Source organism: Mercenaria mercenaria, chromosome 15 (genome assembly GCF_021730395.1).
Source record: "Mercenaria mercenaria strain notata chromosome 15, MADL_Memer_1, whole genome shotgun sequence".
Lineage (NCBI taxonomy): Eukaryota > Metazoa > Mollusca > Bivalvia > Venerida > Veneridae > Mercenaria > Mercenaria mercenaria.
Window position 1 is genome coordinate 16172428 of NC_069375.1, and position 67271 is coordinate 16239698.

The 67271-nt window shown below is 35.2% G+C and overlaps 2 protein-coding genes across 3 annotated transcripts; one reads left to right on the forward strand and one right to left on the reverse strand.

Moving 5' to 3' along the window:
- The first annotated feature begins 8319 nt into the window (after positions 1-8319).
- On the forward strand, positions 8320-27873 carry LOC128546151 (uncharacterized). Of its 2 annotated transcripts, none has more exons than XM_053524646.1 (3): positions 8320-9647; positions 12489-12723; positions 16911-27873. In XM_053524646.1, the coding sequence occupies exons 1-3, from the start codon at positions 9372-9374 to the stop codon at positions 17102-17104; spliced, it is 705 nt and encodes a 234-aa protein (XP_053380621.1). In that variant the 5' UTR covers positions 8320-9371; the 3' UTR covers positions 17105-27873. The 2 variants fall into 2 exon arrangements, with proteins under 2 accessions (XP_053380621.1, XP_053380622.1); XM_053524647.1 differs by lacking the exon at positions 8320-9647 and adding an exon at positions 11175-11506.
- A 9001-nt stretch (positions 27874-36874) lies between these two features.
- On the reverse strand, positions 36875-53605 carry LOC123559797 (uncharacterized). The gene is made up of 7 exons (XM_053524081.1): positions 53534-53605; positions 51015-51097; positions 47451-47627; positions 46387-46469; positions 41667-41772; positions 40973-41117; positions 36875-37094 (listed from the first exon to the last, which is right to left on the reverse strand). The coding sequence occupies exons 1-7, from the start codon at positions 53603-53605 to the stop codon at positions 36906-36908; spliced, it is 855 nt and encodes a 284-aa protein (XP_053380056.1). The 3' UTR covers positions 36875-36905.
- Positions 53606-67271: the final 13666 nt, after the last annotated feature.

The window sequence follows — 67271 nt, forward strand, 5'->3', positions numbered from 1 at the left end:
ATATTTTCGCTTCAAGTTTTCAACACCCCTTGAGAAATAATACTTTTTGAATTCTATAATGATTTTAATAAGATATCGACAAAAATGTAGGCAAAATTCTATAAAAACGGTCGAATGTTCATATAATCATTTGTAAAAATTCAAACAGCGCGATCTTAGTTACTTATTTCTTTCTGAAAGTAAATAAATGATGAATACTATGGGCTTAAAATTCAGACTTTTGACCAGAAGTACAAAAAACAGAATAAAAAAATCTTAAATAATGAAAAAGCGGCTGCGATTACAATACATGGAGTAAGACGTTTTTTGGGCTAGTGCGGCAGAATTGGTTACGTGGACCTCGTGAACGTAAGTAGAAATGCGATTTTAAAATAAAGCAATGTGATGTCACTGCGTTTTAATAAGTTTTAAATGAATCTTTGTACATGTATTTTTTGACAACAATTTAAAAGTTTTCTTGTCAAACAATAATGTAAATTCCCTTTGGGGGCAAATAGGTCACAGAGGTAGGATATCCACTATAGAAAACTACGTTTGAGACATTTACCTTTTATACGGGATATAGCACATTCGCTTTTGATAACAAATTAAAGAAGAAAATTTTTTATTGATTTCTATTTCTCAGCAGTTTTAAGAACCGATGCGGTACGATCATACAGGATATGTCACATGGCGCGAAAACATGACGTAATGCCATGACAATCTCGAGCAAAAATACCGCTTTGATCTCCGCTTCAGATGTCAAGATACTGACACACTGCTTTTTAGCTCTTAGAGGGGTGTAAATTGATCATGAAACAAGGTCAACAATTACTTAGTTTATCACTGTAATTACCGATAATCTTTAACGTTTTTTTTCTCTCTTTCTACACGGGTGGATGGACGATGATTATGTCCAATATTTTTAGACACTTTTCAAAATATATATTTTCGGGAAATAATACTATGGTACATAATACTCCTTTCATAAAACTGACAGTATTAAAAGTATTAAATTGTCTAAAGATTGTCTTACTCACATTTTGTTTTCAATAGATTCAACTTACAAGTTTGCCATAGAAAGGCAATACAATATCATAGGTGCTTTGACATTAAATTTTATTCAAAACATTAGTTGTTTGCAAAACAAATAAATGTTTGTAACAGCAGATTTTTTTTTTACATTTTTATTTCAATGGTGACCCCTCACACTTTACACAGGCTTGGGACTGTCTGCATAAAGCAGTTGGTAGTGTTGGCAAAATCTCAGACAGATGGTCCATTTCTTGTAACTTCAATAGAATTCATAAGTGTATAAAATAATAAAAAATACTTTTATTGGAGACAATATTTTGACAAAAAGTGATGCAACTTCAGTACTTGAACTTAGTGTAGTATAAAAAGGTGCAAATTACAGAAGCAACTTCAGTACTTGATTTAAGTGTATTAAAAAAAGGTGCAAATTACAGAGTTAAATGAGGTAAATTTTCAGATTACTTTTGGCTAGATTATCTTTCGTTTTTCATCACTGAAAAAAAATCTTGCCCTCTGCACTGTGACTGTTATTCAAAGTTATTAAATACTTTATTTTGCTGATAAAACCAGTATTTTTGAGCGCATAAACTGTAAAGTAGCTCGTTAAAGATGATATTGGTGAAAGATACAATAAGTAAATATGTATAAAAAGCAGAGGTTACACAGCAGAAGATGCAAGCAAACCAAACCACCAAAACTACTACACTACTAGGCCACTTTATACTAGACGTGTTTAGTCTCTTCTGAAATTTACTATGGCTGTTGTAACAGATAAAATAATTTTTGTCTTCCACTTAAATTAAGTAAAACAAGCTTTTTGAATTTTAAAGACTTGCCAGTGTGAGTTACTGTGCCTGAAGCAGTTTATTCACAAGCATGCATGAAAATTTTATTCAATGTTCATCCTGTATAAATGGCTTTTATAGTCTTAAAACATAACAATACATCACAATATCAAATACTGAACACAAACACAAGTAAACAAAACTTGAAACGAAAGTTCATCAAAATAAAAAAAATCTTAAAAAATTCTATTTTATTTTTATTTTTTTCCGAGATGCTCACTTTCAAGCTTTTTATTTTTATTTTTATTCCCTCCTCCCCCTGCTCATTTTTCAAAAATCTCCCGTAAAACGAAAGATAAAAAAACTCTGGCCTTACTGATCATTTTTAAATGCAAAACTAGATTATCTATCTTAATTATTCATAGAGACATACGTCAGTATTGCAATGTGTCATTTTGCTGATGAAAAAGGCAGATAGGCAGATAGTTGATGACTTTACATTTGATAAAAAAAATACAACTGTTAATCACAACAGGGGATGTCCCTTCTTGATTGCAAACACTTAACGGCACTATGTGACCTTCAGTTGTATGACTTTCAATTTTCGTTTTAGGTATTTTGAACCTGTAGATTTTTGAGATGAATTTCTTAAACAGAAAAGGCATTACATAGGACAGCCTAAAAACTTGGTCTTTTTCTGTTGGTGATCTTTATTTGCATGCTGGGGCCTCCGTGGCAGAGTGGTTAAGGTCAGTGACTTCAAATCACTTGCCCCTCATCGTTGTGGCTACGAGCCTCACTCGAGCGTTGAATTCTTCATATGAGGAAGCCACCGAGCTGGCTTATGGAAGGTCAGTGGAAAAATCTACCCAGGTGTCGCTCGTGATGAAATAATGCACGGAGGGGCACTTGGGGTCTTCCTCCACCATCAAAGCTGGAAAGTCACCATGTGAACTATAATTGTGTCGGCGGAACGTTCAGCCCAACAAAACAAAATAAATAAATAAATTATTTGCATGCTAAATTTCAATACAGAGGTTTTAATCAAAATATTGTATATAATTAGAGTGCATTGATGGTCTTAGAACATTGGCTTCAGATGGAGATTCTTTGTGCCAGTTAGGTAATAGAGCATGGGCTGGGAAGTCAGTCTGCTTGATTGATGTTTGTAGAACATGGACTAGAGAACTCAGTCTGCTTGAACTCAGTCTACTTGATTGATGCTTGTAGAACATGGACTGGAGAACTTAGTCTGCTTGATTGATGCTTGTTGAACATGGACTGGAGAACTCAGTCTGCTTGATTGATGGTAGTAGAACATGGACTAGAGAACTTAATTATTCTGCTTGATTGATGATTGTAGAACATGGACTGAAGAACTCAGTCTGCTTGATAGATGGTTGTAGAACATGGGTTGTAGAACTCAGTCTGCTTGATTGATGGTTGTAGAATATGGATTAGAGAACATAGATGGTTGTAGAACTCAGTCTGCTTGATTGATGCGTGGAGAACATGGACTGGAGAACTCAGTCTGCTTGATTGATGGTTGTAGAACATGGACTAGAGAACTCAGTCTGCTTGAACTCAGTCTGCTTGATTGATGCTTGTAGAACATAGATTGGAGAACTCAGTCTACTTGATTGATGGTAGTAGAACATGGACTGGAGAACTCAGTCTGCTTGATTGATGATTGTAGAACATGGACTGAAGAACTCAGTCTGCTTGATTGATGGTTGTAGAACGTTGACTAGAGAACTCAGTCTGCTTGATAGATGGTTGTAGAACATGGACTAGAGAACTCAGTCTGCTTGATTAATGGTTGTAGAACATGGACTAGAGAACTCAGTCTGCTTGATAGGTGGTTGTAGAACTCAGTCTGCTTGATTAATGGTTGTAGAAAATGGACTAGAACTCAGTCTGCTTGATTGATGCTTGTAGAACATGGACTAGAGAACTCAAGTCTGCTTGATTGATGCTTCCAGAACATGGACTAGAGAACTCAGTCTGCTTGATTGATGCTTGTAGAACATGGACTAGAGAACTCAGTCTGCTTGATTGATGCTTGCAGAACATGGACTAGAGAACTCAGTCTGCTTGATAGATGCTTGTAGAACATGGACTAGAGAACTCAGTCTGCTTGATTGATGGTTGTAGAACGCGGACTAGAGAACTCAGTCTGCTTGATAGATGGTTGTAGAACTCAGTCTGCTTGATTAATGGTTGTAGAACATGGACTAGAGAACTCAGTCTGCTTGATAGATGGTTGTAGAACTCAGTCTGCTTGATTAATGGTTGTAGAACATGGACTAGAGAACTCAGTCTGCTTGATAGATGGTTGTAGAACTCAGTCTTCTTGATTGATGGTTGTAGAACATGGACTGGAGAACTCAGTCTGCTTGATAGATGGTTGTAGAACATGGACTAGAGATTTCTGTCTGCCACTTTGATAGTAATAGAGTATAGTCTGCTTGATTGAAGATTGTAGGGCATTGATTTTAGACCTCTGTCTGCCAGATTGACGGTTTATTCGAACATGTTTGATACCGCATTGGAAATGCAATACTAAAAGGGCTGTTATTTTTCTGACAGTTATTATGTTTTTAATAGTTTGAAACCACTGTGGGTTCAAAACCCAATAAGGATTATGTAGAAATCTTTCAAGTGAGGAAGTCATGTGGCTGGCTGTCTTAGGTCAGTGATTCAGTCTAGATCAGGTGGGGGAGCTCTTAAGATATTTCTGAACTACTGTTTGGGGTAACTATTTAAGGGGAAATAAACCTTGCAGTCAGACTGTTATTAAGGGAAGCAAGTTTATCTGCCTATGCCATGTGCAAAGGGAAAAAACTCTTTCAGACTTGTTGTTAATAGAAGGGAGACAATAAGATTAAGCTGTCTTATTGAGGTTAAGTTTTACACAAATTTCGTTCAAGTGTTCCATTTAATACGGCACTGCCAGTATTTTAAAGACAAATAATACAATAAAAAAAGACAGAGAATTTATGGAAAATTTGGTTTTATCAGAGCAAAAACTATGCTTTGTAGACTTTTGCTAACATTGATAGTTTAAGGAACTATCAGCAGCAGTTAAAGCTCATATTTTCCTTTCACCAGCGATACATACAATCAGGACTGATTTTCCATATGGGTCTTGTGTATGACAGGAACTGGAGCCTCTGATTTACCCTTACATGATAGTAAGAGGGTACTCTTATTCTTGATCTTCCTGTATCTCTGTGAGTCTAGCAAGTATAAAATTTTTATTTCATACCTCGTATCTTTATTTCCATGTAATGAGATGTATGAAATGAAATTTTATAGTTGCGTTTGGCTATATATAACTTGTACTCTGTCAGTGGGCTGTAAGGTCCATATCAAATCAGAATAGGACACTGACGATATTTATAACTAACGCCATGTCTTATTCTCAAATTAATATTCATGTGCTTAGTCAAGTTAATGAACCAGTATAGTTGGGTTTTAATCTTTTTGTGCAACACCAACTGAAGTCAGGTGTTTTTATTGAATGCTTGAAGCCAGAATGTGAAGTTACAGTATGTAGCATCAGGTCAATATTTGATTGAGATCTCATCTTGTGTAAAAAATTATTCTCATAGTTGTATGATTGACCTTTATGTCCCTCAAACACTTTACTTACTCTTAGTGCAGTACATTATTTGGTCAAAAAATGATTGGCAATTAAGCCTTAATGTGGACATAAAATATCTCAGTTATGATGTTCTTGGTGATTATGTTCTGTCCACCCAATGGTAATTATTGGTTGCTAGGTATAAGTTCATTACTTGACCATAAATTTTGTTGCCACAGATTTTGTACTTGATTTCCTGAAGATGCTGTTGTAAATGATTTGGTTGGTAGTCAGCATGTTAAACAACTTTTAGAGATTAAAAAGGGGGTGGGGCAAGTACAAATTTTCATTAAAAAAAATAGTAATTCATACATTTCTAAATTATGGATCTAATTGTATGCAATGGATCTTTTTTTCACGAAATAAATTTCTAACAGAATATATAAATACTGAAGAATGTTTAAAAATGTTGACTGCCTTTTAGATCCATGAAAAATTGCTGTGATGTTTATGTGAGACATTCATTTTGTTCTTTCAATAAATCTGTACATGTTACAGTATAAGTCGGGAATGATGATGTGAAAAAACAAGCTGAAGGTTTTATTGCGGGTAATTATATGTTACCCGGCTAGATGTCCTGTCCTTCCTTTTAAATCATGGTAGTTATTATGCAGATTGAGGGAATGTATCGCCTAACACAAGTTACATGTTACCAGAAGTACAGATTACAGATGCTACAAAATAGTTTGTTTTTTTTTCCCCCATAAAAAATGTGTATGTTGTATTAAGTTGACTTTGCCATTCCATTTTGACTTGTTGGTATCAGTCATTGTTAAGACAACAACTTTCTGTTCAAGAGAAAGAGAGCTTTCTGCTACCATTTAGTTAGTTTTCTTCAACTTAAAGAGCTTTGATTGGCAAAACTTTCTTCTACGAAGACAGTTTTCTGTTGAGAGAGCTCTTTGCTGCCAAGGGAGTTTTTCATTGAAAGAGCTTCCTGTTGGTAGAACTTTCTGCTACCAAGAGAGTTTTCCACTGAAAGAGCTTTTTATTGAGTCTCAACTTTCGGCTATCAAGAGATTTTTCTTCTGTAGAAACAGTTTTCGTCAACCAGAAGAGCTTTCTGCTGCCAAGTGAACTTTCTTCTACCACTAGAAATTTCTACTGTTTAAGATAGCTATCTACTATTCATATTGCCAAAAGATATTTCTTATAATGAGCTGGGAGAGTTTTCATTTGAGATTTCTTATATTGAGATAAGGCTTTCTTCTATTATACTAGTTCTGTTAATCCCCTACCATGAGTTGTGGGGAGTTATAGGAATGGTCTCTGTCCATCTCTCTTTCATCCGTCCTTCTGTCTGTCCGACTCTTTCATCCATGTGTAACATTTTGTGTCCGCTCTGTATCTCCTAAACCCCTTGAAGGATTTTCATGCAACTTGGGTCAAATGATCACCTCATCAAGACAATATGCAGAACTCATGAGTCAGCTATGTCAGCTCAAGGTCTGAACTTCACAACTCAAGGTCAAAAATTGAGCCTTCTTATGTGTCCGCTCTGTATCTCCTAAACCCCTTGAAGGATTTTCATGAAATTTGGGTCAAATGATCACCTCATCAAGACGATGTGCAGAACTCATGAGTCAGCCATGTTGGCTCAATGTCAAGGTCACATCTGAATGTCAAAGGTTTGAGCCTTCCATTTTGTGTCTGCTCTGTACCTCCTAAAACCCTTGAAGGATTTTCAAATTTGTTGATGTTTTCATACAAAGTCATGGGCTATAAAATATACTTAACAAGGTCGTAACAATGCTTCGGCCCAATACCACCTTTTCACTATCCATACTAAACAGTGGCAGGGGATGTAGCTGCCTTTCAGACTGCCTTGTTCTGCCAAAAAGCTTTCTTGTAAGATTTTGTGCATGTACTATGAAACTTGTTCATGCTGCCACTCTGTATATCATGTGTAGGAGTTGTTAGAAATCTGGGTAGAACCAGAGCTTAATTGGGATGAGAAAATATCTGTATGTGAAGTACATAACAAAACATAAATATATGATTATGTTCTACAGTCAGAATTCTGAATAATGTACAACAGTGTGGCTGTCTGAATGACGCAGGCATGGTTTTCCAAGGTGTCATAATGATCCTTGTTGTGGTTTTATTACTGTGGGATTATAAAATCTATATGCATATATATATATATTGCTGTCTGACAAATCAATTGCAAGGTTTTATTGAACATTAAACAAGGTAAAAATCTGATAAAAACTAAATCATGTGCACTTAGCCACTCAAGTTTTATTTCTTTTTTTATGAGGGATTGTAATTTTTTTTAACTGATTTGGGAATGAACTTTTTTTGCTTCAGGGTTTTAGCTAGTCCTTAATTACCCCTTACCCTGCTAAATTTCTATAATTAGCTTGTTCATCTTTCAATTTGGACAGTACTATTAATTGTTTAAAGGGGTGCTTGTTAAAAAGATACTGATTGAATAGCGAACAGTGCAGGTCATGATCAGACTGCATGGATGTGCAGGCTGTTTATGATCTACACTGATCTCAAAGGCAGAAACAATCGTGTCTAGCGTGATAAGGGTTAAAAAACCTCTCTGGCCAATTCCACCATGAAAAGTATCTTGGCCTTTTATTGAAGGTGCTGCACCAGATTGGTACTGTATCTTTCAATATTATTCAAAAAATTGATGACTGATCCTCTGAATGGATAACCAGTGTAATACAGTTATAACATTTTAATTTAGGTTACTTGATGCATTCACTGAGTTAATAACATTATTGATATGGAAGTATGAAATTATTAATAGTATTAAACAGATGACGATATCAAGCACAAATACAATTAGCGGTTCATGGTCCATAGGTTACACAAATTGCTTCCCATATTTTGTATAAACCGTGAATGTTGGGATAAAAGATTTTTCATCAATTCTGACGATTGTTTCATTTTACCTGAAATAGTCTTAAGTTTGTCGGTTACGAGTGAATTACAGTGTGTTTTTTCTTTGTACCGAATTTCACTGCAATTATTTGCAATTACGCTTATTTGTTGAAATATTCATGCCGAGTTGTGGAAAACAGTTAAATCTGTGGGACTAGAAAGGAAATAGCTATTTGTATCACAAAGTAATTGACTAATTAGAGAAATGTTGTGAAAAATGCTTGTTTTGTGAAAATGGGTTTCTATAGAAACAGTTTTAAATGAGATTTTATTATATAGAAGAACTAGAGTCAGTTTAAAACATTGAAAATGCTGGATACAGCTGGAATATTAATATATTGAATGAGTCAGACATAGATTTCTTTATTTTGAAATTGACAGAAAAAAATGATAAAAACTGAAATAGGTTTGCTACAAAGATTTGTGGGCTATTGTGGATATATAGGAGATAAATTCTAGTTTGTTGTGCATAAATGTGGCATTGAACTAGGTTCCTGGACTCTGTTTCACGTTCAGCATTATCGCGAAGCGGGATGTTTCACATTGTCCTATCGGGATATTTCATATCTTCCTATTGACTGTAAAGTTCAAAAGCAGGAAAAATGCATTATCATAAAGATATAACACTCCGTCTTAAGATTGTTATTGTATGTACATTTTAAAAAAAGTGCCGCTGATAACCTTTTGGTAGTGAGGTTATCATGGAACGCTACTTCCTTCTGTGTCTCCAATGATAACAGAAAATTGTCAATATTTAATAACCCTTCTAATGACAGTTAAATTGAACTGTTTTCAAATTAGATATTATTTAAACATATTTGGTAATTGAATGTGCAACTTCTAACATGTTAGTGTAAAAAACTGTGGAAGTTAATTCTGGAGTTTAATTGTGGTGAATGACATTTTTTCTGTTCATTTATATATTGGGTGAAGGTTCAGAAAAGAGTGTTCTTCGGATAGGGATCTTTAAGTTTGTGAATATTAAAAATTCAAGGTTCAGAAGGTAGCAGTTTGGATTATGATTGATCATGATGCATATAAAGCCGGTTCCCTTGTTAGATCCTCATACTGCCAGGAACCAGTGCAAATTGATCTGGGACTCGGCAGCTGGGCCCAGAAATACACTTCCTGTCAAAAAGAAAGTAGGTTTTGTCAGTGAATCGAGCCAGACTGTAGCAAGTTCATTCTCTCAGAGTAGATACCCTCGGAGAAATAGTTTGGTTGCTACACGAATATCATTCTATGAGGACAGAACAGAGACAATCCCTAGTGAAGAAATCCCTGACACAGAAAGTAAAGTACAGGTATAGTCATTTGTATTTACTGGGAAAAGAGAAACAGAATCACATAGAACCCTTCACTAGCCTGATGATAGTAACTACCCGCTCTGCTTTGTATTTTTTGGACATAAATCTTCTGAATTAAATCCTACCATGTATTGCTTGTCAAAGATAAATTAGTCCTTTTATTAGATTAAGGATTAACCATATTGAATATTGTAGGGCTTCTCTACAAAGCAACTAAGATTTGTCTGGTTTCTCATCAATGTTGAAGGATACAAATCAATTTTGAAATGAAATTATTTTATAAGTAAGTTTGAACACTATCAAAAAAGGCAGAATCTGCTTCTACATGTTACCCTACACAATCATTTATATATAATGCTGAGTGAGAAGCAAGTCCTTTGCCCATTGTTAAAAGTGAGAAAGATCTCACAAAGAGCAAGGTTGAAAGATGAGACAGAAAAAAGTGTGTCACTTTCATCCCTTGAAAAACAATACAGTGCTATGGTTAAAAAGAAAAGCGATACCTGAAGCAGCCAGCCGCTCAGCAAAAAGACCAAGGCTGGGGCTGGACTGTACATTGCTTGGAAGGGTATATTCTACAATCAGATTGTTCATTGAAAAAGGAGTTTGAATAATCTTGTGTGTATGAATGTGGAATTCGATAGTTTAGAATTTGAGAATTGGGATGATTTATAATTTTCAAGAATTTTGAATGAATTAAGAAGGTTATAAGAACATTGTAGTTGATCCCCAGTTGAAACCAGTTTTGTCTGAACTTGATAAAAATTTATCTGCCTACTTGAGAGATTAAAAAGCTCATTTAAGTTTATTTATCATTGTATACATTGCTGCTGTATTGTTGAAAATGCAATTCCATACAAAATACTTGAATACAGGAGCGTGTTGGTTGATAATGAGTTTGTTTAAATCTCTAAATCAGTTACCATTCTGATTTTTCCTGGTCGTCTTCAGTCATCATTTGTGTATATTAAATTCTTTTTGTCACAATTCCTTATTTCTTTTCATCAGCCATTTTGTTATCTCAGAACACAGTTCTTATGCAACAAAGTTCAGGTATTCTTCATGTAGCATAGCTCCTCGATACTTGGGTTGATGCCCTTGCGTCTTAGAGCTCCTCGATACTTGGGTTGATGCCCTTGCGTCTTAGAGCTCCTCGATACTTGGGTTGATGCCCTTGCATCTTAGACGTGTTTTATGCACGTTTAAAGAAGCCTGTGCACCTATTGAAGTCTCTTGTCAAAGACTTACTTAAAGAATGAACTATAGGCTGACTTGCAGGAAAAAATATCATAAAAAGAGTTTTAAGGAAGTATCTATTGCTGTAATTAGACTTTTATTACATAAACTAGTAGCGTGACCATACTCATAAATATTTATTCCATAAGGTAATGTTCAGTTTTAATACTGGATAATAACTGGAAGTAATTACTTACAGAAATTTCCTTTTAAGCCGTAGTTCCGTTTCCATAGTTACCATGATGTTGTGTTATTGGCGTAGAAAGAAATATGATGCTTTGATATAGAAAAAAACAAATGACAAAAAAATATGACATCTTGAGGGTTTTGACTGGTTGTACTTTCATGAAGACTTATTATTTTACTGTTTCGACAATTATGTAATTGAAAGAAACATGCTGTTGTCAAAGATATTTAGTAGTAAACAAACTTGGGATGTAACAGCAGTTGGATTAAATCACAATGATAATACCGGTATATCTGCATGTGATAATTACCGTGTTATGTTAGAACAAAATGATAGAGATCAGTGTGGATGTATGCTGGAAAATGAGGGAGAAATGTGTGGATGTAGAATGGTGAAAAGATTGAGGATTAGAGGTCGACCAGGACTTAGTGATGTATGTATTGGAGTCTGATTTAAGTTTCATTTCTGTATAGCATTTCGGAGTTCGAACAAAACTTTTGTTAGAATAATGCAACTATATGGAGGGTATCAAATGCTAAAAAGTGCCATTTTATTAGCATTGCAAAATGTTTGATTATAAACTAAAACTGTTGTTGATGTTTTTTTAATGTGTAATTCATAGTAAAACAAAAATTCATCTATGTGATAAATAACTTCCTTTTTCGTAGAGATTGGTAAAATGATTTTTTTTGGGGGGGGGGGGGGGGGGGGGGGGGGTTCTTTTAATATAGGTATTTTTTAGCAGAACAAAATTGTGGTCTGAAAAGCATCTTTTTTAGAAGAATATCAAAATACCTGGCTTTAGACTTATGGCTCAGTCACACTACACCATATAGCGTTAACAGACGTCCAACATATAACAAAATTTTCAATCCGATGTGTCCGTTCGCTTTTGTTTCTTTTCCAATTCTCATGCGGTGCTGGCACTCCTTGTCCGGCGATGTTCGGTCCATCCTGTGGAAGGTTTTGTGTGTGTTCAAAATTTGGAACGTACACCACCAGACAAAGTTGTGCATTTTGTTCGTTTCTCATGCATTCCTTATTCTGTACTTGTCTGGTTTGCATTTGTTCTTGTCCGGTGGACCTGATGGCCGGACTATTACCGAACATGCAATGGATGTAACGTAATATGATACATCCGTTGCATGTCCGGTAGTAGTGCAGCCGTGAATGTTCAACGGACGATAACCGATAATACATTTGCTTCAGGTTTACAGAATGTATTGACATCTTGAGGCTTCTGTAACTCGGACAGTGAAATTGCCAAGTGCAAAGACCTGTAAAATTGTTTAACGCAGCATCTTCTCAGATTGTCATACATCCATTGGAGATTATCAGACTATCTGTTTGGTAACTTCAGTATTTTAACTCCATAGCTTTACATTTCATAAGTAACCTCATTTGTGTACTTGCAGGTTAAGATATCATTTGACGACCATGCTACGACCACCTTTGAGTATGAGGGTGAGGAAGCTGCCCTTGAGACTTACCTCGAGGAACATCCTGATGAGAAAGAGGAAGCAGAAAGTGTCAATATAGTTAATGGTGTTACTGAAACCAGTGATGCACACTTAATGAATGATTCTCCAGCAGTCCCGCTAGAACCAGAAACTCATATGAAATCCAACACTGTCTTAGGCACAAGCGGAGGTAGGCTTGTTAATCATTATTATACAATTTTAAAACGTCTCTAAATTAATCAAGAGACAAACAATATAAGGTACTTCAGTTAGTAAGAATGCTACTTATCAACATGAAAGTCTCAAGAAAATGACCGTAGTCCTTGTTACAAATGATGGTAAGCATTTCTTTTAGGTCACGAGGAAAATGTTCCTCTAGGTTGAAATCCAGCAAGATGTTTAAGGGTATGTACGCTCCCCCAGAAGTAGATACAGTTGAAAGCCAGCAAGATGTTTAAGGGTATGTACGCTCCCCCAGAAGTAGATATAGTTGAAAGCCAGCAAGATGTTTAAGGGTATGTACGCTCCCCCAGAAGTAGATACAGTTGAAATCCAGCAAGATGTTTAAGGGTATGTACGCTCCCCCAGAAGTAGATACAGTTGAAAGCCAGCAAGATGTTTAAGGGTATGTATGCTCCCCCAGAAGTAGATACAGTTGAAATCCAGCAAGATGTTTAAGGGTATGTACGCTCCCCCAGAAGTAGATACAGTTGAAAGCCAGCAAGATGTTTAAGGGTATGTATGCTCCCCCAGAAGTAGATACAGTTGAAAGCCAGCAAGATGTTGGGTATTACCTTTGATGGTAAGTATGTTTCTCCAGAACTAAATACTCAGGGAAATTTATGTGACTTTGGTTAACAGGGATGTTTAGCATTAGACACTTGTATAAAATCCAACAGTGTGTTAGAATAAGTGAGGGAAAGTTCTTCTTGAACTAAAATCTTACCATGAGATCTGGTATTTCTCTGCTTTGCATCTTGTTGAGATTTTTTAGTGATGTTAGCTGGTTAAGCAAGAGATACATTTTCTGTCAACATACCAGGAAGGTGTTAGGGTAAGTTCCACTTACAAGTGTGAATGGAGTCGAGAATGATGGGATCATATTAACACCAGCCCCCACATGTGAGGTATGCTTGTTTGTGTTACTGTTCTTCAATAATAAACCTTAACAGGTTGATAGGTGCTGGTAGAACTTGTTACAGTAATATGATGCTGACAAGTTATTTCTGAACTGTGACATATTCTTGTACTATGAGTTCAAATTCTAAGGTAAGTAAACTAATGTTTAGTTTCCAAAGGCTCATTTTCAAAGAAGTGTAGGTTGATGTTAATCTATAGATCCCAAGAGCAGAATAATCTGTTCTCAAGTCAGACTGCTGTTTATAGCCACCATACTTCATGATGATTGCTGGAGTAATAAGTAAAACATTTGTTTTAAGAGACCAGTATGCCAAAGGTGAAGGTCACAAGGGCCATTTGGACTGAAAAAATGGGTCTCAAACAATAACTAGAGAACAGTTCTACATATTTACAAAGACTAACCTGTGTGTATGATAAGTAAAAATAACATCTGGGTTATGGGTCAAAGGTGGTAAAATTAATTATTCATAAGGCATGAAATGAAGTCTGAACAGTAAATGATGATCACTTTGGCCAATTTTTGACAAACTTTATTAGATTATTGAAAGAAGACAGTAGTAATGAGCAGGTCTAAGGGCTGGTATTTGTAACACAGGGATTGATATGAATGTTCTTGTCTATGAAAGAATTGATCAGTTGAATCCTTTTAGCTCGACTACCTGTAATAAGCACAGAGAATAAAGAAGCTGAACATCTGTCACAGCTGTGCATCATTCAAAGATTTGTTCTTCTCTGATATACCGTCTGGTGTATGAACTGTAATAAACATAGAATTTAAAACCTGCAGATTTTGTCATGGAAAGTCTAGTGAATTCTCAAAAATAGCCTTTAATTTTGAAATACATTTTTTAGCTTGTTTGATTTTTAAAAAAAATTCCTTGAGGTATTGTCGTCACTTGATTGTTGGCGTCAGTGTCGGCGTTGGTTGAAAGTTTTGTTTAGGTCCTACTTTTCTCAAAACCAGTAAAGCTACAGCTTTGAAATTTTGCTCACTTGTTTATCATCATTAAATGACTGTGTAGGCCAAGAACCATAACTCTGATATGCATTTTGTCAAAATTATGGCCCATTTGTACTTTGTAATTAGAGTTTCTTGCTTCAAAGTTTTGTTTAGATCCACTTTTTCTCAAAAAGTATAAGAGCTACAGCTTTGAAACTTTGCACACTTGATCATCATCATTAGTTGACTGAAGGCCTGCAAGAACCATGCATTTTGTGAGAATTTTGGCCCTGTTTTTACTTAGAAATTTTCAGTTTCTTGGTTAAAATAATTATTGTTGTTTAGGTCCGCCTTTTCTCAAAAACTATAAAAGCTATAGCTTTGAAACTTTGCACACTAAATCTTGTTTATCATCATTTGTTGACTTTGTAGGCCAAGAACCATAACTCTAACCTGCATTTTATCAGAATTATGGCCCTTTTTGTACTTAGAAATTCTGGACTATAACTTTTCAGCACTTGCAAAACAAGCAATGGCATCCATAGGCAGTGCTCTTGTTGAAAATTTTTATAGTCTGTTGATTATAAAAAATCTGTATATTGAAGCATTCTCTTCATTAGCTATCTGTGTGTAACATATCTTACTTTGTCAGCTTATGAACCATGAGGATAAGACCTTTCAGCTTCATATTTGTTTTGCTATTAATTAAAACTCAGTGGTAATTAGGAGGAAGCCTTTTTCACAAGGTATTTTTATCTTCCAATTACAAGAATCAATCTTTATAAATGTATTACAGTGTAAGTGGGTCATTTACTTTTATTCATAAGAATAAAGTTAGAGCTGAACATTTTTTGGCGATAATTACTTTAATATCCTTCAAATCAACAAAAGAAATAAATTAGAATCTTGTCTCCACAAATAGATAGAATGCTGTAGAGTTGCTGGCAGGCATTACTGCTTGGCCCCATGAACAGGAAACTGTTACTGTTCTACTCAGTTAAAGTATATAGGGACATTTTAGATGTACATAGAGACAATATACTAGGGACATTTAAGGTGTACATAGAGACATTATATTAGGGATGATAGGACATTTAAGATGAATGTAGGGACATTTAAGGTGAATGCACTATAGCATTATAGGGACATTTATGGTGTATAATAGGACATTTAAGATGGATTTTGGGATATTTAAGATGAATATACTACACATCAGGAACATTTAAGGCGAATATATACTAGGGGCATTTATGATGTATAAGGGTTAAGATGTATATAGAGACACTTTTGAGGTATAAAGGGACCGTTTATATGCATATAGGGACATTTAAGGTGTATATAGGGACATTCAGTATATATAAAGAGACATTTAAGATGTATATAGGTACATATAAGGTATATACAGGGACATTTAAGATGTATATAGGTACATGTAAGGTATATACAGGGACATTTAAGATGTATATAGGGACATGTAAGGTATATACAGGGACATTTAAGATGTATATAGGGACATGTAAGGTATATACAGCGACATTTAAGATGTATATTGTATATAGGGACATTCAAGATGTTCACATTAGTTTGACTTAGATGTGTTGATCCTCACATCTTATTAGTACGAAAAGCTAACCTTTTTAATAATGGACATAGTTTTGTTAACCTCTTAGTTCTCTATTTGTAGCTGAAACTAGCTACATCATATTAAGCCTTAGCCTGCTGCAGGCGAATTTAACAGCCTTTGCAAACAGCTTGGAACCAGATCAGACGCCGATTAAATCGGCATCTGATCAGGTTCCAAGCTGTTTGCTACTCTGACAATATTTCTTCCAATTTTGGAGCAAATTGAATGAACTTTACAATTTTAGCAGACGACATTTCCAGCAGACGACAATTTATCTAGCATGCTAAAGGTTAATGACGAGAAATGCTCAACTACACAAAATGTTGATATTCACTATAAACAGTTGCAGCTATGATTCATAATTTATTGATATCTACAACAAACCTATTCATGCATAAGACATAATTCATGTCTATATGTATTGTTGATTTATTGAACAAATGAGTGTCTCTTTTTGTTTATTTTGCCCTTTTGAACTTAGTTTCATTAACATAAATGCAGATGGGAATTATCTTATTGTTTTTTTTTGTGGGAAAGTGTAATGATAGGTTATTGCGTTCTCAGTTTTATGCTGAATTACTACAGGCCACTTCCATTGAAAATTGTTGATATTGTCAGATAAAAGGAAATGAAACACTCAGGTTTAATTTTAATCTTTCATGTTCTGCTTCAGGAGGTCTAACTAGCTACAAGTCAAAGATACAGACCCAAGACTTTCAGTTTGGTATGAGCCCTGAGCCTGAGGTCACGTACAGTATGCCAGAGCTTGAACAGGAAGAACCCGAGAGTATAGACCTGTTACCGGCCGATGATAATGAACTTGATGCTTTTTCAGCAGAAGTTGATAAAGCTGATATGTTGTTTTGATGTTGTGTCAAACATAGGGTGAAAAAATACATAAATTCATATGCAATATATGGAACACTAAATGTCTCAAATGAGTACTCCGGGTGTTTACACAAGCTACATCATATATTGATTACACATTCAATCTAGGCATAATAATTGGTTGCATAGAGAAAGGGCTGGCCAAGATTACTGTGAAAACTTTTAATACATCTTAGTGAACAAAATGACTTTCTTAGATGCCGCAACATTGCATCTGTTCACTTCTCCAAAATTATCTGGAAAAAGAAATTTGTGTGCTTTTTTTAAAAACATACATGTATATCGTTTGGTGAACATTCAGCTGAAGACACAAAGCATAGCTACAAATATTTTCAGTCCTTCAAAATGTGGAATTGATTTGAATCTGAAGGCGTCTTGCTGAACATATAGGCTGCAAGATTGTCTTTCAACAGAATATTGAAGCCAGTACAGGATTGCAGTGACAGACTTATTGCCAAGCATTTATGTTCAAACAGGCTATGCAATAATTTATTTAGCATCACAGAAAATGTGCTATTTAGGTTATTAGAAATTAGAGTTTTGTTTTAGTTTATTTATCGGTAGAAAATAGAAAAAAATATTTTAGTAAACATCACTAGGTGATGTTATTTCTCAAGGATATTTTTATACAGCTCAGTAATAATTACATGCAAGTTTTGGGAGCGGTAGATAATCTATACATTATGTAAACAGTTTGTTTTTTTTGTAATAATTTGTTAAAACTTGAGCTGTTGCCAGTTTTTAAGGAGTTTTGATTCTATGTTTAATAGAGGGAAAAGAATAATAGCTATCAGTGTAGTAATACTGAACTTTGGTACATTAAAAATGTCTTCTGCCTAGAATAACTCAATGAATAAAGCAATTTCACCCAACTTTAAATTGAAAAAAAGGGGACTACTTTTTGCAACCGTAAACTGAACAGACTTTGTCTCACATAAGCATATTAACATCGCTTTAAAATGAGGTCTGGTGGAAAAACATTGGTACATTTCATTTTAATAAGTCAGGGCAGGCAAAGTTACATAACATTTTAAGTCCTGCCAAGGCAGACATTTGTTTATTACATTTAAAGTCTGACCAAGGCAAACATTGATTACATAATATATGTCTGACTGAAGCAAGAGGTAGTACATTACATTTAAGTCGATGTGACATTACTTTTAAGTCTGGTCATGGCAAACATTGGAACATTTCATTTAAATTTGACTAGTCAAATGCTGTTACATTTAAATCTGCCCAAAGGCAAACATTGTTAAATTACATTTAAATCTGAATGAGGCAAACATTGTTAAATTACGTTTAAATTACCTGAGGCAAACATTGGTTTATTACATTTAAATCTGGCTGAGGCAAACATTGGTATATTACATTTAAATCTGAATGCAGCAAATATTGGTATATTACATTTAAGTCTGGTCAAGACAAGTCACGATACATTCTATTTAAAATTGACTGAGGCAAACAATGTATATTACATTTAAATCTTGCCAAGGCAGAAAGTGTTACATTGAATTTAAATCTAGTGGAGCATTACATCTAAATCTGGTAGAGGCAAACAGTGGTATTTAAGTCTGAGACAACGGTGTTGCATAACATTAAATTTAAATCCGGCCAAGGCAGACAGTGGTATACAGACTAGTTCCATAAAAGCTACATAAACGTGCAGTGTCACATTATGATGATGCTTGGTAGTGTTAAGATGTGTTCATATTAATTGATATAATCTGATATGTTTTATTTAAACATATAAATATTTGTATCTTTGTTTTGTCACTACAGTGTGAAGTGTGAAAGTAACTGTTAAAACTGTTATTTTAAATACAAAAAATTTGGTTTATATAAGAAATGTCCATTCCAGATGACATTCCAACCAGCAGTAACAGTAAGTGATAAAGAATTGAACACCATGTTTCGTTTTAATTTCAGTTAAGTGCAATACAGTTCATAAATTCCTCTAGCTTGAAAATGACTACGAGTACCTGTAAATAAGGAACAGAATTACTCTATCTGATATATACGTGTTACTGCTACAGTGACGGAAGTATGTGCGGCACTTTGATGTTTACCTTGGTCTTGAGATTTGACAGTATAACCCTTCCGTTAGATTTGTGATGATAAAGAGGTTCTGTATGTCTTCCCTTACCAGGAATAGATTTTTCCCAAGTATAAATACATATTTTTTATTACAATATTTCATAAAGTTGTAAATGTGTTCAGGTTTAAGTTGCTATGGTGAATCCTTAAAGGTATACGTGTAGTAGACTTTCAAAAGTCTGTGAGACAAAGAGTTAGAAAAGAATGAAAAGTAAGCTCAAAACCTGAAAATTGCTGTACACATTTTAATACAGTACTGTGGATTTGGTATTTCTATATGGTCAACCTTTAGCTTTCTAAATTTCTAAAATGATCTGGTCACTGAAAATTAACTTACTGAATTGCAAACAGTGCAGACCATGATCTGCATGCATCATTGTGCAGGCTGATCTTGGTCTGCACTGGTCGCAAAGGCAGAATCATTTGCCGCCAGCAGCCTAAAGGTTAAGTAGTTGAAAACCTTATTATTTGCAATTCAAAGCTTGTGAGTTCTAAACATAAGAATGGTTAATGTTTACCTATGTTTTAAACTCGCAAGACACACCATCTATGAATATATGAGTTTGTTTAAATTTTGTTCCCAGTTTTGAAAAAAATTGTGCTGATGATATATATGGCTTTACTTTATTTTCAAGTTGTTTAAATATATGTACTATAAAAGTCTTTGTACTTAAATTACACAACTAATGTATAATTTACATTGTATTCACCCTGATGAAGTTACTTTATGCATTGACGGCAGTATGGGCTGGTCCCCACATGCCACCTTCTTTATATACATTAAATGCGTTAAACATTGCATTAAGAAAAAATCATTTTTGTTGAAATATGTGCTAATTGTCCAAAGAGGCACAGCATAAAATGTTAGGGATATCAAATGATTTATATTTTAAACCCATTTTTTTAGCCTTTGCTGTACGGAAATATTCTGGGTGTGCTGTTTTTGTACATGAACACTTTGTCTAGAATCACATTTAGTCGTGCAGAGAATGAACCAGCAAGTAATGTAAATGAGTTAAGTACAAGTATTTTGTTGAAACTTTCAAGAATAATAAGAGTATATTCTGTTATATTGTATGTAGTTTATGTATTGTATGTTTTTCTTTCATCTATTTATAGACATATGTAACCCTTACCCTGCTAAATTTCTATAATGAACTTGTCCATCTTTCATTTTGGACAGTATCATTAAAAGGGGTTCTTACAAAAAGATACTGACTGAATGGCAAACAGTGCAGATCATAATCTGACTGCACGGATGTGCAGGCTGATCATGATCTACACTGTTTGCAAAGGCAGAATCATTTGTGTCCTGCATGATAAGGGTTAATACATAATAGAGTCATCCTTATATCCTTCTTACAGGAAAAAGAAAGTGTACGAGATATAAGATGATTCAGATACATGACAGTGCAACTGATCATTTGATAAGCTACATTTATTATATTTTGTTTTGATCTAAGTTTCGATTTTTTGCACCAGTTGTTATGAAAAAATCTTTTGTAATTTGTTTTGCTGTTCATTAATTACACACCATTCCCTGATGTTTGTGTACACGATTTATCAGTGTTGTATGTGGTTATACGCTTGTACATCCGTGACTGTGTAAGTTATGACTTGTGTTCATACCGTGAGTCACTTATTGTTGTTAAGACTTGATGTACCAGCAGCTTGTCCCAAACATTTTAGAAAATCACAGCTTTACTAACACTAGCTTTTTGTAATACACCTGCATAATTTCTCTATTTCATTTTTACATATTATTGTGTCAAGTCATTTTACATATTTTGATTAATTAATTTCAAACTCATTTACCAATGAATTGTATGGTCAAATTTTCTTATGTACATTTGTATTGCTTTATTGTAGAACAATAACTTCCATTATTTTTGTATCTATATACTTACATTAAATTTTAATTCTTTGCTGAAATAACATACTATTCATAAGTTGTTTTTTTTTACATTATTTGGTAATATTTTGCCACAATTAAAGGGGCTTAAAAGTAAAATAAAATATGTTGTTCAGTAACTGATGTAAAAATGCATCATCTGTAGACAATTATATTCATGATTTAACATAATGGTCCATCAACTCACCTGCACTTTGTTTCATGCAATCCTTGTCAAGTTCAGACCTCTGTGAAAATCATCCAACGTAGAGTATTTTTTATGATGTTGCTCATTTACACACAGTGTGTTTTTTTGTCTTTAAAACTCAGTTACACATTTCCCTGCTAAATTTCTAAATTGGACTGGTCTATCATTCAGTTTTGGCGGTACCATTTATTATTCGAAGAGGTGTTCACTGAAAATTTACTGGCTGAATAGTGAACAGTACAGACCATGATCAGCCTGCATAGATGCAAAGGCAGAATCCCTTGCCACCAGCAGGCTAAAGGTTAATTTAAAAATGATATCTATTGTGAAACAGTGATCACACAATGTCTCATGGGGATGAACAGAATTCTCAAGTAGGGGACTACATGAATTGTCCAAATGAGCTCATATGCTAGAGTCATCAGTGCTTGAGCAAACCGTGTTTCACTGTATTTAACTGCTGAAGCAGAGGTTATGTGCTTATAAAATATCCATAGCTAAGTGGATCAGCAGAATTTCAAAAGGAAAAACATTTTTAGTTCTGGATACCTGTATGATCTCTATATTCAACCTTTGGCCTGCTGGTGGCAAATGATTTTGCCTTTGCGACCAATAGACCATGATCAGTCTGTACATCCTTGCAGTCTGATCATGGTATGCACTGTTCGCTATTCAGTCAGTAAATTTTCAGTGAACACACCTTTGAATGATAAGTGGTACTGCCCAAATTGAATGATGGACCAGTCCATTTTAGAAATTTAGCAGGGTTAAATTTTTGTTAAGAAACAAGAACAAATGTTAGTAGAAACTTAATAATAGATTTGTGTTATATTTTAAAAAATGCCTTGAACATTTCCCCTGTACATATATTCCATTGACAATATAATCATTCCAAAAGCATACATTTTGCAGCAGCCAATTTGATTGTATAGCATAGAGTGCTTAGTGTTTTAACACGCATATCCATTTTGAAATTTAATTGATAAAATTATGTTCTTCATGTCTTTCAGTGGCTTATTGAAATATAAGGGTGGGTTTCACTGTTTTAACTCTTACTCTGCTAAATTTCTATAATGAACTTGTCCGTCTTCCAGTTTGGACAGTACCATTAACTGTTAAAAGGGGTACTTACCTAAAAGATACTGGCTGAATAGCCAACAGTGCAGATCATGATCAGACTGCACAGATGTGCAGGCTGATCATGATCTACACTGGTCGCAAAGGCAGAACAAATCATGTCCTGCATATAGAGTTATACAGTGAGTTTATTATGCTATAATTTATTCTGGTACAACAGTTGAATGAAGAACAATGTAAGCTATAAATAATTGAAATTTCTTACAAAAATATACTTCAAAATACATAGATGAATATGTATATTATCAAGAACGTGAAAATTTACACTTGCCTTATTAAAATGTGAAAGACATTGATGAATCTTAGAAGTATTTGAATTTTACTAACATAAACATCATAACTTAAGAATATCTTGCCCAAAAATTTTGCTTTGCATGTGACTCGGAGAGAGTAATATATAGTTAAAACCATTGAAAAGACAGGGAAAAAAAAGATTGTTGGTTTTTTTTTTTTGTTTGAATGTGCAATCAAAATATCTTTCACTTATGAACACAAAATTACATCCCTTATGGCTGTATATCTCTTGTGAAAGTACTGCATTTGGTTATCACTCAGTGAAATATATCTTGATCTTACACTGAAACAAAAAAATAGAGAAATATTGTAATTGAAATATTTTGAAGTGTGAAGTACGATTGCTAGAATGTATTTAGTGTAGAGACATTAATCTTTACCCTGCTAAATTTCTGTAATGAACTTGTCCATCTTTGAATTTGGACAGTACCATTAACTGTTAAAAGGGGTGTTTACAAAAAAGATACTGACTGAATGGCGAACAGTGCAGATCATGATCAGACTGCACAGATGTGCAGGCTGATCATGATCTACCCTGGTCGCAAAGGCAGAATCAGTCATGTCCAGCATCATAAGGGTTAAGTAGACATAGAAATGTTTGTTATGGATATGCCTGTAAGTAGTTACAAACTGCTTATAAAGCTATGTAATGCATTCCATATAGATTTTATTATTCTTTATGATACAACTAAGGAAAGTTTATGTGTTTAATAGAATATATTTTTTGTTAAGTTTTATATATTGTCCCTGCTTACATTCTTACAACAAAGCAAATAATTCCCCAAACAAGGTTCTTCAATATTATTTCATATATAGTTGCTTTAAGTACACGAAAATGTGATTTACATGTAAAGTTAGCATCATATTTTCGTTAATGTTATATTTGATGGTAAAATTTGAAACTTGCTGATTTTGATTAAAGAAAAATGGATTATAATTTTATGTAGATTCTTAAGATACAAGTTTTTACATTCAATACATTATAAATTATAAAGTAAGTGCATTTGGGTTTTATATGAAGTCATTTTTTTGTTTAAGAGATAATTGAGCCGTGCCATGAGAAAACCAACATAGTGGGTTTGCAACCAGCATCCGCGCAGTCTGGTCAGGATCCATGCTGTTCCCTTTTTAAAGCCTATTGAAATTGGAGAAACTGTTAGCGTACAGCATGGATCCTGACCAGACTACGCAGATGCGCGGACTGGTCTGGATCCATGCTGGTTGCAAAGCCACTATGTTGGTTTTCCCATGGCACAGCTCAATTATTTGTCCCAAACTCAATTCATTATTTCATTATTTCATGTAAGAAATAACCAGTTACCTTTGCAGATAAAACATTCTCTAGATATAACCTATTATCTGTATAGATAAAAGACAGTACTTCATAGGTACAAGCAGTGATTTAGGTAAATAAAATCTTTACTGTTCATGTTCTGGACATGTTGCTTTTCAAGAAATAATTTTGAAAACACTCCAAAGTTTTCAGGTTTTTGAAAATAGGTCAGTAGTCGGAAAAAAAAGAAAATTACGAATAAAGAGTGTTTTATATACATACAATTTTCACTGAATTGAATACCAGTAGTTTTAAAACAATAATTAAGTGAACCACAGATGCTACATACTAATTTCGTAGTTACTGTGTTCTTGACAAAAAGCGGTTTTGAACAAAACAACTGGTGGATATTTTTAAGTTGATGATAATGTTGATTTATTCAAGTCACTACCTGGCTTGTATCATCTTTCATGAAATTTTTTTCATCACAGCTCTGCTTTGTATTACATGAAAACACATCATGAAATCATGAGCTATAGTTGTACTGTGAATGTTTTACTTGTAGACAAAGCCAATGTCTCCATTTCTGCTTGTACACTGTCAGCAGGCAGTTTTTGCTATATTTTGACATTTTAAGCTTTAATGAAGTTCTTTTTTTGTTAAAAGTTCTCATGCTTTGTTTTGTTAAAGAGTATTTTTATATAATGATGCCAGTTAGCTTGAAGCATGTTATACTAGTAATACGAAATTACCACTTTTATTGTTCAAAGTGGTATTATAACTTAGAATGTATGTATGTGCATGTGTCTGTATGTTGTTGAACCTAACTGCACAGGCACTGCCTCAGCTAAAATATAATGTAAATCTACAGGAGTTACAGACAAAATAGAAAAAAAAACGTTAATATCCATTACATGTCAGCTGAACTCTCATTCATGCTCAGCTGATAAATGTGTAAAACTTCTGACACTTTCATACAAACAAGGGAATAACAGGATTGCCGAGCAGAGATAAAAATGAAAATTATATTTCCTGTGTTAGATCCCTGGACTGACACAATTCTGTTTAGCAGTTTATTATTGTATGTATACAGTATACAATACAAAATGTACTTGTTTTTACAGTGGTTATTTTCAGTCATTTAGTAATAGATTGCCAGAATTTGCCATATAGAATATTAAGTTATTTGTATATAGGTAAAAAGCTGTCAGATACCTTTTGAATCTTCTTAACCTTTAGTCTGCTAAATTTCTACAATGGACTGGTCTATCATTCAGTTTGGGCAATACCATTTGTTATTTGAAGGGGTGCTTACTGAAAATTTAATGACTGAATAGAAAACAGTGCAGACCCTGATCAGCCTGCACGGACATGTTCTTGGTCTGTGCCAATCGCAAAGGCAGAATCACATGCCGCCAGCAGGCTAAAGGTTAAAGTAGTGTTACAGAAATGTTTAGTTGTAGCTAGTTACTGTTACAAGCAAAGCTTTGGTTGCCACAACAGAATCCACCTTGTCACATTTTATTGATACAACGTATTTAAAAGTAAGAAAATAATTAGACTAGAAACTTTTTTATAAGGCAGATTTTCATAAGCTGGACTTCATATGAATTCTTAAGGTAGTTCTGCATGATTTAATGGCGTAACATCATTTATCCAGATAACTTAGAATCAAGCCTGGACTTTGAATATGGAAGGAAAAACCATTTTAAAGTCAATGGCAACCTGCAGTTAACTCTATTCTTAACAGTAATGTTATTGTCTTTATAAATAATAATTATATGGTGTTGAATAGTTCCAAATTTTGCCTTAAAATCAGTTTGATGTGTGGATCTCTTAAATCATGGGCAAATATATTCAAAACAAGATCACAGATTATACATATTATTTCACCATACTATTTATAATTGTGAGAAGTTTCATTAAAATCTAAATTGTAGAAAGAATTCTGTTTGCAAAAATGTCATCAAAATTGTGATTTTCTCATAGACTGCCAGTATGAACGCTTGTTTAAGGTCCACAGTTTTCAAGTCAATGTAGCAAAATATCAGGCACATTACCATTATTTGGCAAATTTTCCCAGTTCCCGAGATTTTGGAAATTTAGGGTTTAATCAAATTCTACATTGTAAAAATTTTGATCTGAGTCTGCAGAACTGCTTGTGTCAGTTGATGTTGCTTTCTAATGCTTATATTAAAGCTTATTTGCATACAACAGACATAACAGACATAACAGACAAGGAGGGTATAATGGTGAATTGAGCCGTGCCATGAGAAAACCAACATAGTGGGTTTGCGACCAGCATGGATCCAGACCAGCCTGCGCATCCGCGCAGTCTGGTCAGGCTCCATGCTGTTCGCTTTTAAAGCCTATTGGAATTGGAGAAACTCTTAGCGAACAGCATGGATCCTGACCAGACTGCGCGGATGCGCAGGCTGGTCTGGATCCATGCTGGTCGCAAACCCACTATGTTGGTTTTCCCATGGCACGGCTCAATTTAATAACAGCGGAAATACATTAGGTTGAAGATAACTAAATTTAATTGCAGAACTGCTTAAATTGTAGGTATAAAAAGACAGTTATAGTTAGGTATATTCATTGACAGTACTGTTCGTAGGTAATCTTTTTAGAATCTAATACAAACTGTTGCAAACTTGTACACTTGTATTCTTAGTGATAAACTAATATGTCTGATTCAAAAAAGTTAAATTATTTTATTTTGAGATGATTTATTCAGCCAAATCTCATTAAAATCTTTCTTGACTAGACAGTGAAAAAAATATATCTTTATCAGAAATTATTTCCTTCTTAAATAAAGCTTGCGAGAGGACATGAAATTTTTCAGTGATTTATGGGTGTTTGTCATAAGTTAACTCCATGGTTACCATGTACGTGTGGCTAGTTGTCTAGGAGACACAGATCATTATTTTCCTTATTTGAACGGTGCGTTTTCTTCAGACTCAGCACCCTGTTAGTTATTATACTGTTTCTTTTTGACTGTTGTTTCAATGCTCTTGTCTCTGATAAGAAGTTCTTTCAGCACAGGTTTTTGTACATATCCTTAGTGGTTCTTGAAAGTAACCTGAAAGATGATTGTTTACCTTTGTCCCGCTTTTAATCAGGGTATAAATATGACAGTTCTGTTTAAATGTTTAACCTAGATGGTGCACCGATCTAAGATTTCGAGGGGTTTTGTGTATAAATGGTTCGAATATTACATGATAAGAAGTGGTATTCTAAGTTTTTTCACATGTCAAAGTAACTTATGATTACGACACAAAATAATACAGGTAGATAATTTTCCAGTTCTGGAGCAAAAGTAAGTTTTGAATTGGAGGTTCATTTTACTGAAATACGTTATACAAGGATCTTTACATAGATTTCGTTCAGAAAAGAATTAAAACTAATGAAATGGACAGAAGAGTGTTAAGATTTATATCTATAAATATTATGTACATTGGATTTTAATTATTATGATACAGGAAGGATAAGCAGAATGAAACTAAGTTGTAATCATAATATACAGGTGGTTGAATTGTCTCCCTTTGAAAGCATATTGGTAAACCTTACTTGTTAGGTATTTAAAATACTCTGAATACAACAGTTGGGCTTATGGATACATAGGTGATAACATGTTTTCTGTGATTTTTTAAAATCTTTTTTATTGAGTATAAGTCTCATTACGTATATAATTAATAATTATATAATATATTCTATGTATATGTTACGGACATTATCAGTATATAATAGTGTTTTTGTTTGTGTCTGTACTTTAATTTTTTGTCTTTGATTCTGGTAGTACTGTATATAGTCAGTGAGATAACAAATAATAAATTCATACTACAGTATAATGGTATTTGTTATTTTTATAGGGGGTCACTCCATCAAAGGTCAAAGTCATAGGGGCCATTGGCCAGTCACACTTAATTTTAGATCAATAACTGGAGACCCATTTGACCTAGAACCTTCAAACTTCATTTGATGAAAGGGCTTATAAAGTAGATGACACCTATTCTTTTTGGGATTACTTAATCAAAGGTCAGGGTCACAGGGGTCCCAACATGGAAAATCATTTCTGATTAATAACTTGAGAACCACTTTACCCAGAATGTTGAAACTTCATAGGATGATTGGAAATGTATAGTAGATGACACTTACTGATTTGTAGGTCACTTTATTAAAGTTCAAAGTCACAGAGACCAGAAATTGGAAAACAGTTTTTGATCAATAACTTGAGAACAGTTTGACCCGGGTTACCTTCAAACATCAGCAAAGGTCAAGGTTACAGGGGCCTGAATATGGAAAACTCTTCCCGATCAATACTTGAGAACCTTTTTGCCCAGAATGTTGAAATTTCATAGGATTATTGGACATGCACAGTAGATGACACCTATTGATTTTGGTGTCTCTCAACCAAAGGTCAAAGTCGCAGTGGCCAGAACATGGAAAACTGTGTCTTATCCATAACTTGAGAACCACTAGGCCCAAAATGTTGGAACTTCTTGGGGTAGTAGAGGGTCCCTGTTGCAGCCAACCATTTATGTCTCTTGAACTTTACCTTCTGCCCCTATTGACTTCTATTGACTTTTATTGACTTACTATGCATTTGGGGAGACATGTGCTTTTCTAAAAAAGCACATCTTCAAGTGTTAAATTAGACATCACCCTCCTGTCTTCATTGACAAATGTCTCGATAAGGGGTCCTTGGTAATGTCCCTACACGTCTGAGTTCTACTGCGAGCTAGGTATAAGTCATGTGTTTGAAGCTCTATGAAATATCATGCAGGTTAAGTGGGTGGGATATGACAAATTAATGCACATGGAGCTTCAAGCGCCTTTGGATAGACAGTATCTTAAAAATGTTTACATAGTCTAAGAGATATTTTTAGCTGCCTCAGCTTATGAATGCCAAGATGGTCGAGTAAGACACAAAGCACTGAATTGAAGAATAATAAAATAATTTTATTAGCTGCATATGGTAGCACTTAATTCATGCATTTGTCTGGCTGCTAAAATATCAGAAAAACATTTTTATGCCCCCTTTCGAAGAAGGAGGGGTAAATTGTCTTGCAGATGTCTGTCGTTTGGTCGGTCGGTATTTAGACTATCCGTTTCCGGATGATAACTCGAAAACCCTTAGGCCTTAGGATCATGAAAGTTGATAGGGTGGTTGGTCATAATCAGCAGATGACCCCTATTGATTTTGAGATCAGTAGGTCAAAGGTCAAGGTCACTGTGATCCAGAACATGCAGTTAAACGCAGTTTCTGGATGATAACTCAAGAACACTTGGGCCTAGGATCATGAAAGTTGATAGAATGGTTGGTCATAATACAGTAGATCACCCCTACTGATTTTGAGATGAGTAGGTCAAAGGTCAAGGTCACAGTGACCCAGAACAGTTAACTCAAGCATGCTTGGGACTTACGGCTTATGAAAGTTGATTGGGTGGTTGACCATGACCAGCAGATGGTATCAACCCATTTCGGACCATGGACATTTCGACCCATGCATATTTTGGGACATTTCAGACCATATCCTGGTAAATTTCGGACCATGATATGGGTAATTTCGGACCATATGAATATAAAGTTCGGACCATGTTATTATACTTATTATATCTTTATGTCTTTATCTATATGTATGTTTACTATGTAAGAAAAATGAAAATACAGGTGTTATATAAAGTTTTTTCCTCAAACCAGAAAAATACGAGCAAAAGAAATAACCATATTTCAAATTTAATTGGACATGTATCTGCTAACAAATTAACATCATTTATCAATTTCAAAAGTTGAAAAATTAATGACCTAAAAATTAGTGTCAATAATCACATAATCAAAAGCTTGTCGAAGGTGTTATCGATAATTAAATTAAAAAATTACAGACCGGCAAAATGTGTGAAAAACATATTAAAATGTCTAAGGATATCGTCAAAGCGTGTCAAAGGTGTTATAGATAATTAAATTAAAGAATAATTTTGATTTATCAGTTTTTCCACAAATAAAAACTTGCCTTTTGATGTACGTCTAATTGCAATTTAAATAAGCGCACCGAAACTCTTGTTAAAGTTTAATTTGAGGTAATTGTTTTAACTCAAGAAAATACTCAAATTAAGGCTGCTAGATATACAATAACCCCAAATTACTAATACGATATCATTTCATAAAACTATTGTCCTTGTCCTGGACCGCCGAGACGTTCACGTCGTGGAGAGGGAACATATGTCGCTAACTAGGTCAACATGTTGGTCAGAGAGCTCACGGACTTTTATTGCAACAATTGAGGCCAAAAGAAGTTTATACATTTTTGGAAACAATATTTCATATCCTCCGTGAAAACCCATTTCTTAAGTGTCAAAGCCGTGCCTATCTATATTTTGTTCACTTATGTTTGTGATAGAGGAGGTAAAACTCACTTGTTAAAATTTAGGGGGTAGGGTAAAGTTTACGACTACCAGTTTTTTCACTGTTTAATTACAGTAACTATCTTATTGTCAGTAAATGTATATACGTCAACCAATGTCAGCAAAAAGAAATTCATCAAAAAGGAATGAAGGGCAAACTTGATACTTAAGGTCAAGGGTCAAATTTATGTACAAATCACAAAAATTGGCATATTTGAAATTTATTTTTATTCTTAAAGATTAGTTTGTTATAATAAGTCACTCAGTTTTATTTATGTAATGTGTATAGATCAGCCAAAGTCAGAAATGCAAATCTTACTGCAAAACGTCAAAGACAACCCTGATAATTGAAGGTAAAAGTTCATTTTCATGCAAAAATGTGAAAAATGTTACCTTTACTTTTTTAATCTGTTTAATATGTATTCATATTATTAGTCACTGAAGTCAATTTGTTTTAATGTCTGTATGCCAGGCAAAGTCAGCAGTGCAGATGTAACCCCAAAACTGCCAAGGGTAAAGCTTATATCAAAGGTCAAAGGTCAAATTTGTGTGAAAAATTGATCGAATAGCTTCCTGTTTGACATATAGATGCTATTTCTTATCATTATTAGTAATTGCTCGTGATTTATTTTAATGTATATATGTCCCACAATGTCAATAATAAAGATATGGTCTGAAATCAGACAAGTTCAAATGTGATATTAAGGATCAAAGGTCATAATCAGACAATTTCAAATGTGATATTAAGGATCAAAGGTCATGTTCATGTAAAAGAATGAAAAATCACTCTTTAACTTTTCTTCTTGTTGATAATATTTCGTCGATATTAGTCAACAATATCAGTTCAATTTAATGTATAAATTTTAGGCGATGTCTACTATGCACATATAATTTCAAAACATTCAAGGTCAACCATAATATCAAAGGTCAAAGGTCAAAAAAGTGAGTAAAATGTTGCAATAATATCACCTGTTTGTAATAATTTTTATTGTTTAAAAGTATTTGTTTTGTCATTTTAGTAACTGATCATTGTTCATTTTACTGTATATATGTCAGACGATGTCATGGAAGAGAAAATAGGTCAAGGTCAAACCTGATATTGGAGGTCAGGGGTCACTTTTGTATAAAAAATCACAAAATATACCATACTTACTCATTACTTTGATCAAAAATAGCTTGTTGTTATAATGCACTGTTAGCAATTTACTTTAATGTATACACGTCGAGCAAGGTCACCAATATAGGTCTTATTCTTATAAGTCAAAGGCAAACCTATTATCAAAGGTCAAATTTGTGTAAGAATTTGCAAAATAACAAAAAATTTGCAATGATTTTTCTTTATTGTGTAGGTTATTTTTGTCACTACTAGTACAACTAATCAGTATTCATGCACAATTTCGAATTAGAAAAATATTTAGAGTGTATAAAAGAAAGAAAGTATCAGATTGCTCTTTCTCAATTTCGATTATCTTCGCATAAATTGGCGATAGAAACGGGAAGGTATAACAGCATTGATAGACAATATCGTTTATGTTATCACTGTAATATGGGTATGGTAGAAAATGAATACCATTTCTTACTTGTTTGTCCGAAATACAGAAATCTAAGAACGCGATTTTTTAATCCTTATTATTGTAGATTGCCAAACACAACCAAATTTATCGAATTATTAACATGTGAATCTAGAAAGAAAATGGTTAATGTAGCCAAATATATATATTTTGCTTTTCAGCAACGTAATTCAAACGATGTTAATTAATGATCGTATAATATCTAGCATGTTTATCGTAGAAGTCCAGTATTGTTTACCATACAAACACTAGCGTTGGTTACAAAATGCAATTCCTCTCGTTAACTATACAATTTCTAGCGTCGTTTACCATGTAATCCTTAGAATTGTTTTACCGTAATCTCTAAAAGTGTTTACCGTACAATCTATTATATTGTTTACAGTACAATCTCTAAAATTGTTTACAATGCAATCTTAGGCATTGTTTACCATACAATTTCTAGAAATGTTCACAGTGCAATCTCTAGTATATAGACCTATGCACAAGGTACACTGTTCCTGAAAATATCCCTCTTGGCCAAAAACACCTGATCCTTTTCAATACACCTTTTCTGCCCTCAGCAAATGAGATTAAATCTCCTGATTGCGCAATTAACACACGCATGATGCAATCTCCCCCAAGCATCTAATTAACTAATTAATTAATTAATCGATTACACAATAGGCTCCAGCTCCGCTCCTGCTCCTGCTCCTGCTCCGGCTCTTGACAAGGCGTATCTGTCACAATCATACTACTGACGGACGCACGACGGACAACAGACACAGCGCGATCACAAAAGCTCATCTTGTCACTTTGTGACAGGCGAGCTAAAAATCTTCACAACCACTGGGGAGATATACACAAAACTTCACAGTTATTATTCTTGGATGGCTCCCTGCAGAACTGGTTGCCATGGCAACCGATAGGAAAATCTACTCCTTAGAAACTACGAGCCAGATTTCAAAAATATTTTGTAGAAATGATCTCTAGGACCCTCTACCAAGACTTCTCAAGCTGTTCTGTTTCAGTAAAAAATATGGTTGCCAGTGGGTGGGGCTTATTTTAGCTAGATGGCTGTATTGTACACTTCAAAAATCTTATCCAAAACCATAAAGCAGATTTAAACCAAACTTCACAAAAATGGTCCTAATGTATGTTCCCCTTTCAAAATTACTCAAAGAATTAAAATCCATGCAGAACTGTGGTTGCCATGGCAAGTTTAGGTAAGCTTTTCTCCTCAACTATCAAAGCTATTGCTATGAAACTTGCAACTCTTATTACATCAAGAAACACAATGCCATTCTGCTTTTTGCAAGAATTATGGCCCTTTTTGGACTTAGAAAATATCAGATTTCTTGGTTAAGTTTTGCATTTAGGTCGACTTTTCTGCACAACCGTCAAAGTTATTGCTTTAAAACTACGAGCAGTTATTCACCATTAAAAGCCGACTGCACAGCAAGTCACATAGCTCTACATTGCTTTTTGCAAAAATTATGGCCCCTTTTGGACTGTTATACAGAGACAGTAAAAATGAGGTGAGAAAAAATGAGGTTAGGGTCTGCACCCGCAAGGCGGTGCTCTTGTTTTACTATGTTTTAAAACTTTACCAAACTTAATCAGATTGCTGGTATTTATAAAATCCCAGTACGGGCACTGAAAATCTTTGAGATAATCTCTAGTGTCTCTTGTCTAACTACCAGTATAAGCCAGATTGGTTCTTCCCAGAAAAGACGGACTCGTGTACATCAGTGGTACCCACCTTGCAAAGAACTAGACTAAGTTAGACTGACGTGTCTGAATCTAAAAGATTTCTCTCTCTCCTTGTTCTGGGTGCTTTCTCTGTACTTTTGTAGGGTCTGCCTTTGTAAGTAAAGTGCCTTTGAAAAGGTTTATCATGAAAACATCTCAAAATAAATCTGGTACGATAAATAAATAATAAATCTAGATCATATGTGAAACATGGTTATCCTGGGTCATAAATTAGGTCATCAAATTATAGGAAACATCAAGTGTCTACAGGGCCAATTTTATACTTGATCAATGATTTTTTTAAATCTTAGTCGGTTAATTCTTAACTGGGTTATCCAAGGTAAACTGGTATTTATTTATTTATTTTGGTTTTACGGCGCACCAACACAGTATTGATTACATGGCACCAAACAGAATTACAAATTTTGGTTTCACATCTCATTTACATCAAACATCTCATTTACATCAAAATAAAGGTTATCATAGTGCCAGAAATGACAACATTCATAATGTATTTCTTTTGTTTGTTACTTTTTCAATCTTCAGTGGCCCAGGTAGGTACAAGATTATGAGGTCATCTTTAACAAGGCAGTCTGAAAGACAGCTATATAGTGAAAGGGTTGGAGCCATTAAACATTCGAGTTATGACCTTGAACTTAAGCTGGCACTGGCAGGGATGAATTTTAAACTGTGCACATTGTCTTGATAAGGAAATATTATAGCCAAGTCATATTAAAATCTTTCAAGAGGTTTAGGAGATACACAGCACTCATAACATGGAAGGCTCAAAACTTTGACCCAGAGCTGTGACACCCTGACCTTAAGCCAACATGGCTGACTCACGAGTTCTGTACATTGTCTTGAGGTGTTTTAAGACCATGATGAAAATGCGGCGTCTTTTAATGTAAACAAGTTTTTGTCTATGACTTGTCCTAGTGACCCAGTTTTGAACTGGTCCTGGATTCTATAGACACAAACGTTCTTAAAAAGTTTCATACAGATGAAGTAGAAAATATGACCTCTAGTGTAAACAAGGGGTTTCATATTAACTGACCTATTGATTTAGTTTTTGACCCTAGAATACACAGTAATAAGAGTTTGCTAGAGTTTATTGAGGGTAATATTCCGACCATGTTTCTGTAAGATTTGGCCGATATTAAGACCTCACGAGTGTCAACAGTCAAACTGTTGTAAAATAAACAATGAGACTATGGTTGATCACAATAGCTCACTGCTCTAATGAGCTAAAAATCTAATCATAGAAAAAGGATTACAGTAAAGCACAAAGATTGTTTTTATCTTAGCACCATTTATCAGAAATAAAATACTGTAGGTCTCTTTAGGAGAAAACCTTACTTTTAAAAGCACAACAGTATGTAGGATATACAAACAGTTAAATATTAAGAACGAAAGCAAAGCTAATGTACAGGTGAATAATAATTAGTGCAGATGTTAATGTAGGAACAAATCTATTCCACTCATTTTAATGTAGGCCAGCCAGTGGTTTCCTACCAATAATTGCTGCATAAAATCTGGAAACCTCATGTAATACAAGCAAATGATCCTACCAATTATATCTTGGAATCTACTGCAAGAGCTTTTTATCTGCCACAGTAATTCTAATCCAGTTCCACAGCAGTCTTCAAGTACATGTAGATACTTGCATGCAGTATTTAACACTAAATATAACCAGAAACTGGTTTATTTTTCTTTAAAAACATTAGAATGGGGACAGGGTGTATTTTGTGTAAAACTATGTTATACAGAATAGGAAAAAGGTGTACTTTGTTTTGCTGGGTTAAACATCGCATCAACACAATTATAATTAAGATGGTGACTTTTCAGATTTCGATCCTCTCTGAGCATCCTGTCTGGCACCAGGGTAAAAGCTTCCTAAATCATGCTGGATTGCTTCCTAACCTGAAAGACTTCTTCACCTTAAGCAAGGTTTCAAACATACAGCAGTGAGGGACAAGTGATAAAAAGGCTGTGACCCTAACCACTTGGCCAAAGAGGTCCCTGTATTTTGTGCAAGATGTGTCAAATAAAATAGGAAGAAAGTGTATTATTGTGTAAAACTTGATAAAAAACAACAGGAACAAGAATATCATGTAGGTGTGTAAAAAGCTGTATTTTGTTGTACTTTTTGAATTTTTTTTTGTACATGTACTAATAAACATTTTTTTGAACTGCAACTCCACAGAAAGCTTGTGTATACCAGCATACCAAAAAGTACAAAGCACCAATATCTGTATTACTGTTCTATTTTCTGCAATATCTTTGATCACCTAAGTTCTACAGAAGTAAAGTTAACATTACAACCTGTATCACAGTCTAATTATTCTATAATACAGTTCTCTATACACAAACTCGGATTCACATTTGAAACACATTTCTCAAAGACTCTGCTACAGATCAGTCTAACACTGCATTGCGCTTTTGTCTACTAATTCAAAATCCAAATTATTCTATAATACAGTTATCTATGTGTGAATTCAAATCCATATTTGAAATACCCTTTTCAAATACTTTGTTACAGATGGGGCAAGTTGCTAATTTATTTTCTTCCTCTTCCTTTTTTGTGGCCATTTTCTTCAATGTTGAAAACAGTGTGGCCTGTTTTGGCCTTTTGTAAGGCTGAGAACTTGCTTTATCATCTAAACGTCTTTTCTTTGAAGAAATATTGTTAAAGTATGAAGAAACTTTATCACTTGAATCAGACTTGGAGCTTGTACTTGAACTACTGTCTTCAAAGTCTATTAACGTAACAGAACCTTTGTCAGCAATGTCTTTTTCATCAACTTGTTTTTCATCAATCTTTTCCTTCTGATCACAAGTACCACTCCCTTCTCCTGATTCTGAACTTTTCAGAAATGCTTCATAACTAACCTCTTTACATTTCTTTCTTTCACCTGAAGTCCCTTTTTGTGACTCCATTTCATTATTAGCAGACTTTTGGTCAACTAGGTCTTTGGACTTAACAGATGGCTTGAAAAAGTTTTTTATACCGTAGTTACTGGAGGTGTCAGAGCTTTTGTTAAACATTTAGACTTAACTGGTGCAACTTCCTGCACTATGGTCTTCAGAGTATCAGAGTTTGAACCATTTGGTACAGTAGTTTGTTCTGAAGAAGTTGACTGGTCCAAATTTTCAGAAGAGTTATTGAGTAACTGAGTCACTCATGAAGACTGTGATAGTCCATTTTGTGATGAAGGGGTACTATTTAGTTGCTGAGATAACTGGCTTCCTTGGAAGAGTCCACTCGCATTGGGAGATTGTCGATTCATAATCTGTGACATCAGGAATGTTTGGGAGAGTCCATTATAAGCTCTTTGACTTGAAGATAAGTACTGGGACATTTGTGGTTGCTGAAAATGTGAAAAAATACTCAAATTTCTTTTTTTCAGGTATAAAAGTCGATGGCAATCTATACCTCAGTATCATGGAAAGAACCACTTAAACTACTGTGGAATTATTTATTTCACTGGCATATATAAGTGGTCGTTTGGCTGGGAAATGCATCTGAGATTTTCATAATTTAAAAGATAAAACAAAGAGTTTTTTTTACTGGGATTTCATTTACTAAAGTGGGATGGCATAATAACAAAATCTATAAAAACAAGGGAATGAAGTATTGCCATGCAATACAAAGTCCCCTTCTGGAAGGCACCTTATTGTTTCTACTGCAGTATAACAATGAATTGATATATGTCAATGATGTATCAACAATATTGTACTGTATATACAATATGTTATAACAAAACACTTGGATTAAAATTTGCATACATGATAAACCTATAGTTGCTTTCATATGTATTTATTTTGGCTAATTATGAAGAAGTCCACACAAAACTCTTTACCAGGTAGAGATAGGTCAAAATACATCTAAAAATTCAATGTAACATGCATGTTGTACCACAGGAAAGTGGTCTTGACTTTTCCCTACAGCCAGTACTAAAAAGTAACAATATAATCTATTTAAAGTAACAACAAAGGGAGGTAATTCTTAAAAAATGGTGCCTTGTGGCAATGAACATCTGTGCCAAGTTACATCAAAATCGCCATGCATGAAGAAGAAATGCTCTGAACAGTCATTCCTAAATTTAACCTTTGACCTCTAAGTATGACCTTGACCTTAAACCTAGAGACCTGGTCCTTGCGCACAACAATGCGTCTCATAGTGGTGAACATTTGTGCCAAGTCTCATCAAAATCCCTCCATGCATAAAAAAGAAATGCTCGAGACATAGACCTTTGGCCTCTAAGTGTGACCTTGACCTTAGACTTAGAGCTCAGGTTTTGCACATGACATGTTGTCTCATCCGCGGAAATATTTGTACCAACTGATATTTTAATCATGCCTTGCATGACAAAGTTATAGACCAGACAGGAAAAAATCCTATTGACCTTTGATCTCAAAGTGTGATCTTGACCTTTAAGCCAGGGTTCTTGGTGTTGGGCATGACATGTCATCTCATCAGGGGGAACATTTGTGCCAAGTAATATCAAAATCCCTTAATAAATGGGAGAGTTATGGACCGGACAGGAGAAAAGCCCCGTTGAACTTTGACCTTCAATTGTGACCTTGACCTTTGAGGTAGGGGTCCGGGTCTTGCGCATGACATGTCGTCTCATCATGGGAAACATTTGTGCCAAGTGAAATTAAATTCCCTTAATGAATGACAGAGTTATGGACCGGACACAAAGCAGACCCTGTTCATGCCAGGCTAACAGTTGATTGTCAAGTGTGACCTTGATCTTTGAGCTAGGGGTCTGAAAGTTGGGCATGACACATCGTCTTATTATGAGGTACATTTGTGCCAAGTAATATTGAATCCCTTCATGGATTGGAGAGTTTTGGGCCGGACAGGAAAAAAAACCTGTTGATCTTTGACCTCTGTGACCTTGACGTTTAAGGCAGGGGTCCGAGTCTTGCGCATGACACGTCGTCTCCTCAAGGGGAACATTTGTGCCATGTGATATTAAAATCCCTTAATGAACGGCAGGGTTATGGACTGGACACGAAGCAGACCCTGTTTATGTCATGCTAACATCTGACTGCTAAGTATGACCTTGACCTTTGAGCTAGGGGTCTGAAAGTTGTGCATGACACATCATCTTATTATGAGGTACATTTATGCAAAGTAATATTAAAATCCCTTCATGGATGGGAGAGTTATGGACCGGACAGGAGAAAAGCCCTGTTGACCTTTGACCTCCAATTGTGACCTTGACTTTTGAGGTAGGGGTTGGGTCTTGCGCATGACACGTCGTCTCATCATTGGGAACATTTGTGCCTAGTAATATTATAAGTCCCTTCATGGATGACAGAGTTATGGACCAGACAAGAAATTTCGGACGGACGAACGGAATGACTAAAGCGCATTCCTATAGTCCTCGAAACTGATTTTCAACCAGTAGGGGACTAATAAGTCCCAATTATAAAGAATTTGTTTTGTACAAAATTAAAATGGAACAGACTTTCAACATTGCAAGAAAACTGAAAAGTAGTAACACAAACCGACTTCTTTTCTATGGAATGATATGATTCATTTTGTTTGCCATACATACATGAATATGCAGGACATAAACAACTATAATTAATCCCAGTCATAACTTAATTGTCATTGTTATGTAAAAGGAAGCTTAAGTACTCTCATGAGACTTTTTAACTGCAAAAGTAGTTTCCATTTTTTGTTGCAAGTTGCTCACACTCGGCCCATTAACCCAATTCCAACATAGGGAGCTTAACTTAACAAGAGCTGTCATAGGAGACAGCGTGCTCAACTATTTCCATGCTGGATAGTGAAACTGGGCACATCTTAGGAAACTAGGACTGTCACTGGAGTGTTTAATGACTCCAATTGTGGATGAAGATATTGCACAATAGCCTGAGTCTATGTCAAAAATATCAACTTAAAGTAATAAGAGAGGTAAAGATAAAATGTATTAAAACACTATATAAGTATATCCTAAGCAAAAAGGGGCATAATTCATTAAATATTGGTGCCAGAGTTATGCAGGTTGTGTCATATAGTGCGGGTGATGATGTTGAACAACTATTTTAAGTTTGAATCAAATTCATTCAGTAATAACAGAGGTAGAGTGAAAGTGCATCAAAACTTTAACCTAAAATTCTAAGTAAAAAGGGGAAATAATTCATGAAAACTTGGTCCCAGAGTTATGCACCTTGCGTCATATGATAAGGGTAATGATGTTGAGCAATTGTTTAAGTTTGAATCAGATCCATTCAGTAATAATAGAGTGAAAGTGCATAAAACTTTAACCTGAAATTCTAAGTAAAAAGGGGAATAATTCATGAAAAAAATGGTGCCAGAGTTATGCATATTGTGTTATATGATGTGGGTGATAATGCTGAACAACTATTTTAAGTTTAATTCAAATCCATTTAATAATAACAGAGATAGAGTGAAAGTGCATAAAACTTTAACCTGAAATTCTAAGTAAAAAAGGGAATAATTAATGAAAAATGGTGCCAGAGTTACGCATCTTGTCTCATATGATGTGAGCAATGATGCTGAACAACTATTTTAAGTTTGAATCAAATCCATTCAGTAATAACAGAGGTAGTGAAAGTGCACCAAAACTTTAACCTGAAATTCTAAGTAAAAAGGGGAAATAATTCATGAAAAAATGGTGCCTGAATTATGCACCTTGTGTCATTTAATGTGGGTGATGATATTGAACAACTATTTTAGGTTTGAATCAAATCCATTCAGTGATAACAGAGATAGAGTGAAAGTGCATCAAAACTTTAACCTGAAAAATCTAAGTGAAAAGGGGGGATAATTCATGAAATATTGGTACCAGAGTTATTGCCCTTATGTCAGATGATGGGGATGATGATGAGGAATAAGTATTTCAAGTCTGAATCAAATTCATCAAGTAATTACAGAGGTAAGTTGAAAAAAGTGCACCAAAACTTTAACCAAGGTGGGGACACGGAAAGACGCCGATGCCGGGGCGAGTAGGATAGCTCTCCTTATACTTCGTATAGTCAAGCTAAAAACAGATTTTTTCTTTTAACTGCTGTGTACAAAATATTTAGACAAGGATTTTGCTTCTTTTTTTATTGTAAAAGACAATTTCTAACCTTTTAGTGTCTTTATCATTAATATCATTCTTCTGTCTATTTTTTACTTGGTGGGGAGGGTGTGGTTATTGCTTAAGAAGTGATAGAAGGACTTCTGAATATTAACAAACAAAAAATGCTATGTAAAACATACAGATTGCTGAACTTCCTCAATAAATCTCTGTTCCTTTAATGCTGTCTCCACCTTTGGAATGAGGAGCTGTGGGAATCGTATTCCTACAACACGTTCTTCATCATTCAACTTTACACGTACAACTCTTAGTGATGATTCTGATTTACTGAAAATGATGAAACAGATGGTAAAAAACATTACTGAATGAAGACAGTAATATATCTCATAGTCAATTTACAGATCAAGGTCCTGTAATTGACCTAATACCAAGCGCTGTCACTAATGGTGACAAATGCACCCCCCCCCCCCACCGCAGCTCCTTGACCTTTGACCTAGTGACCTTGACCTTGTGACCCCAAATGCAGAAGGGGTCGTGTGACCTATTTTTTGACCCCACGTGACTCGGTTTCAAACTATGGAACCCGTGATGGGATCTGGCTAGTTTTTGAAAGCAGCCAAGATATTATGCCAATACAAGTTGTGTGCAAGTTTGATTGAAACTGATTGCAAAATGTAGCCTCTATCTATCTATAAAATTTCTGACAATCTGGAGTACATTTCTGCTTTTATGAATTTTTGAGAACTGTTATCAGCCCAAATTTATACTTACTACGTTTTCACATTCAGGCTAGAGCTTATTCTGATCAATGTGGAATCAAATTTTGACAAAAGACATAAATTTTAAGTTTGTTCCTGAAAATATTTCATTCCTTACCTGAGATTTAACTTTGTAGCATTCCTATTCAGGGTAGTTTCAAGAATATTCATAAAAGTTACAATACTTCCACACAGCAGATGTAGACTGTAACATCGGCTTCCAACTGAAAATAAAGGCATAAAGTTAAAAATACTTCCACAGAGCAGACAGACTTTTACATCTCCTTCAGACTGAAAATTAAATCACAAAGTTAACAAGACTTCCACACAGCGGGTGTGAACAGTAACATCTGCTTCCGACTGGAAATAAAATCACAAAGTTAACAAGACTTCCACACAGTGGGTGTGAACAGTAACATCTGCTTCCAACTGGAAATAAAATCACAAAGTTAACAATGATGTAGGCTTAACATCTGCTTCTGACTGAAATAAATCATAAACTTAACAATACTTCCACAAAGCAGATATAGACTGTAATTTACTTCAACTGAAAATAAAATCACAAAGAAAACTCTTTCATATAGCAAACATAGACTCAACATTTGCTTCTGACTTTAAAACAAGTTCAAATACTCTGTGATATAGCTAGTGTGTATGTTCATTTATTGACATGGCCAGGGGCCTCCGTGGCCGAGTGGTTAGAGTTGTTGACTTCAAACCATTTGCCCCTCATCGATGTGGGTTCGAAACCTCATTTGGGGCATAGAATTCTTCACATGAGGAAACCATCCAGCTGGCTTACGAAAAGTCGGAGGTTCTACCCAGGTGCCCGCTTGTGATGAAATTGTGCACGGAGGGGCACCTGGGGTCTTCCTCCACCATTAAAAAGCTGGAAAGTCGCCATATGACCTAAAATTGTGTAGGTGCGATGTTAAACCCAACAGAATAAAATAAACAAGCAAATTCGATGAATTGGTATCCCCTGCCGAAAGGGTCAGTGGTGAGGAACGGCAAAAAAATATATCCAGCAAAAAGTTAAGAATGTTACCAAGAAGCAAATAATTTCATTAGTCAAAATCAAATTAACAGAAAATGAATGTTTTTTTTGGGTGGGGGGTGGGGGGAGGGGTGAGGATACAAAAGTTTACATGCTGATTATAAATACTGATGGAAAACTAAACATTAAAAAAAAAACAAAAAAAAAACAAGAGCTGTCTCCGTAGGATGACACATGCCCCCGATGGCACTTTGAATGAATAGTTATGGCCAATGTTAGAGTTTAGGACCTTTGACCTATGGAGCTGGGTCTTGCGCGAGACACATCATCTTACTGTGTCACACATTCATGCATAGTTATTTTAAAATCCATGCATGAATGACAAAGATATGGACCGGACATGCCCATCAAAGCACTATCATGAAAAATGATCTTTAACGTCTAAGTGTGACCTTGACCTTTGAGCTACGGACCTGGGTCTTGCGTGTGACACGTCGTCTTATTGTGGTACACATTCATGCCAAGTTATTTGAAAATCCATCCATCGATGACAAAGATATGGACCGGACACGCCCATCAATGCACTATCCTTTAACATCTATGTGTGACCTTGACCTTTGAGCTACGAACCTGGGTCTTGCGCATGACACGTCGTCTTACTGTGGTACACATTTATGCTAAGTTATTTGAAAATCCATCCATCGATGACAAAGATATGGACCGGACACGCCAATCAATGCACTATCCTTTAACGTCTAAGTGTGACTTTGACCTTTGAGCTACGGACCTGGGTCTTGCGCACTGCACATCGTCTTACTGTGGTACACATTCATGCCAAGTTATTTGAAAATCCATCCATCGATGACAAAGATATGGACCGGACACGCCAATCAATGCACTATCCTTTAACGTCTAAGTGTGACCTTGACCTTTGAGCTACGGACCTGGGTCTTGCGCACTGCACGTCGTCTTACTGTGGTACACATTCATGCCAAGTTATTTGAAAATCCATCCATCGATGACAAAGATATGGACCAGACACGCCCATCAATACACTATCCTTTAACGTCTAAGTGTGACCTTGACCTTTGAGCTACGGACCTGGGTCTTGCGCACTGCACGTCGTCTTACTGTGGTACACATTCATGCCAAGTTATTTGAAAATCCATCCATCGATGACAAAGATATGGACCGGACAAGAAAATTGTGGACAGACCGACAGACTGACAGACCGACAGACAGACAGACCGTTCAAAAACTATATGCCTCCCTTCGAGGCATAAAAAAAAAAAAATGGGGGTGGAGGGGAGGGGGAGGGGGTGTGACCAAGGTAAGGTGGCGACCAGGTGTAGGTACACAACATCACATGTTTATATTATGTTCATGGAAAAGAATGAAAAAAGTGTAATGAAATTCTTCCAATTGGTTGGTTTGTTATGTACAGATCTGTGGATTTTTAAACAATAAAAGGGCAATAACTATATGGAAAATTGACCAATGAAAAAAGAAAATGACGGGCATCATCAAAGTATGTTGGTTCATATTTATTTCAAGTTTGATGAAATTCTACCTGCTAGTAACTGAGAAATGGCTGTGGACGGATATTTTTGTGCATTTTTCATTAAATCAAGGGCAATAACTCTAAGTGAAATTGACCAATCGAAAAAAAACTTGGAGGGCATCATCACAGTATCTTGGTTCATGTCTATTTCAAGTTTGATGAAATTCTACCTGCTAGTTACTGAGAAATGGCTGTAGACAGACATTTTTCATTAAATCAAGGGCAATAACTCTGAGCGAAATTGACCAATAAAAAAAAAAACTTGACAGGCATCATCACAGTATGTTGGTTCATGTTTATTTCAAATTTCATGAAATTCTACCATATAGTTACTGAGAAATGGCGGTGGACGAACGAACAATGCCATTTCAATACCCCCGTCCCGATTTCATCGGCGGGGGATGATAAATTGACATGGCCAGATACACTGGCAGAGTCCTCAATCTTCTTCATGCTGGTCAACAGTAAAGTCTGATGCAAGGTAAATTACCCTATTAAACAGGACCTCTAAGTTAGCTCAAAGTTTTAGTCATTTTACTGTGAAAAGTAATAGATCCTTGGTCTCCAGTTTGGTGTCTTGTTAGTTGGGTTTAAAAAAAGTTTAGGTAAATTAGGTTAATTGTATTGTGACCTCCAAGTTTTAATGACGGGAAAAGCCCAAGGTGTTTTTTCAGGCTCATGCATGCGTCAAGAGTAGAAGTACCATAAGCCAGCTGAGTTTCTTCATTACATGAAACTATATTACATAAGATTCAAACCAACAGATGTTGTAAATAGTTTGACAGTAGGGGAAGACAACCACCAGTTCAGTGATAAACCTGGAAACCTTACCTTTACAGAAGTCTCTATTCTTACAATGAGAACCATGCACACAACTTGTCTTTGTTATTTCATACTGTATGTTCTTTCCAGCCATTCTCTGAAATAATAATAAGTTTTCCAATCAGTTGTGCTTTATAAATGGTTTTGAACAAAAATATGTGATATTAATGTTCCTTGAAAGTGTAGGACAAACCAAAATCTGTTCTGCAAAAAGCATTAATGACTGTCCCTGTCACAATAATGTGGGTATTTTTGTCTAGCTTTTGATCTGGCAACAGCACATGAAAATCTGTGTGAAATTACAATATCACAGCCACTTAATACTTAATTTAAAACTATTTTGAACACTGTGTCAGTAACCTAATGGAAAGAAGTTCAGGCTATTTTACGTTTGTTCTACAACCTTACTGTGGAGAGCTAAACTTGTTTGCTGTGCCAAGGCTTTTGCTCTATATAAGATTAAATTCAGCTGTGATGAACTGTTTTTTTTTATAAGAACATCTTCCTTTTTAATCAGGTATTTTCTCTCCAAACAATCAATTATTTTGTATTTGGTTGTGTTTTCTGACATGATGCTTGCTAATGTTTAATGTCCATACCTAATGTAAATTTGCAAGCTGCACTTTTACGTAAGGTAAAAATAAATGTAAGCTTCAATCTACAGAAAGTTACAATCTAAAGAGAGCTGTAATCTACAGGGAGCTATGAGCTACAATCTACAAGAAGCTAGGAGCTACAATCTACAGTGAGTTCAAATTTGTTGTGAGCTTCCATCTACAGACAGTTGCAATCTAAAGTGAGCTGCAATCTACAGTGAGCTATGATCTACAGGGAGCTACGAGCTACAATCTACAGTGAGTTAAATCTTAAATGAGATACACTCAATAGGGATTTTTACAAATTACATCTACGAGCAACAGGAAGCCGCAATCTACAGAGAGCTATGAGTTACATCTACAGTAAGCTATGAGTTACATCTACAGTGAGCTACCAGCTGCAATCTACAGACAGCTAAGAGTTACATCTACACTGAGCTATGAGTAACATCTACAGTGAGCTACGAGCTACAGGAGGCTACATACTACAGTGAGCAACAATTACATCTACAGTAAGCTATGAGCTACAGGGAGCTTAAATTTACATAGTGCTACGAGTTACATCTACAGTGAGCTACGTGTTACATCTTGTGTAACAGTGAGTTACTAGCTACAACCTACAGAGAGCAACAATCTGCAGTGAACTGCAGGGAGCTACAATGTACAGTGAGCTATGAGCTACATTTACAGAGCTACAATCTACAGGGAGCTACAATCTACAGTGAGTTCTTATTTGCTATGAGGTTCAATTTACAGTGTGCTTCAATTTACAATGAGTTACAATCTACTATGATTTACAATCTACAGCAAGTTACAATCTATAGTTAGCCACAATCCCCAGTGAGTCTCGATCTACACTAACCTGCATCAGCTTGATCTATTCTAGAGTATCTCTGCATCAAATCTGTTTTCTCCTCTTCAAAGTATGATAACCCAGTGTTAGGTCTGAAACAAAGAGAAATGAAAACACTTCAAATTATCTTTACAGTTTTTAGTTATTTACAAGCTGCATCAAAATTAAGATTCCTTAAAATAACTCTGGAAAAATATCACTTCTGGTACCTGGGACAACTGTAACTAGGGGCACTTCAGAGTGATAACGATGTACAGAAGACACACTGCCAAATAAAATTGATCATAAAAACATTCAGTCATCACATGTGAAGTTAAACCTACAAATTATGTCAATTTTGGGAGAGTCAAAAGGCAGACTTTATAATTTTTATACAGGTTAAAATACAATGCAGTATTCAACCCAAAATGGTCTCTGTTAAAAATGGTATTCACCACAGACTTGGTAAGTATATCAAAGTCAGAATTCCTTTGAATTCCTACTGATTCATAAAACTAATTAACCCATAAGAGATTAAGAGATTCAAGTCTGCAAAATAATAATTAAAAAATTTACATCTTGCCTAAAATCATCACTGTATGAACCATTCTGACAACCTCTGACTGTTTCTGTCATCCAAGTCAGGTGGGAGTAAGTATAGTTATACAGATTAAAGCAGAAAACTTACATTTGGCATTTAATTAGCTAGATGAGAAATAGATTTTAGTTTTGCGTGCTTTGTTGGCAAATAAAACATTGTTCTGACTTCAGATGCGTAGCAATCTAACACGAAGGCCGAAGTAATTAACTACGACGCATCCGAACGAAAAAACGTGTTTTATTTTCCAACAAAAAACTCGCAAAACAAAAATATATTTACATCCTAACACCTTCGAATTACACCTAGAATGGATACTAATCTTGAATAAAATGCGGTTTTAAATACAAGGGAGTAAACCGTAGTAACCAAAAGTATGTCATTTTGCGAAACATGTTCTAATCGACAAGACAATACATTGTAAAATCCTTCTTTGTTTATATAAAAGAAAATACTAGAAATGTTAGAATAATACACATTAAAATCTGAACATTACCTAGCAATTCTGAAGAGGTGAGATGAATTCTCCTTCTGTGTTGCTAGAATGAATAGTTTCTTTCCCCATACATCTCTCTTTGAGATATAAAACCCATCTTGTTTCTGGCTGTGGTTGTCTGCCCTTGCTACAGCTTGGTCCCAGCTCATACCTCTGTCAATGTTTAACTCTACAAGTCTGAAATACCACATAAGAAGATATACTAGACATTTCACATTTAGATGGTGCACTGCTTCATGCTAGGTTTTGATTATGTCATTTCCACAACCAATCCCATTACTCTGTGGCTAAACTACTAAATCCTTACAAAGTTTTATGCTTAGAGTTTTTGAGATGATTTTAAGCCAACTGCAAAGCGCATATCAAGCCACAGTTTAATTCAAATGAATAAAAGTTTCTGCCCCAGATAGCTGTGTTAATCTTCCATTCAGATGTCTCTACTGTAGTAAGGTGTATCAAACATTAACTGTCTCAAACGTAACTGCATAAGTACTGCAGTATGACTTACATTTAGATTTAAAGATTGAATACTGCTTAAGCCGGTGCTAGGGGGCGTGGGCAGTGTTGCATTTTCCATTACTGCTCATGAACAGACTCAATCAAACCTAGTCTGCAATTTTCACTGTTTGCATTGTCCTCGGTGCTTCCGAGGGATCTACTTTCCAGATTTTATTTACAAAACATCTTTTACTTGTAGGTTTTACAACCTATGATACTGTGAAATCATTTTTATTCGCGTAGGACTAATTTCTGCATATTTCGCGCTACGACCGGTGCGCGAATTTAAGACCGCACCATTATTTTTTTTTACTTTTATTTTTTCATTTATAAATTGAAAATGCGCAAATTTAAGCCCATGAGAAACAGTCCTTTTTCAAGTTTGCGTGAAATTTCATGCCAGCGAATTTAAATGATTTCACAGTATATCTTAACAAGAAGATCACTGACCCTTAAGAGCTCAACTGTGTACAAGGCTTCAAGTCTGTTTGTATAATAATACTTCTAACAATAATACTTTTATTTCCACCAATAATGATGAGCATAACATATATACAGACATCAGTATGATATACATTATAAGAAAACAACTATATACAGATGACATATGAAAATTAACATTATGAATTTCACCAAATGAGACATGCATATAAATACAAACAATAATAAGACGAGAAAAGCCAACATACAACATCCATTGTAATAGTGATCATTTCTTAAATGTAAAAAGTATCAAATGCAATGGTAATACCTGTCCATTTATTTATTATGCATATTATATTGATATGACTTAGACGAAAAGGACGAAATACAAGTCAATCATTTGCGTAAATGTATTATGAAATATTATTATATTGTATAACTTTCGCCAAAATTTTACTCGATACGAAAAAGCAAAATGATGGAATAGTTATGTCAGGTATAATTGAATAACATGATTCACAGACAGTGACTTTCATCAAATCATTATGTCTTTAATAATGTAAGGCCAACAGTTAACAATATATTCAAAATGTGTGTTTCATAATCTTGCATGTAGATTATTTTATATTAAGAATCTATTACATGATTTTTCCTTATATTCTTTACACCTAGTGCAATTTACGGAGCAAGTTACATTTTAACAAGAGCTGTCCGTAAGACAGCCAAGTTCGACTATTAGAAATATTGTCCCAGAAGCAGGAAAATATTACCCAAAATGTTAAATATCAAAAGAGTTTTAAGTTCAAAAGGGGACATAATTTGACCAAAATGCATATCAGAGTTATGAGACTTGCTGCTATCAACTAGTTTTATAACCCTGAAGACACAATGTGGAGTTTCAATTTAATATCTGCATTAGTTTTGGAGATAGTAACTTGCATGTAAAACTTTAAGGTAAAGGTCCATACTTTGAAGAAAAAAGTTCGAACGTCATCAAATCATAGAAAGAAAGCATTGTTTTACATGAAAATTTAACAGCATATAAAACATTTATAGTATTTTACAAAACCATTGTCAATTTATTCATGTATGTATTGAATTCCGGAAAGGGACTGCACTGAACAGTTCAGTGCCTTTGAAAACTCACCGATTTTGAAAAAGCTGTTACATGTCTTCATTTTGATGCATTTGCAACATCGTGCGAGTGTTTAAACTTTACACAACTAGGTAAAACATCGTTTTTGACAACTGTTTACATTTATTTCTTTACAAATGACATTCTTGTTCAAAGGGGGACAACTCATTAAGAATATTTTAAGTATCCAACTCAGTGGGACAGAACAGTAAAGCATGTATTGGACAGATAATTTTTGCGCCAAGGTGCTGTTCATTTACTAAAATAATCTGTTGTTTTGTGATATACTGCTAAACCTTAACCAGAATTTTGTAAGTCCAAAAGGGGGCATAATTTGCTTAAAATACATGTCAGAATTATGGGACTTGACCCAGTGAGGTTGGTAATTGACCTAGAAAAAGAATAAATAAGTTTCAAATCTATATGCCTTTTAGTAATAGCTGTATGTACTTGCACGCAAAATTTCCACCAGTCCAAAAGGGGGCATCATTTGGCCAAAATGAAGGTCAGAGTTATGGGACTAGCTGCTATCAACTAGTTTTATAGCCCCAAAGACACATGTGAAGTTTTAATTCAATATCTGCATTAGTTTTGGAGATAGTAACTTGCATGTAAAACTTTAACCAGAATTTTCTAAGTTTGCTTTATCTATAATATCTTCTTTTTTTTTAACAAAATGAAGTAGAACTGTCTTACTTATGTTAAAAATCTATAGTTGGTTGCTTTTAAAACAGTATAATGCTATTTTTCAACAGTATCTAAATAATGGAATGGCAGGAGAAATCAAACCAGTTCTTCAACACTTGAGAAAGTTATGTCCAAATTTTCAAATTGTTGAATTTACAACCACACAAAATAGCTATTCTGGCCAAAACCACAAAATGTTATGCTAACAAAACTAAATTATTTCCAAGCATATTTTTGCAAAGAGTCACTGCAAGGTACAATTAATAATGTCTTAGGAGTAAATCCTTACAAGACTCTTTTGGACTGATCCACAAAATCAACAGAGTCAATATTAAGTGTTCCTTGATTCACTAACAATATTGACTTGTTTTCGAACCACAAGTAACTGACAACTTCCAAAACATGAATCAGAGATAGAAAGGAACAACTTCACATATATCTGCTGAATCATCATGAGGAACACTAAGGCATGGGAACACATTCCCCACCTCTCAATGTACTGCCCTATCCTGTACTTGACCTACTGAGTAAAAAAAAGCACAACCTGTTGCGTTTTTATCTTTAACATATCAAAAAGACATTCACACAGCCAGTTAAATTCAAAATTTCCTTTCATCATGTAAATCTATATATCTAGGAATCACTTATAAAAGTTTCAACAGATTTCCATAAATAAGAGGAGGGAACTTTGATAAACAAGATGCAGTGAATATATTGTTGACTGGGCCAGCAGACACGCAGGAGAATATAAAATCTATGTCTCCTCTCTTGTTATGCAGCCGTAACAGTGATTTTAAAAAGACATCTTTTTTTTCTCTCACCTTCTAGTATCAACAATAAGGTCAGCTGATATTGTGAACCAAATACTCTTTGTTCTTCCTCGAGCGAAGTTATCACCGGCAATCTGAAATATTAATAAACCATTAACTTGTAGAAAGTGAAACTGCATAATGTACCTTTACCAATAAAATACTATAAAACTTTTCATTCTCGTAAGGTAGTGGGGGGGGGGGTCTAAAACTGATAGATCTAATAGATTTTTTGCGTTTTTTTTCCAAGACATTACAGGAGCATAGAGCTGTTAGATCACAAGATCACTTTTCAGCTAGATTTTGGAACAAAATGAGCCGAGATTTCAACCTTCATTATAGTCAGTTATTTTTTATCTCATCTTATAAACCATCAGTATATCACTTAAAGTCAAAACAATGTTTTATTCCAATTATTGGGCCCTCAATCTAATATATATTGAATCAGACTATCATTTACTCAATTACCTAACTCAGTGGTAATATATGAAGTGTGGCAACAACCTTTTCCTAGATTATTCTCTAAATGAGCCGTGCCATGAGAAAACCAACATAGTGGGTGTGCGACCAGCATGGATCCTGACCAGCCTGCGCATCCGCGCAGTCTGGTCAGGATCCATGCTGTTCACTTTTAAAGCTTACTGCAATTAGAGAAACCATTAGCGAACAGTATAGATCCTGACCAGACTACGCGGATGCGCAGGCTGGTCTGGATCCATGCTGGTCGCAAACCCACTATGTTGATTTTCTCATGGCGTGGCTCAAATATAAGACAATAACATTCATACTCTACATCATTCTTAAGAACTGTGAGGGAAGCACTAAGACCTTATTAAATTTTCAAGTATCTTGTGAGATATGATTAGAATTTTTACAGAGTATTTTGCAGCATACATTTCACCTATTTCACCTATTTTGGACATCAAAAATATTTAAAAGTTTAGGTTTGTGGCTTTGTTAGTCATTATTTAAACTTTCAGGATGTCTCATCAAGCTTTTAATTAGCTTAAGGCATTGCCACAGTCACAACTCTGTATCAGTTCATATTTTCAGGCTGAGTATTTTTCTCTTGAAAATTGTACTAAAGCCTTAACAGCTGGTCAAATTATCATCAACATAAGAAGCATATGATGATTTATAGTACATATGTCGCTTGTAAAATATTTGAGTCTCGGTTAGACCGAAAATTTACCCCAAAATATTGAAATTTTATGTGCAGTAGAACTCCAATATAAAAAATATTACAAAGATAAAATTTAGTTAATTTCATAGTACAATATGTATACTGCAAACTCCTACGGATTTTTGTCAAAATTGTTCCTGGTTATTGCACTAGACATAAAAAGACAACCCCATGTAAATTTAATTTAAAATGTTGTTTGTACATGCATTACTGACCACAGGTAGCCAGGTAAACCTATACATAACCCTATAATATCACCTGTTTATATACATGTAAATTATATGTAAACAGATAACACAAATTGGATAAATTGATGGTGTTGGGATTTTTGTGTATAATTCAGTAATCAGGTAAAATTTCAAAATAATTTCTGAAGACTTTATTCTTCATGATCTGCTTTACAATTGGCTGTAATTATCTTTGAAATGTATTGAATATATATTGAGTTTGACTGCAGATAAAATTGCAAAATTTTGTCATAGAAAAATATCGAATAAAGGCATAATACAGGTAGTGAAATGCACATCCTTCTACTTGCATATGTTCACATAGATATTTAAAACATAATTATGACAAATTTATTGACTTTATTGTTACCACTTAGTCATCTTTTATTTTTATGAAAATTTCCATGTAAAATTTTGAGTCAAATGGCTGCCACTGTAGGCGATGCCTTAAAAGCAGCATTAATTTTATCAGAAAAAAATATAATATACATCTTTGAGAAATGTTTCACCATATAAATACTTGTAAATATTTTGTCAAATCTATTTTCTTTCTAAAGCTTTTTATTCATCTTTATGCAAGAAAATCTCTGACAACTTATATGACTGTAATTGTCCAACAAGAGGGTCATGATGACCCTGGATCGCTCACCAGAGTATTTTGAGCTACATGAACAAGTGTAAGAGATCAGGTAAGAAAAGTCAAATATAAGTTAGCATTGAAATCCCAGTGTGTGAACATGTTTCAAATGTCAAACAGATGCTAAAATATTAAGAGGGTAGGCTAGTAGGTCATATTCATGGTCAATGAAAGTCAGCTTCAAGATTGGTGGGTAAAATTGTGTATGTCATCCAAATTTCAACTACATGCAGAAGACATAAGAAAGTATGTTGTATTACAAAATACCTGAAAATATCTATCACAGGTCAGCACTGCCTTTATGGACAATATACTTGTTGCTAAAAGTTCGGTTTTAACTCTGAATGATTTTTTAAAATCAAATTTAACTAGAACCACAACATAACACAGAAACGTTCATTTACATTTTAACTTATGTGTATAATGGTTATGATCCAATAAACTTTAGGGTAAAAACTAAATTGGGCTTGATGAATAATATTACCTGTCTGCCTTTGCCTACACCAGCAGCATCCCCAATGAAAAATCCAGCTCTCTGACCATTAGGCAGTATCATTTGATGCCTCTGACACTGAAATATTATCAAACATATTAAACACCAATACTGGGTCTGACCACTGAAATATTATATAACTTACTAAACACTAATACTGGGTCTGCCCACTGAAATATTATATAACTTATAAAACAAGATTACTGGGTCTGACCACTAAAATATTATGAAATATTATATAACTTAAAAAACAACAATACTGGGTCTGACCACTGAAATATTATATAACTTACTAAACAACAATAATGGGTCTGACCACTGAAATATTATATAACAACATTACTGGGTGTGAACACTGAAATATTATATAACATATAAAACAACAATACTGAGTCTGACCACTGAAATATTATATAACTTATAACACACCAATACTGGGTCTAACCACTAAAATATTATATATAACTTACTAAACAACAATACTGGGTCTGACCACTGAAATATTATATAACTTACTAAACAACAATACTGGGTCTAACCACAAAAATATTATATATAACTTACTAAACAACAATACTGGGTCTGACCACTGAAATATTATATAACATATAACACACCAATACTGGGTCTTACCACTGAAATATTATATAACATATAAAACAACATTACTGGGTCTGAACACTGAAATATTATATAACATATAAAACAACAATACTGGGTCTGACCACTGAAATCCTGGTACAGCGCCTAATGACTATAAAGGCATGTGTGAAGTTTCAACCCAATAAACATAGTAGTTTCTGAGAAAAAGACTTCACATATAAACTTAACGTTGATGCCACCACCGCCGTTGCCTTCGGAAAGCTACGCCTTAGTCCGTTACTATAAGTCAGTTCCTAAAGTTGCAGGCGAGACAAAAACTGTCCTTCAACACTCTAAATATGTTATCTGACTATAACTTAATAAATAATTTAACTAGGAACGTCAGTTTTAATGGCAAATTTGTACTTTTTACATGAAACAGTGGCAATCTTGAAAACAAGAGATCACAGAGTGATCTTGGCGCCCACCAATGTGCCATTTTTGAGTGTTCCAAATTTCAAGACTCATTGACTAGCTCAAGGTCAAATTTCATTTCCGTACACAACACTGTGCATGTGGTTCAAATTCGAAAGCTGTAGCTTGAGAAATGTGAAAGTAGGTCACTAGATCAATTTCAAGGACTAAGTTCTTGGTACACAAAACTATATGCATGTGCATCAAGTTTGAAGGCTGTAGTTTGAGAAATTTGAAAGTAGGTCACTAGGTCAATCTTAAGGTCAAAGTTGATTTCGGTACACAAAACTATGCAAGTGTTCCAAATTTGAAGGCTGTAGCTTGAGAAATGTGACAGTAGGTCACTAGGTCAAAATCAAGGTCAAATTACACTTCATAACACAAATCTATGCATGTGGTCCAAATTTAAAGCCTGTACTTTCAAAAATGTGAAAGTAGGTTACTAGGTCAATGTCAAGGTCAAAGTTAGTTTCGGTACACAATCCTATGCATGTGGTCTAAATTTGAAGCCTGTAGCTACAGAAATGTGAAAGTAGGTCACTAGGTCAATCTTAAGGTCAAAGTTCATTTCAGTACACAAAACAATGCAAGTGGTCCAAATTTGAAGGCTGTAGCTCGAGAAATGTGAAAGAAGGTCACTAGGTCAAAATCAAGGTCAAATTTTATTTGGGAACACAGAACTATGCATGTGGTCCAAATTTAAAGCCTGTACCTTCGAAAATGTGAAAGAAGGTCACTAGGTCAATGTAAAGGTCAAAGTTTGTTTCGGTACACAAAACTATGCATGTGGTCCAAATTTGAAGGCTGTAGCTTGAGAAATGTGAAAGTAGGTCACTAGGTCAAAATCAAGGTCAAATTTCATTTCGGAACACGAAACTATGCATGTGGTCCAAATTTGAAGCCTGTACCTTCAAAAATGTGAAAGTAGGTCACTAGGTCAATGTCAAGGTCAAAGTTTTTTTCAGTGCACAAAACTATGCATGAGGTCCAAATTTGAAGGCTGTAGCTACAGAAATGTGAAAGTAGGTCACTAGGTCAAAATCAAGGTCAACTCATGTCAAGGTTCATCTTGCCACTCAAAACCATACATGTGGTCCAAATTTGAATGTTGTAGGTTATTGACAAGAAGATTTTAAAAGCTTTTCCCTATACAAGTCTATATGAACCGTGTGACCCCCAGGGTGGGGCCATATTTGAACCTAGGGGGATAATTTGAACAAACTTGGTAGAGAACCACTAGATGATGCTACAATACAAATGCCAAAGCCATAGGCTTTGTGGTTTGGACAAGAAGATTTTCAAAGTTTTTCCCTATATAAGTCTAAGTAAACCATGTGACCCCCGAGGCAGGGCCATATTTGATCCTAGGGCGATAATTTGAACAATCTTTGTTGAAGACCACTAGATGATGTCACATACAAAATATCTAAGCCCTAGGCCCTGTGGTTTTGAACAAAAGGTTTTTCAAAATTTTTCCCTATATAAGTCTATATAAACCATGTGACCCCCGGGGCGGGGCCATATTAGACCCCAGGGAAATAATTTGAATCATCTTGGTAGAGTACCACAAGATGATGCTTCATACCAAATATCAAAGCCCTAGACTCTGAGGTTTTGGACAAGAAGAGTTTCAAAGTTTTTCCCTATATAAATCTATGTAAATTATAGAAATAAGCAAAGGGCCATAACTCACTAAAAAATTGTTGAACCAGTGTGATTTTCAGGGGGACACAACTAGGTACCAATACATCATTCTGACAAAGTTTGGTCAAAATCCCCCTGGTAGTTTCTGAGGAGATGCGATAACGAGAAATTGTTAACGGAAGGACGGACGGACGGAAGGACGACGGACCACGGACGCAGAGTGATTTTAATAGCCCACCATCTGATGATGGTGGGCTAAAAAGACGCCACATTGGATTTTGAAACCAGGCTTTTGTGCACATTCAAAACATCTTAAAAGATATTTTTTCCTGAAAATTGACAAAAAAAACAAACTCTGTATAGGTCTGTTGAAGCCAAAAATCAACTTCCTGTGGCGGCCATCTTGAACAAGAGCTGTCTGATGACAGCGCACTCGACTATTCAAGGATTGATTGAAGAATGGGGTCAAAATATTTCCACGGGAATTCAGACAAAAGAAATAAATAGATTAGACAAACAATGTTCCTGTATTACTTTGATTTCGATAAGTCTTGCACTAAATGGCAATATATGAGCCAATTTCAAAGTCCAAAAAGGGCCATAATTCAGTCAAAATAGTTATGTACTCTTGCCTACAGATGGAAATCATGATGATAAACAAGTGTTCAAAGTTTAAAAGCCATATGTCAAATAGTTTTGACAAAACATGGATTTGTATGAAAACAGAACCAATTTCAAAGTCCAAAAAGGGCCATCATTCAGCCAAAATAGATGACAGAGTTATGTTCTCTTTCCTACAGATAGAGACTATTATACTAAACAAGTGATAAAAGTTTCAAAGCCATATGTCAAACACTTTACAAAAAATATGAACTGGTACGAAAAACTTAACCAAGATTTCTAAGTCAAAAGGGGTCATAATTCAGCCAAAATCCTTGATGGAGTTATGTACTCTTGCCTATAACTGGACATGGTGATGGTTAACAGGTGCTGAAAGTTTCAAAGCTTTATCTCAAAAGACTTTGTCAAAATATGAACTGGTACGAAATATTAACCATGATTTCTAAGTCAAAAAGGGCCATAATTCAGCCAAAATCCTTGATGGAGTTATGTGCTCTTGCCTATAACTGGACATGGTGATGGTAAACAAGTGTTGAAAGTTTCAAAGCTTTATCTCAAAAGACTTTGTCTAAATATGAACTGGTACGAAAAACTTAACCAAGATTTCTAAGTCGAAAAGGGCCATAATTCTGCCAAAATCCCTGATGGAGTTATGTACTCTTGCCTATAACTGGCCATGGTGATGGTAAACAAGTGTTGAAAGTTTCAAAGCTTTATCTTAAAAGACTTTGTCAAAATATGAACTGGTACGAAAAACTTAACCATGATTTCTAAGTCAAAAATGGCCATAATTCAGCCAAAATCCTTGATGGAGTTATGTGCTCTTGCCTATAACTGGCCATGATGATGGTAAACAAGTGTTGAAAGTTTCAAAGCTTTATCTCAAAAGACTTTGTCAAAATGTGGACTGGTACGAAAAACTTAACCAAGGTGTGACGCCGACGCCGTGGTGAGTAGGATAGCTCTACTTATTCTTCGAATAGTCGAGCTAAAAATGGCCACCATTTTGAATTTTGGTGGCAAGGGAGCGGTTTCGTAGTTTGGCCCCTGTCGATTTTCTGTATAATCAGGACAGGGTAGATATAAAGGCATATCTATCTTATTGGTTATTTATCATTATTAATTCTTTAATATATCTGGGGAATGAGGAACGGTTAATGATTCTACATGGCGGGTGTTTTAAAATTCCTAGCTCCGTACTTCCGGTTGAGGCTAAAACATAAATATCAGAATAAAAAGTTGGCCAGACGCACGGCTGTCATCCATTCACTTTTTTTCAAGTGAAAATTAGAGAAATAAAGTGGTGGTTGGCAGACACATTCCACACCACCTGGGTATGCATCTATGTTCACACTATACATATATGCTACGAAATTGGATTTAAAAATATGAAATGGGTGTATTGCAGAGTTCAAAGTGAGGCCCGGTTAGGCTATTTTTGGTCTATAAAATTTGGGTGATTTGGCCGATTTTCATTATATCTGGTGTGGAAAGCGACAGGTGTATAGGGCCGGAGAGTCGTCTTTATGTAGTCAGTAGTATCTGCAATGATTCCTAGTAGTTTCAAAGAACAAGAGGACCATGATGGTCCTGAATCGCTCACCTCTTCCCACATGATCCAGTTTTGAGTGACGTCGTTTTTTCTATTATTTGACATAGTGACCTAGTTTTTGAGCTCATGTGACCCAGTTTTGAACATGACCTAGATATTATCAAGATAAAAATTCTGACCAATTTTCATGAAGATCCATTGAAAAATATGGTCTCTAGAGAGGTCACAAGGTTTTTCTATTATTTGACCTATTGACCTAGTTTTCGAAGGTACGTGACCCTGTTTTGAACTTTACCTAGATATCATCCAGGTGAACATTCTCACTAATTTTCATGAAGATCTCATGAAAAATATGGCCTCTAGAGAGGTCACAAGGTTTTTCTATTTTTATACCTACTGGCCTAGTTTTTGACCGCACATGACCCAGTTTCGAAACTGACCTACATATCATCAAGGTGAACATTCAGATCAATTTTCATGAAGATTCATTGAAAAAAATGGCTTCTAGAGAGGTCAAAAGATTTTTCTAATTTTAGACCTACTGACCTAGTTTTTGACCACAGTTGACCCAGTTTCAAACCTGAACTAGATATCATCAAGATGAACATTCAGACCAACTTTCATACAGATCTCATGAAAAGTATGGCCTCTAGAGAGGTCACAAGGTTTTTTTATTATTTGACCTACTGACCTAGTTTTTTAAGGCACGTGACCCAGTTTCAAACTTGACCTAGATATCATCAAGGTGAACATTCTGACCAATTTTCATGAAGATCCATTCAAGGGTATGGCCTCTAGAGAGGTCACAAGGTTTTTCTATTTTAAGACCTACTGACCTAGTTTTTGATCGCAGTTGACCCAGTTTCAAACTTGACCTATATATCATCAAGATAAACATTCAGACCAACTTTCATACAGATCCCATGAAAAATATGGCCTCTAGAGAGGTCACAACTTTTTTTCATTATTTGACCTACTGACCTACTTTTTGATGGCACATGACCCACTTTCGAACTTGACCTAGATATAATCAAGATGAACATTATGACCAATTTTTATGTAGATCCATTCACAAGTATGGCCTCTAGAGAGGTCACAAGGTTTTTCTATTTTAAGACCTACTGACCTAGTTTTTGATCGCAGTTGACCCAGTTTCAAACTTGACCTATATATCATCAAGATGAACATTCAGACCAACTTTCATACAGATCCCATCAAAAATATGGCCTCTAGAGAGGTCACAAGGTTTTTCTATTATTTGACCTACTGACCTAGTTTTTGACGGCACGTGACCCACTTTCGAACTTGACCTAGATATCATCAAGATAAACATTCTGACCAATTTTCATGAAGATCTCATGAAATATATGGCCTCTAGAGAGGTCACAAGGTTTTTTCTATTTTTAGACCTACTGACCTAGTTTCTGACCGCACGTGACCCAGTTTCGAACCTGACCTAGATATCATCAAGATGAACATTCTGACCAATTTTTATGAAGATCCATTCATAAGTATGGCCTCTAGAGGTCACAAGGTTTTTCTATTTTTAGACCTACTGACCTAGTTTTTGACCGCACGTGACCCAGTTTCGAAACAGACCTAGATATCATCAAGATGAACATTCAGACCAACTTTCATACAGATCCCATGAAAAATATGGTCTTTAGAGAGGTCACAAGGTTTTTCTATTATTTGATCTACTGACCTAGTTTTTGATGCCACGTGACCCAATTTCGAACTTGACCTAGATATCATCAAGGTGAACATTCTGACCAATTTTCATGAAGATCTTGTGAAATATATGGCCTCTAGAGAGGTCACAAGGTTTTTCTATTTTTAGACCTACTGACCTAGATTTTGACCGCACGTGACCCAGTTTCTAACTTGACCTAGATATCATCAAGGGGAACATTATCACCAATTTTCATAAAGATCCCATGAAAAATGTGACCTTTAGAGTGGTCACAAGCAAAAGTTTACGCACGCACGGACGGACTGACGGACGGACGACGGACGCTGCGCCATCACAAAAGCTCACCTTGTCACTTTGTGACAGGTGAGCTAAAAATAAGCAACAAGAGGGCCATGATGGCCCTATATCGCTCACCTGTTATCATTGCACTTGAGGACAAGAAGGTCCTCAGAAAAATATCTAAATCCAAAGGACAGGAACAACAAAGGGAAGAAATTTAACCAAAAAGAAAAAAATTCTTACAAGGTATAGATATGTCAAAATACACCTAACAATTGGAGGTATCATCCATGTTGTACCACAGGAAAGTGGTCTCGGTTTTTTCCTATGGCCAATAATAAAAAAGTTACTAAAAATAAGCTATTTATAGTAACGTAAAAGGGAAGTAATTAAAAAAAAAATATTGTAAGTGAACAAAAGAAGGATCTGCCAAATAAATCTGTTGACATAAATGAAATTTTGGATCAGTCTCTTCATTAGCTACAGAGATATACCCATTTTAATTTGAAATAAAGGGAGGTAATTTGACATAAAATCAGTCCATAATTATCTACCCTGATTGTCTCACTCCAACTAATAACAATAATGAAATTTAAAATAAGTCCTATATAGGACTTACTGATATAAATCCATTTTGATTACAATCAGGGGAGGTAATCAGATATAAAATAACTCTGGAACCTACGATTGGATCTGATTTGTCACGGAATCCAAGATTTATTGTTGTTGAAGATATTTTGGAAGTTTGTATCAAACAAAACCATAAATGAAGTCTCTATATGGCTGCAAAAGCCAAAATAGACAATTTTGGACCTTTAAGGGGCCATAACTCTGGAACCCATGACGGAAGCTGGCCAGTTCAAAAAAGGAAGCAAGATCTTGTGGTGATACAAGTTGTGTGCAAGTTTGGTTAAAATCAAATCATAAATGAAGCTGCTATTGTGCAGACAAGGTCAAAATAATTTTAATCAGGTGCCATAACTCTGGAACCCATTATGGGATCTGGCCAGTTCAAGAAAGGAACTGAGATCTTATGGTGACACAAGTTTTGTGCAAGTTTGATTAAATTCAAATCATAAATGAAGCTGCTATTGTGCAGACAAGGTCAAAATAGCTAATTCTGGCCCTTTCAGGGGCCATAACTCTGGAACCCATAAAGAAATCTCGCCAGTTCAAGAAAGGAACCAAGATCTTAAGGTGATACAAGTTGTGTGCAAGTTTGGTTAAAATAAAATCATAAATGAAGCTGCTATTGTGCAGACAAGGTCAAAATAGCTAATTCTGGCCCTTTCAGGGGCCATAACTCTGGAACCCATAATGGAATCTCGCCAGTTTTAGAAAGGAACCAAGATCTTATGGTGTTACAAGTTGTGTGCCAGTTTGGTAACTAGATATCATCAAGGTGAACATTCTCACCAATTTTCATGAAGATCCATTGAAAAATATGGCCTCTAGAGAGGTCAAAAGGTTTTTCTATGTTTAGACCTACTGACCTAGTTTTTGCCCGCAGTTGATCCAGTTTCAAGCTTGACCTAGATATCATCAAGATAAACATTCTGACCAATTTTCATGCAGATCCCATGAAAAATATGGCCTCTATAGAGGTCACAAGGTTTTTCTATTATTTGACCTACTGACCTAGTTTTTGACCGCACATGACCTAGTTTCGAAAATGACCTAGATATCATCAAAATGAACATTCTGACCAATTTTCATGCAGATCCCATGAAAACTATGACCTCTAGAGAGGTGACAAGGTTTTTGTATTATTTGACCTAATGACCTACTTTTAGACTGCACGTGAACCAGTTTCAAACTTGACTTAGATATCATCAGGGTGAACATTCTGACCAATTTTCATGAAGATACATTGAATAATATGGCCTCAAGGGAGGTCACAAGGATTTTCTATTTCTAGACCTACTGATTTAGTTTTGGACTGCAGTTGACCCAGTTTCGAACTTGACCTATATATCATCAAGATGAACATTCTGACCAATTTTCATGCAGAGACCATGAAAAATACGGCCTCTACAGAGGTCACAAGGTTTTTCTATTATCAAAAATCATGCGTATGTACTGAGCATAAAGTTCTTAATATGTGATAGCCTGTGTGTAGACTGACTATGGGGGCAAACTACTGTACACATTACATATGCAGCCATTCAGACTAAAACAAACATGGTGCAGCTTTAATATAACGTAAAATGAATGTTATTATGTCAATAATGACCTTCAGTAACGGTTTTAACATGCCGGTAAGCCCGACAACAGAAGAACAGCAGTGTCACATTTTATGATGTTTTCTGCAGTCGATACCTAAAAGGAATCCTAGTCAAAAAGTACAACTATTGCCAATAGTTTTGACTATTGACTGGCAAGACATTAGAAGTGTCTTATTACATGACATAAGTAATTACAGTTTCATCTTTTCTGGGAGTTGTTACTGCACAACCTTTGCATCATTACCTTTGGGGTTAGGTTGGAAGTTGGATCATTTAAGACTCTAGCATATATTTTAGTTAATCCTGACTAGTCACAAAAAAAGAAATGATAACTAGAAAATGCTTTTGTAAAAAAGCGCATGTCTCCCCCAATACAAAGTCCTATAGGCACGAAGTCAATAGGGGTCAGGAGCGAAAGTCAAAGAGACACTAATGGTTGGCTGCAATAGGGATCATCTACTTGGCATGTCCAGTCATCCCGCTAAATTTCAACACTAGTGGCCTAGTGGTTCTCAAGTCACTATTCAGGCTCCTGTGACCTTGACCTTTGATCAAGTGACCTCAAAATAAATAGGGGTCATCTACTCTGCATGTCCAATCATCCTATTAAGTTTCAACATTGTAGGTCAAGTGGTTCTCAAGTTATTTCCAAAAAATGATTTTACATGAACAGGCCACTGTGACCTTGACCTTTACTAGACTGACTCCAAAATCAATAGGGGCCATCTACTCTGCATGTTCAATCATCCTATGAAGTTTCAACATTCTGGGTCAAGTGGTTCTCAAGTTATTGATCGGAACTGGTTATCAATGTTCAGGCCCCTGTGACCTTGACCTTTAACAGAGTGACCCCAAAAACAATAAGGGTCATTTACTCTGCATGAACAATCATCCTATGAAGTTTCAACATTCTGGTTCGAGAGGTTCTCAAGTTATTGACTGGAAATGGTTTTCCATGTTCAGGCCCCTGTGGCCTTGACATTTAACAGAGTGACCCTAAAATCGTTAGGATTCATCTACTCTGCATGATCAATAATCCTACGAAGTTTCATCATTCTGGGTCAAGTGGTTCTCAAGTTACTGACCGGAAATGGTTTTCAATGTTCGGGCCCCTGTGACCTTGACCTTTCACAGAGTGACCCCAAAATCGTTAGGGGTCATCTACTCTTTATGATCAATCATCCTATTAAGTTTCAACATTCTGGGTCAAGTGGTTCTCAAGTTACTGACCGGAAATTGTTTTCAATGTTCAGGCCCCTGTGACCTTGACCTTTAATGGAGTGACCCCAAAATCGATAGGGGTCATCTACTTTGCATGTACAATCATCCTATGAAGTTTCAACATTCTGGGTCAAGTGGTTCTCTAGTTATTGATCAGAAATGGTTTTCAATGTTCAGGCCCCTGTGACCTTGACCTTTGACAGAGTGATCCAAAAAACAATAGGGGTCGTCTACTCTTTATGACCAATCATCCTATGAAGTTTCAACATTCTGGGTCAGGTGGTTTTCCAGTTATTGATTGGAAATGGTTTTCAATGTTCAGGCCCCTGTGACCTTGACCTTTGACGGAGTGACCCAAAAATCAATAGGGGTCATCTACTCTTCATGACCAATCATCCTATGAAGTTTCAACATTCTGGGTCAGGTGGTTCTCTAGTTATTGATTGGAAATGGTTTTCAATGTTCAGGCCCCTGTGACCTTGACCTTTGACGGAGTGACCCCAAAATTGATATGGGTCATCTACTCTTCATGACCAATCATCCTATGAAGTTTCAACATTCTGGGTCAAGTGGTTCTCTAGTTATTGATCGGAAATGGTTTTCAATGTTCAGGCCCCTGTGACCTTGACCTTTGATGGAGTGACCCCAAAAACAATAGGGGTCGTCTACTCCAGCAGCCCTACAACCCTATGAAGTTTGAAGGTTCTAGGTCAAATGGTTCTCCAGTTATTGCTCGGAAATGAAGTGTGACGTACGGACGGACGGACGGGGCAAAAACAATATGTCTCCTGGGGGGAGACATAATAATGACTTTGTTGCAAAATTACTTTGTGTGATTTTTGTGATTTTTCTTTCATTTTATGTAAGTGACAAATGCAAGTCTATTTTACAGATTTTCTCAGAGAACAGATTGTAATATTATATGAATATAGTGAATAAAGTTTGACTGTATATCACACTATCTACTACATATATATATATTAGGGATGGGAACGAATACTGAAATCAATATTCGAATATTCGTTTTGCCATATTCGAATATATTCGAATATTCGGTTTGTTTTAATGGAAGCTTTAAATTCTTATTAAGTGATTGGCATATACACAACGTATTCATTTGTTTAAAGCGTGGATCATCGTACGTAATTAGGCCAAAAAATGTTTGTTTCGGGTAACCCGATCCTACCTAGCAAAACCCGCCGATCCTTGCGTTTTTTTTTTCACGATTATGTCAGTATAATCCTGAACAGATTTAACTAATTCAGTGTTTTAGCTTCAAAATGATACAAAAAATCAAAACGATTATAATTTAGACCGTCGCAATTTCATCTAAAAATAGCAGGTCGTCCCATTTAAACACGTGACGCGCTGTTGTATTACCGACGCCATTTTGAAAATTTTCAATCGGTGTGTAAAAATCGTAAAAGCAAGTAAGGCAGACTTAAACCTCCTTCTACATGAACTTATGCATCAATCATATGTTATTTCTTGATTTTATTATAAAGTACTTCAAAATTTAATTCGAATACGGCCGATTGCGGATGAAAACCGATTCTGCGGATGGTCAGAAACGTCGTACAAAATAAATGTGAAAGGATCGACAATATCTACAAGTTTGGTATTGTTTTCGAAAAAAAAAATTTACAACTTGTTACATAAAACAGGCGCCAATAAAAATGAACAAAAGATAGAAAGATATCACATTTACGCCTAATACAAACTGTTAATCCGTAGCGATGACCCCAGGTAATTATGCATTGCAATTTTCTTGTTAATTGGACATCTTTTGACATTCATCTGACACATTGACGCCTGTTGCAAACTGTTAATCCGTAACGATGGACCCTGCCAATTATGCATTGCTATTTTCTTGTTAATTGGACATCTTTTGATACGCGATAAACAAACATGACTTGGTTTTATTCTGTAGAATTAGCATGCTCATGTTGCCCAAAATCAGTGATACTTATTTTGAAAAAAAAAATATACAATAATTTACGAATATTCGAATTTGATTTTCATATTCGAATATTCGACCGATTTTCGAATATTCGAATATTCGTTCCCATCCCTAATATATATATTTTTAATGTCGCACCGACACATGATAGATCATATGGCGACTTTCCAGCTTTAATAGTGGAGGAAGACCCCAGGTGCCCCACCGTGCATTATTTCATCACGAGAGGGCACATGGGTAGAACCATTGACCTTCCGTAAGCCAGCTGGATGGCTTGCTCACGAAGAATTCAACGCCCCGAGTGAGGCTTGAACCCACATCGATGAGGGCAAGTGATTTGAGGTCAGCGACCTTAACCACTCGGCCACAGAGGCCCCTAGATATAATCTAAACATCCTTGTAACTAGTTTATGAGGGGTGATCTAGAATTAAATGGATTATGCCCATATCTTTCTTAATATTAAATATGTTTTCACTTGAAACCTCACAATGAAGAAAAGGCCCAGACTTTGAAGATGTTCTTCTCCATCTGATCAGGACAACGAGCCTGCACACATCACTTTGATAGAGATAGGACTTACCGGATTCCAGCTCATTTAGCACCCAGCATATTCACTGGACCTTGCCCGTCCCAATCTGTGCACGGTGTACTCTATAGAGTGTACTTTTTATACTGACATGTTCGACCAGTGGATTGCTAGACATAAGAAGTGCATTTCGTGTAAGGGCAATTACTTCGAAAAGTGACATCTCAAGCACTTGTTGAACTGCCATTACATAATGTTGCGGACGTCATTTACTGTTAATCAATGTGCCCAGCTAACCTGATACTAGCTTTTTGTTTAAATAAATGTTTTCAATGTTTGATGTACTATTGTCATATAATTTTCAGGAACTTTGCAATATAGACTGAACAACTATATATATAAATTCTACAAATAAATGTTGTATTTCCTATAAGAAAGTTGCATATCCAGTCCAGTTAATTATGGATTAAAAATAAAAACAAAGATTTTTATTTCATGTCTTTTACCAAATTATAATCCATTTTACCAGCTCATAATGATGCCACGTTTTTGCTGGAATATATTATTTATAGACCTTTATCATATTTTATTGCAAGGTAAAGTATATAGTAAGATTAGTGTAACAAGAGGTTCATGATGACCCTGGATCGCTCACCTGAGTAATATGAGCCACATGTTTCAAATGGCAAACTGATGCTAAAATATTAAGAAGGTAGGTCAGTAAGTCACATTTAACTTAACTGAAAGTCAGTTTTAAGATCGGTGTGCAAAGCTGTACACTGTCATCCAAATTTCAAGGCTGTATCTTAAAAAACATGAAAGTAGGTCTGTAGGTCAAGGTCACAGTCAAGTGATCCCTAATCGCTTGGCGTCATCAGGTAATTATAATTAAACAGTCTAGGAAATATGATCTGATAATTTTTGAACTTTTTTTTCCTATATAACTTGTAT

Bases quoted from the DNA above. Each gene is read 5' to 3' on its own strand.
- LOC128546151 (XM_053524646.1), top strand. From the start codon at position 9,372: ATGATGCATATAAAGCCGGTTCCCTTGTTAGATCCTCATACTGCCAGG. The intron at 9,648-12,488 runs GTATAGTCATTT...GTGTACTTGCAG, and splicing joins ACACAGAAAGTAAAGTACAG to GTTAAGATATCATTTGACGA. The intron at 12,724-16,910 runs GTAGGCTTGTTA...GTTCTGCTTCAG, and splicing joins TGTCTTAGGCACAAGCGGAG to GAGGTCTAACTAGCTACAAG.
- LOC123559797 (XM_053524081.1), bottom strand. From the start codon at position 53,605: ATGATACTGCCTAATGGTCAGAGAGCTGGATTTTTCATTGGGGATGCT. The intron at 51,098-53,533 runs GTAATATTATTC...TTAATATTTCAG, and splicing joins GTGTAGGCAAAGGCAGACAG to ATTGCCGGTGATAACTTCGC. The intron at 47,628-51,014 runs GTGAGAGAAAAA...GTGGTATTTCAG, and splicing joins CTTATTGTTGATACTAGAAG to ACTTGTAGAGTTAAACATTG.